Source organism: Durio zibethinus, chromosome 3, assembly GCF_047325235.1.
Source record: "Durio zibethinus cultivar Kanyao isolate XHJ-2024 chromosome 3, ASM4732523v1, whole genome shotgun sequence".
NCBI classification, from domain to species: Eukaryota; Viridiplantae; Streptophyta; class Magnoliopsida; order Malvales; family Malvaceae; genus Durio; species Durio zibethinus.
Window position 1 is genome coordinate 13,317 of NC_143164.1, and position 72,089 is coordinate 85,405.

General features: G+C 30.4%; 2 non-coding genes and 3 pseudogenes across 2 annotated transcripts in view; all 5 read left to right on the forward strand.

The window, feature by feature from the left end:
- The window catches only part of LOC149519407 (25S ribosomal RNA), a 3,347-nt gene extending 920 nt beyond the window's left edge, over nt 1-2,427 (forward strand). The window contains exon 1 of the ribosomal RNA XR_016341213.1: nt 1-2,427. This exon is cut by the window's left edge and continues 920 nt beyond it. This is a non-coding gene — a ribosomal RNA (25S ribosomal RNA).
- An 18,177-nt stretch (nt 2,428-20,604) lies between these two features.
- On the forward strand, nt 20,605-22,386 carry LOC149519408 (18S ribosomal RNA; annotated as a pseudogene).
- A 348-nt stretch (nt 22,387-22,734) lies between these two features.
- Nucleotides 22,735-24,034, forward strand: LOC149519409 (18S ribosomal RNA; annotated as a pseudogene).
- A 290-nt stretch (nt 24,035-24,324) lies between these two features.
- On the forward strand, nt 24,325-24,480 carry LOC149519410 (5.8S ribosomal RNA). Its single transcript, XR_016341256.1, has one exon. It is a non-coding gene; the product is annotated as a 5.8S ribosomal RNA (ribosomal RNA).
- Nucleotides 24,481-24,711: 231 nt separating this feature from the next.
- On the forward strand, nt 24,712-27,985 carry LOC149519411 (25S ribosomal RNA; annotated as a pseudogene).
- The last annotated feature ends 44,104 nt before the right edge of the window (nt 27,986-72,089 follow it).

Below are 72,089 nucleotides of genomic sequence, written 5' to 3' on the forward strand. Positions count from 1 at the left end.
GAAAGACTAATCAAACTATTTAATAGTTGGTTCCCTTTAAAGTTTTCCTCAGGATAGTTAAAGCCTTTAGTGAATTCCATCAGGTAAAGCGAATGATTACAGGCATCGAGGCCGTAACACCCTTGACCTATTCTTAAACTTTAAATAGGTAGGACGGTGTGGCTTTATTAAGCCATGCCATGAAATTGAGAGCTCCAAGTGGGCCATTTTTGGTAAGCAAAATTGGTGATGCAGGATGAACCAGAAGCCAAGTTATAGTGCCCAACTTTGCACTAACCTAGAACCCATAAAGTGTGTTGGTTGATTAAGATAGCAGAACAGTGGTCATGGAAGTTGAAATTTGCTAAAGAGTGTGTAACAACTCACCTACCGAGTCAACTGGCCCTGAAAATGAATGACGCTTAAGCACACAACCTAAACTCGACTATTAGGGCAAGGGCCAAGCCCCAATGAGTAAGAAGGCACATGGTCATTACAAAACCTAAGGCACGAGCTTGGGTCGAGTAGCCATCAGTGTAGATCTTGGCATTAGTAGTAAATATTCAAATAAAGACTTTGAAGGCCAAAGAGAGGAATGTTTCCATGTGAATGGCACTTGCATATGGGTTAGTTAATCCTAAGAGATGGGGAAAAATAGTCTAATAGTGCATCTAGCATAAGCTTTGAAAGGAATAAGGTTAAAATTCTTGAACCAAGATGCAGCGATTGATGGCAACGTTAGAGAATCTAAAGACATTGGTTGGGTCCTCAAAAAGAGTTATCTTTTTTATTTCATGGCTTCCCCACCTTGGAAATGACTCAATTGTAGGTAGGGTTTGGTAGCCAAGTGAGCAACATATGTTGCTTAGTGTCTAGTGCACCCCTGACAACCCTTCAAAATTTGGAGCATCGAGTGCCATCCATGTCCGATCATACTCATAACCACATCAAGTCTCCAAGGTAAACAACCATTGGTCAATGGAACAATGTATGCACAGGAAGTCAGCAAAATGGATTCATAACCTCAAGAAAAGGATTAGCTCTAAGGACTGTGCATGGGGGTCCTATTCTTAAACCCTTCGACTATCAATGCACTATTGAGCTACTCCTATGGCAAGAGCAAGTCACCATATGTCGGTCGAGAGCCTTCCCCAAACAATGAATAGTCAACTTTGAACTAGTACGGACTAAGGGAATCTGACTATTTAATTAAAACAAAACATTACGATAGTCCCTACAATGCTTACATAATATGATTTTTGCCCAGTGCTTTGAATGTCTAAGTGAAAAAATTCAACCAAAAATAGGTAAACGGCGGGAGTAACTATGACTCTCTTAAGGTAGCCAAATGCCTTGTCATCTAATTATTAATGCACATGAAAGGATTAATGAGATTCCCACTATCTCTGTTTACTATCTAGTGAAACTACACCCAAGGGAATGGGTTTGGCAGAATTAGTGAGGAAAAAAGACCCAATTGAGTTTGACTCTAGTCTGACTTTGTGAAATGATTTGAGAGGTGTAGGATAAGTGGGAGCCTTCGGGTGAAATTGAAATACCACTACTTTTAATGCTACTTTACTTATTCTGTAAATCAAAGGTAGGGCATGACCCCTTCTTTTAAACCCAAAGCCAACCTCGATCAGTCAATCTAGGTGAAAGACATTATCAAGTAGAGAGATTGGCTGGGGTGACACATCTATTAAAGGATAATGCAAGTGTCCTAAGATAAGCTCAATGAGAATAGCAATCTCATGTAGAACAAAAGGGTAAAAGCTCATTTGATTTTAATTTCTAGTACAAATACAAACTACGAAAGCATGGCCTATCGATCCTTTAGACCATCAGAATTTGAAGCTAGAGGTGTTAGAAACCACATGGATAATTGGCTTGTGGCAGCCAAGCATTCATAGTGACTTTGCTTCTTGATCCTTCAATGTCAGCTTTTTCAATCATTATGAAGCAAAATTCACCAAGTGTTGGATTGTTCACCAACCACTGGGAATGTAAACTAGGTTTAGACTATCATAAGATAGGCTAGATTTATCTTACTGATTGCAGTGTTGCAATAGTAATTTAACCTAGTATGAAAACAATCATTGATTTGTACAATAAGTCATCGCACTTGGTTGAAAAGCCAAAGGAACAAAGCTACCGTGTGCTGGATTATAACCGAATGCCTTTCAGGAAAAATCTAGGCTTGCAATGATGCATGTGCTTGTCACCCAAATGTTGACCCACAGTAGGGGCCAATGCCCTCAAGGGCATGTGTCCTAGGTGTAGCCCTCATAGCGAACAACCACATAGGCCTCCTTAGAGCTCAATTCCCATTAAGTGGTAGGTAGAATCCTTTATAGATGACTTCAATATGTGATGGGATATTGTATATGGTAGAGTAACCTTGCTACCACATTCATTAAGATTCAACCCTTTATCACTTCAATTTGTCCCTCCCCTCACCACACCCACTAAAGTCTTCTCACTTCATTTCTTTACACCATACCCTTCGAGGGTTAGGGATGAATGGTGTTCTCCTTTGCAATAGATTCGATTAGGTATTTGTTATAGCCACCACGTAAACTACAATTGAATGCCTTTGGTAGTTGCTACAATGATAGCCTCACCTTTGGTGTGGGCACATGCCTCAAACTCCATCAGTGTATGCCAGCCCCTGGTGTAGGTTGTTGCCTTGAACACCATCGACAGCATGTGGCCCTTGGTTGGTGTAGGCAATTGTATCCAATACCATCGGCTGATGCTGGCCTATTGTTGCCCCAAACACCATTAGTAGATGTTGGCCCTTACTATAGGATGTTGCCTCAAACACCATTGCCAAATACTGGCACTTGATATGGGCACTTGCCTCAACCACCGATAGTGCAAGCGGGTTCTTGGTGCAGGTTGTTGCCTTAAACTCTTCTTAGTAGATGCTGGCACTTGGTACGCATGTGTACTGTGAACTTCTCACCCATAGCGCTTGCCTACCCTTCGATCACCATCAGCACTAAATGATGCTCGATGCATACGTCACATGCTCTAATCTTAAGCCAAACTCCATGTAACCTTGGATAGGGAATTAACTCTGTTTGCCTAAGTTAGCCTACAAAAGTCAAGTGCTTAACATAATTCCAACTTGTCAAAAATTGTGCTACAGTATTGGGCCTTTTAAAAGCCCACAAATCTAATCCTCCTAGGACTATGTTGAAGTGTGCCCATACCTATGTCTAACTATGCACCCATACCTCGATCATCAATGCCCATAGCTAGGTCTGATTGTGTGCTCATGCATCACTCACCAGCACCTACACCTAGGCTTGGCTTAATTCTACTGAACTTGAACATTGTGCCTAAGCCTCTAAAGTCTTGATCACTACCTATACCACTAAAAAAGGCTAGTTCCTCATGACCTAGGCCTCTAGTAGGCCTCAAGGCCTAGCTCTCTAGCTATTAAACCTATCTCGCTAGAATTGGAATTGCTCATCGACTCAGAGAGAACCCTTAGGCCAAGGCCAGCTTATAAACCATGACACATGTGTCACTAGTTGAGACTTAAGCTTTGACTCATAAGGCTCCAGGAACTAGGAATGGACTCATCCAACTTCCCACATTAGCCTTCAACTAAATTGGTGCATAGATGCTTAAGACTTCAGGGCTAACCACCCAAGCTACTACTAGACAAGCCTGCATATAGGGTGTTTAATGGAAAGCTAAAGAGAACAACAAAGATAGGCAAGAGTAAACTTGTATTACTCAAGTTATGGTATGTATAATGAGGGTGGGCACACCTCCTATTTATAGCTAAAACCCCCATGAATCAATGGTTGACATTGTTCCTATTCTAATGCTCACAAAGAGTACAATATGTATAGGACATACAATGGGATCATAATGAATAGTTCTAAATTTAGTTGTCTACACCTATTTTGGTTTTGCTTGCACATAGGCTTACTCCCGCACTCGTGCCTAGTTTTGTCTAAAAGTTGCCAAACTGGATCCCTTGGCCTGAGCTGCCTAAGCTTGTTTCAGTGCCTACAAACCCATTCTAGGTCATGGTCCTACATATAGGGTCTCCATTGCACCTTTGGGCCTAGTTTCCCTTACATTTTGACTTGGTCCATGTTGTCTTAAAACCACTTCCTATCTTAGTAAGAACCCTTCGAGAGTAGAATGCATGTGCAAACTAAGCCCCGGTAAGGTGGACTAGGCCTTGGTATGGGCACACCAGGCCATAGTAGACCCAACTATCATTAGGCCCAAGTAGACTTAATACATAGAACTTTCTAGAAAGATCTAGAGACTCCCATGATAGTATAGTTCCCCACATAATTCAAACTCTTGATGTATATCTCATGTAATCTCTTTATAATCTTGGACACTATAATAGCCATTGGATTGAGTCAATCCTAGCCATTGATTCATGAGGGCTTCAACTATAAATAGAGGGCTGCCCCACCCTCATTTGGTATACAAAAACACTTGAGTGAATACATGTTATAGCATTTCCAAACATCTCTTGCTTTCTAGCTTTTTCTAGCTTTATATTACCTTTCAGTGTTCTTTTGAGTGCTCATTGCTTGAAAGTGTTTGCATGATAACTTAGGCATACTAGGAAGGAGTCTAGCCTAAGGCCACATGGATCATTTGGTTTAAGTCCTAGGCCTATGACACATGCACTTGGCTTAAGCACTATCAGGACATGTAGGCCCGTGGTCTTAGCATATGTTTCAACCACCATCAAGACATGCTAGCCCTTTGTGCAGGTAGTTCCCTCAGACGCCATCAACATATGCTAGGCTATGCACCATGCACACCACGATAGACAGTAGGTGGGCTCAAGCACATATTCATAGTTCTGCCATGCTAATGTCATTTTTATTGCTTGTAAATTTGTATAAGTGCTCACTAGTGCCCACACCTAGGCCTGGTTCAATTTTGCCAAACATGAACATCATACCTGAGCCTTAGGAGTCTTGATCACTACCGATACCACTACTTTAGGCTAGTTCCTCATAACTTGGGTCTCTAGTAGGCCACAATGCTTGGTCCCTCTGGCTGTCCCTATCTCACTAGAACTGGAACTACTCCTTGACTCAAAAAGAACCCATAGGCTTGGACCAGCTTGCAAACTATGACACATGCATATGCCTTAACCACCATTAATACATCTTGGCCCTTGGTTTCGACATATGCTTCGACTACCATCAACACATGTTATGTCATGCACCATGCGTGGGTATCCTAAGCTCGAGATGTGTGTCATGGGCTCTAACCTAAGACTCAGAATCAGTGTGACCTTAGGCTTGGCATCACCTTCTTCTAGCCTAAGTCAACCTAGATCATAAGTGTGCAGGCACTAGAACAATGGGAAGGACAGAATGCATAAGTTTGAGAAAAATAGAACAACAAAAGAATTGCTAGAATATACTCTATATTTTACCAAAGCAAAAGTGTAAGATGATGTACAAAGGAGGGTGACGTAACCCTCTATTTATAGTTGAGGTCCCCAGCTACACTTATGGCTAAATCTCTAGAATCAAGGAATTACAATCAATCAAAGATCACACAGATTACATTAATACACGATTTTTACTTCCTGATTTTTAAGGTCAACCAAATCCTTCAAAAGGCTCCTACTGAGAAGATCTTGCTGCACACTTCCTCTCTTGGGCCTTCTTGGATGTGGTACAGGCATCTTGTAAGCCTGGCCTTAGTCGTGTGAGCTAGCCTGCATGCTATGCAAGCAATTTAGACTTCTCTCTAAGGGCTAGTGTGCAAACCCTTGCCAATGCTCCTGGTGCGCGAGCCTCAACCTTGGCTGCTTGAGCCTATACTCTTATCTTGGTTGGTAGCTCTTCTGCCTCATTTTTTGATCAACTAAGATGTTGTGGACCTCTTTCTCATATAAGGCCCAAGCTCTCAATGGCGTATGCTTTGATTCTACCCATCCTGGATCTTTTTCATCCTTAAAAAATTGCTTAAGCATTCTAACTTGGAACATCGAGTGTACCTTCAGCTTGGGTGGCATATCTAAGTTGTAGGCAACCTTGCCTACTCTCTTGACTACTCAGAAAGGTCTTTCATACCTCTGGACAAGGCCTTTGTGTATGGGATACAGTTTCACCAACACCAAGTCTCTTACTTGGAATTGCATGTCCCACCTATTCTAGTTTACCCACTTCTTCGACCTCTTTGCCACTTTGTGTAGACAGACTTTGGCCAAGTCAGCTTGCTCTTGCCAAGCCTTGGCAAACTTGTATGCTATTGGATTTGGCCCTGCATAACCTATAGCAATTGAACTGAGTGTTAGCGGTTGTTGACCTATCATGATCTTAAATGGAATCTAGTTCATTACCTCGCTCCTTTGCAAGTTGTAAGAAAACTAGGTGACATCTAATAGCTTTGGCCAGTCCCTTTGTGTGGCACTCACATAGTGCCTGAGGTAGACCTCTAATAGCCCATCACATGCTCAGTCTGCTCATCGGTCTACGGATGTATGCTAGTGGAAAAGTTCAAGTCTGACCCCAATAACTTGAATAACTCGATCTAGAACCTACCCATGAAATGCCTATCCCGATCACTAACAATGGTCCTCGACACTCCCCAGTACTTCACCACATTTTTCAAGAACAATCGGGCTGCTTCCTCAACTGGGCACTCTTTGGTTGCTAGAATGAAAATCCCATACTTGGAAAACCTATCCACCACTACCATGATGCTTCCAAACCCCTCTGCTTTGGGAAAATTGACTATAAAGTCCAAAGTGATGCTTTCCCATGGTCGTTCTAGCACTGGCAATGGCTCCAAAAGATCACTTGGTTTCTTGAGCTCTACCTTGTCACGTTGGCACACAAGATAAATTTTCACATAGGCTTCCACATCTTCCCTCATGTACAGCTAGTAGTATCAGTCATCTATCAAAGCTAAGGTATGGCTCATCCCTGGGTGTCCAGCCAACCTCGAATCATGGCACTCATGCTTGACTTCCCTACGAAGCATCCCATGCTACGACATAAATAGCCTACTGCCTCTAGTGTATAATAAACCATCCTACAACCAAAATCACCTAGTTTTACCTTACTAGGCATACTCCATGAAAGCTTTGGCTGTAGGATCATGCACAAGCCCTTCTTTGATACGCGGCACCAAAGACCCCTCTGGTTGGCTAATGGTAGCAAGGTTCACCTTTTTGCTCAGAGGGTCAACCACCAGGTTTGCCCGCCCTTCTTATACTCTATTTGGAAATCAAACTCCATAAAAAAATCTAGCCATTTCACTTATTTTGGAGATAGCTTTTTCTATGACTGGAAGTAATTGGTCACCACATTGTCCATTTTGACCACGAACCTCGACCCCAATAGGTAATGGTGCCAAGTGCGTAAGTAGTGCACCATTGCAGTCATCTCTTTCTCTTGGGCTATGTACCTATGCTTAGTCTTATTGAGCTTTTGGCTCTCAAATGCAATCGAATGTCCTTCTTACATCAACACACCCCCTATTGCATAGTCCCTTATTGCATAGTTTGATGCGTCTATATGCACCTCATACGGCTTGGCATGGTCTGGCAAGGCCAAGATTGGTTTCTCGATCATAGCATGCTTCAACCGATCAAAGGCTTCCTAGCACCCTGCACTCCACTCTCATGCTTTTTCTTTCTTGAGTAAGTCAATTAATGGCATGCTTATGGCTGAGTGGCCTTTGATGAAGGGCCTATAGTATTTGACTAGCCTAAGGAATGACCTCAACTCAGTGACCTTGGTTGGTGGTTCCCACTCCAAGATGGCATGCACATTGCCTTCATCCATGCGAATCCTGCCACCTCGCACTTTATGGCCTACGAACAGGATCTCCTACTAGGCAAATGAGCACTTTTCCTTCTTGACATATAGCTTGTGCACCTACAACACCTCGAATACCTGTCTCAAGTGGTCTACATGCTCTCCCAACATCTGGCTGTAGATCACAATGTCATTTAGATAAACCATAACAAATTGATCAAATAACAACTGAAGTACCTTATTCATGAGTGTACAGAAGGTTGCTGGGGCATTGGTGAGTCAAAATGGCATGGCTAAGAACTCATATGAGCCATACTAAGTGACATACATTGTCTTAGGCTTATCTCCCTCCATGATTCTGACCCAATAGCAGCCTAACCTCAAATCCAGCTTGGTGAACCACCTTGCACTCCCAAGTTGGTCAAACAATTTCAAAATTAGTGGGATAGGATTCTTGTTCTTGATGGTCAGCTTGTTCAAAGCCTGGTAATCTATACACAACCAAAATGACCCATCATGCTTGTATTAGAATAGAACGAGTACACCATATGACGTCTTAGATGGCCTGATAAAGCCAGCACCAATCAACTCTTTGAGCTGCTTTCTTAACTCCTCCAACTCTAGTGAGGACATCCAGTAAGGGCTCTAGTTGGTGGCTTGGCCTTAGGCACCAGCTTTATCTTGTAGTCCACTTTTTTCTTATGTGGTAGCTTGCTAGGCAGCTTTGTGGGCATCACATTGCTAAAGGACTCCAGCACTTTTACCACCTTCAAGGGAGTATTGGACTTTTCCTCCCTCAGCTTCTCATACTTCAGGGCTACTAAGAAGGTGTTTTCTTCCCTATTCACTACTTTGGTAAATTGAATGGCTGACACCACCTTAGACTCAATCTCGAACCTTTAGCTCAATGGTACAAGGCATTGGCACTATGCATCTAGAATGTAAATACAATTGGCAAAAGGCACAAGGAAGGCATTAATCCGAACAAGAAAATCCAACCCAATCATAAACTCATAGTCATCTAAGGGTATTACCTCATTGGTTTCCTTGCCCTTGTAGTCTCTAAGCTATAACTCCACTCCTCGTGCTACTCCAATGGCCAAAACTTCCATGGAGTTCACTGTCTTGATGGTACTAGTCCCTTTCTACCCCTTCAATCAGAGCTTTTAGGTTTAAACCCATAAAATAAACAAGTGCGAGGCACTTGTGTCCACCAGTGCACTCACCTTTTGACCCGTAACCATCATATCAACAAACATCAAGCCTTTTGGTTTGTAGCTCCCCTTACTTTGGATAGTATTAAGCACCAACGACCCAAGATTTGCTACCCTTACCATTGGCTCCTCATCAAACTCTTTGTCTACAATAGCCAGCTTACCCTTTTATGGGCAGTTACAAGCTATGTAGCTCCTTCCACATCGATAGCATATGAGTGGCTCTCAATCCCCTTTTGCCATTCACTTCCCTGCTAATGGCTTCATTTTGCCATCTTTGTCCAAATGGTCTCAATCCCCATCCTTGGACTGCCAGTCACAATCCCTTCCCTTGGATTACTTCTCTTAGCCCCTCTTGTCCTTGCACTTTCCCTTCGGCTTGAAAGACTCAACTTGTTCAATGGTTTGAACTCCTCCAAGGACTCAGTAGTAATCATGGCTTTAGCCAAGTCATGAACTCCCTGCCTTTGTAGCTCGTGCTTCTATCATGGTCCTAATGTGAAGTCAAGAATCCTACATCAGTTAAGTACTAGAGTTGGTCTTGGGATATAAGGGTTCACACCTCTTCCTCCTTGTGAGGGGCCTTTTGTGGGACAAAACTATAAAGCCAAAAGGGCTAGAGTAGACAATACCTTACAAGGGTGTGAACCATAGTAAATAAGTTGATCTAAGACGCTAGATGAGTGCATAATTAGATCTTGAAGCCACATGGGCTTAGAGATTAAGTCTTGATCTGCGACAAGTGAAATCAAAGCCCACTTTATAAGGTACTAGAGATGTACCATAGAGGACAGTGGGACCTTATTAGAGTAGGGAAAGATGTCACGATCCTAAAGTGAAGTCAAGAATCCCACATCAGTTAAATACTAGAGTTGGTCTTGGGATATAAGGGTTCACACCTCTTCCTCCTTGTGAGGCACCTTTTGTGGGATAAAACTATGAGGCCAAAAGGGCCAAAGCAAACAATACCTCACAAGGGTGTGAATCATAGTAGGTAGGCTAATCTAGGACATTAGATAAGTGCATGCTCGGGTCCTAGAGCCACGTAAGGTTAGAGATTAAGTCTCAATCCATGGCACTTCACCCACAGCTTCAACCTATCCATGAAAGCAAATAGGCCTTCTATCTCACTCAGATCCAAAATCTAAAGCATTAGTTCAGAGAATTTTGGGACATAGTCCTTTATCTCCCCTTACTGGGTAAGCTTGCACAACTTCGCTTGGGCTTCATCATTGGCATACTTTAAGTAGAACTACTCTCTGAACTCTTTTCTAAACTTTGCCCAGGTTCCAATCATGGCACGCCATACCTCACATCATCACACTTGCACCTTCATCACAAGGCAACATTAGTAAGATACATTGATGTAGTGCTTACCTCGGTAGCCTCATTGTACATGCTGATAGCCTAGAAGTACTGCTTCATGCCCCATAAGTAGTTGTCTACTTCTTTGGTAGCCCTAGTCCCCTTGAACCTTTTAGGCTTGGGGATCTACACACGGGTCTTAAATGCTCTAGCAAACATGCCATTCCCTATGGCAGTTTTACACGCAGCGAACTCACTCCTGAGCTCCTTTATCTCTTTACACATGGCCTTTATGCCATCATATATGGTCTCCACTTAGGTTTTCAAGGTCTTGTTCCTTTAGGTGATCACATCCAGGCCTTGATTGAGAGCAGCTTGTAAGTTACCCTTGAGCTCTTCTTTCATGGAGTCTAGCGCTTTAATATGAGTCTCCACATCATCAAGCTTCTCCTTCATGTCACCCATGGTCACCTCTCCCTTGGACAACCTCCCATCCATGGTAGACCAGAGGTCTCTTGAACTAGCCTTCTTACCTCTTCCGCACCCTTGCTCCTGGGCCTCTGGTTGTTAGCTAGCCACATCACTCTGGGAAGCCATCTCCTTGACTACGATCTAACCTACACACACAAAAACGTAGAACCAAAACTACTCTGATACCAACTGTCACAGGCTCTAACCTAAGACTCAAAATTCATGTAGCCTTAGGCTTGGAATCACCTCCTTCTAGCCTAAGTCAGCCTAGAACTAAAGTGTGCGAGCACTAGAACAATGGGAAGGATAGAACACACAAGTTTGAGAAAAACAAAAAAGCAAGAGAATTGCTAGAATATGCTTTGTATTTTACTAAAGCAAAAATGTAAGATGATGTGCAAAAGTGTAAGATGATGTATAAAAGAGGGTGAGGTGACCCTTTATTTATAGTTGAGGCCCCTAGCTACACTTATGGCTAAATCACTAGAATCAAGAAATTACAATCAATCAAGGATTACACATATTACATTAATACAGGATTCTATTTTCTGATTTTTTGGGTCAACCAAATCCTCTAGAAGGCTTCTATTGATCCTATGCACTTTTAGAAGATCTTGCTATGTGCTTCCTCTTTTGGGCCTTCCTGGATGTGGTGCAGGCATCATACAAGCCTAGCCTTGGGCATGCAAGCTGGCCTGTATGCTGTGCGGGTGATCTGGACTCCTCACCAAGGCCTAGTGTGTAAACCCCCACCAATGCTCCTAGTGCACCAACCTTAACCTCAAGTGCTTGAGCCTGTGCTCCTAGTGCTCTCGCCCAAGGCATGACACGTGCACCATGCACACCATAACTGGGCAGTAGGTGGGTCCAACCATATCTTCATATTTCTACCATGCCAAAGCCATTTTTATAGCTTGTAAATTCATATAAGTGCTCAGTAGCACCCACTCATGGGCCTAACTTAATTTTGTCAAACATGAACACCATGCTTAAGCCTCTAAAATCTTGATCACTACCTATACCTTTGTTCTAGGCTAGCTTTCCGCAACCTGGGCCTCCAGAAAGCCTCAAGGCCTATCCATCTAGCCATCAAACCTTGTTTTGCTAGAACTAGAATTACTCCTTGACTTATAGAAAACCTATGGGATTAGACTAGCTTGTGGACTATGATACATGCACATGCCTCAACCACCATCAAGATATGTTGACCTTTAGTCTTAGGTCATGCTTTGACCACCATTAAAACATGTTGGCCCTTTATGTGAGTAGTTCCCTTGAACACATTGGCACATGTTAGGCCACTTACCACACATAGGTATCCTAGGCTCGAGCTATGCACATACATGCCACGATCAGGCAATAGGTGGGTTAAGGCACATCTTTATATTTCTACCATGCCAATGCAATTTTTATAGCTTGTAAATTCATATAAGCACTCACCAATGCCTATATCTACGCTTGGCTCAATTTTATTAAACCTAAACACCATACCTGAGCCTTTAGAGTCTTTATCACTACCTATACCACTATTTTAGGGTAGTTCCCCATAACTTGGGCCTCTAGTAGGCCTCAAGGCATGGTCTTTATGGCTGTCAAACCTTATCCTACTAGAACTAAAACTATTCCTTAACTCAAAAAGAACCCCTAGGCTTGGACCAGCTTATGGACTATGGCACATCATATGCCTTGACCTCCATCGACATCGAAGGACCTTTAGTGAATGCACATGCCTTAACCACCATTGGGACTTGTTGGCCCTTTATCTCAACACATGCTTTGACCCCTATTGACACATGCTAGCCTTTGTGCACACAATTCCCTCAAACATAATCAACACATGCTGGCCTCACACCATGCGTAAGTATCCTAGGCCTAGGCCATGCACCATGTGCACCATGATTAGGCAATAGGTGGGTTCAAGCACATCATCATATTTTAGTTGTGCCAATGACATTTTTATGGCTTGCAAATTCATATAATGGTCCTTTAAGCCTTCATATGAAGTTTAGTGGCAACATGACTCATTTTCTATTTTTCACAAATTTTTAAATTTTTCTCGATTTAGATTTTTTGAAATTTTTTTTAAAGGACTTTTGGCCCTAATTTTGGTATACATGATCTTTGTATTTTTATTGGCTTCCACACAAAAAATTTAGCTAAAAACTTGAAGTGTAGAAGATTTTTTGGCCATTTGAAAAAAGTGCCCCATATTTTAGACTCTTGAATGGCTACTAGCTGCAAACTTGTAAAAGCTCTTATGCTCTTTAAGAGGGTGTGAGTTGTCAAGGTTTCTTAGGGACATAAGGCCAATATAAGGGCCAAGTACCAACACCCATCGTATATAATGTGTGTACACGTCCCTGACCCCTACCTCTAATCGCTAAAACCTCTAATGCCACTGATCAAGTTCTCTAACGATGGTGCCCTTGGTAAAAAAAAGCTGAACCAGCACATGCCTAAGTCTAATATATACACTGTGGCCTAGAATCAAACTTTGACCAAGGCCTCAACCATCAATGGCACATACTGGTGCATGGTGTGGGCACATGCCTCGAACATCATTAGCATAAGTTAGCCTTCGGTATGGGCACTTGCCTCAACCACCATCGACACAAGCTAGCAATAGGTATGGGCACTTGCCTTGACCATCATTGGCATATTTTGGCCCTTGGTGTGGGCACATACCTCAATCAGCATTGGTAGTAAATGGCCTTCAATGCAGGTAATTACCTTAAACACTATCAGCACATGCTGAGCTTTAGTGTCAGCACATGCCTTGACCACCATCAAAACCTATGAAATCTTGGTGTGAGATATGCTTGTTTGAAAAAAATGTCCCCATTTCAAATGCTCTAATATCTACTATAAGCATATCTATAAAATCTCTCATACTCTTTAAGAGTTGGTTGTCTGAGCCCCCCTTTCCCCTCTATGAGGGGTGTAGGTGTACATGATGGGCTTGTCATTGCATATATCCATGATAATGTCCCTGGGGCAAAATCTAGGCCATGCTTGCCTTCTTGTTATATTGTTTGGTGACTGGTTAGTTTAGTGACCTATAGGCACCTATGGCCTTGACCAGTTAACATGCATGCGAAAAAAGGGCTCGGTTGTGCTAAGCTCAAGCCCGTGCCTGTGACACAAGCTAGGAGCTTAAGCTTAGCTGTCATGCAGCCTTAGGTGGGAAACTACCATCTGTATGCCTAAGTCAACTTTTAAACCAACTTGGTGTCGTGTACTAATTGACTATGTCATGCACTTATGTTAGAACTCGACTAACCTCCTAAGAGTTTAGGAGAAAGCTAGGAAGGAAATGGTCAAGGCAAGAGTAGTTTATTTACTTGATTAGGTATGTACACTTACTATTTGAACACAGTCCCTATGTGTTCTCTACAAAGGCTTTTAAGGCCTATGTCCCTAATGCTCACACTTTTGCTTTGTTATGTTGTCACTTGGCTATGGTTTATGTACAAATGAGGAAAAGGCTCTCCTATTTATACTTGAGCCCCCTTGGTACTTATGGTTACAATGAATCCAAGTGTATGGCCTTTAAGAGCTTTTTACATAGTTTTATGGTGCCTACACTTCAACACGGTAAGCTAAGGCCTTTTTAGAGATATGCTGATTTCAAGCTCCCCATTAAGCACTTGGGTTTGGAAAAGCCCAAGCATTTTCACTCAATGCCCATACCTAGTGTGTTCCAGAGTCTTCTCTATTTAGGTGCCACTCTACCTATGGTTAGGGCCTTCTAAAGGCTTCTTCATCTATATGCTACAATGCCCGTCACTATGCCTATGCTTGGTCCTTCTGAAACCTTTGGTACTAGCGCACCTAGCCTACCTAAAGGCTTGTCTAACCCTTCCATGTTCTAGGCCTTTCTATGTCTAACTACCTGCACCATATCCTAGGCTGTTCTAAAACCTTTTAGCAAACAATCCTTATGCCTAACACCATATAGCTCACCATAAGGGTACTCCTACACTCTAGCCTTGGCCTTGGCCCACACATTTGGGTAAAGTATGTGCCTTTAAGAACTTGGTCTTGAACCTACCTAAAGCTTCACCTCACCATCTTGAGCAAGTCCCGTCATGTGACCTTCTTGGTTGATGACTTATTCACGATCTGTGACATTCTTCCCCATTTGTTCTAGCAATGCCTTTGTTTCTAAAGGAATGCCAATCTTTCACCACACTTGCATGTTAGATCAATGTTTGCCTTTTATCCCAATGGCTTTTGGCACCTAATCATGATCATCTTTTTCTATTACCTTGACACTGATGTGTCTATTATTAAACTAACTTTTTCCTTAGAGTCACCCACTATGCACTTTGATAAAAAGGGTCTAGTTGATCTCTTTAGTTTGACTGGTGGCTTTCTATGTCCACACTCCACTAATCCTATTAGCTTGATTGGTGGCTCTTTGTAGCCACACCATTATCACCTTTATCAAGAACTCGAAAGATTTGCTCCTTTTAGCTCAATCAAATAGCACTGAGCCTCAACACACCATTGGAGTCTTTAAAGTGCTGATTGCAACCATTATTCTTGCCATTAGACTCCTTATAAGTCTTTACAATGGCTACAAGCTTCTTCTATTATAGGCAATCTCTAGGCCTATGTGATTTTAAACACAAAAAGTATGTAAACGTAATGGCTTTCTTATTTTTTTCCTTGTTAGACTCCTCGACCCTTTCCTTATGATAATAAAGCTTCTCCTCAACCTCATCTTTTGATGAAGAGTGATTACTCTTATCTCCCCCACTTAAGCTGTTGTCCCTAGTCTCGAGAAACTTGGTGCATTCATACTCAACCAATGATTTAGAAATTACAATTGCCTAACTCAAGTCTTGGACCCTATGCCACTTTAACTCGATTCTTGCCCATGGCTTTAACCTATCAAGGAAGTAGAACAAGGCTTCTTGCTCACCCATGTTGGGAACCGTAAGTGACAATTTTAAGAACTTCTGACAATAGTCTTACAGTCTTTCCATTTGAATGAGCTGATGAAACTTCACCCAAGCTTCTTTTTCTCATACTTTAGTTTAAACTGTCTCATTAGCTCCCTCACAAATTGATCCCATATGGTGTTGCAGTCTCCCCTTACTGCATGCTATTACACCTCTGATAGCACTATAAGAGGGCCACATCAATTAAGTTCATGGCAATAGTGCTTACCTTAGCCTCTTCTGTTATACCAGCCACTCAAAAGTACTACTTTATGCTCCACATAAAGTTGTTGACTTCTTTGGCTGAGTGACTTCTCTCGAATGGCTTTGGCTCATGCACTTTCATTGTAGGTTTGGTAGCTCGAAATGCAACAAACTCCAGCCCAAGTTGCTCTATTTCTTCCTGTAAGGCTGCCACTTGAGCCTCTAGAGCTTCATTATACTGTGTGAGCACTTCTATCTTTAGAGTCAAGGCATCATGCATCTCTTCTTTGAGCTCTTTCTATATCAAGTCTAACTCTTGGATGCAATCTTCAATGTCCTTGAACTAATCCATCAAATCTCCCATGGCACATTTTACCAACTAAAAGTCCATGGATGACAATAGATCCTTCGAACTAGCCTTTCTCCTTTTGTTATGGGTGGGGAACCCTTTTGCACTTTACTAGTGCACTTCACCTGAAGGTTACTAGCCATGCTTTGGCACATGCACCACAATTGCAAAGCTCAGACTAAGGATTTTCCACAATTTCATTAAGAGCACTCAAGTGTTTTCGTGCCCTATTCTTAGCACCAACAGCCAACAATCACCCATAAAACACTTCCCATTACAAGTCTATAGCATAATTGACACACTAACACTCAAGCTATGCATGCACTAGAACTAACACCAACACTGATTGTAACCAAGGTTTGAAACCTACTTTAATACCAATTCCAATTAGAATTGGCTTGATACCAATTGTCATAGGCTAAGAGCTTAAGCCTGGCAACCATGCGACCTTAGGTAGGAAACTATCATCCATGTGCCTAAGTCAACCTTTAAAAGGACTCGGTGCCATGCACAAACCAACTGTGTTATGCACTTGTGCTAGAACTTGACTAACCTTTTAAGAGTTTAGGAGAAAACTACGAAAAAAATGGTTAAGGCAAGACTAGTTTATTTATTTAATAGGGTATGTTAGTCCCTATGTGTTCTCTATAAAGGCTCTTAAAGCTTAAGTCCCTAATGTTCACACTCATGCTTCCATATGTTTTCATTTAGTTATGGCTTTTGTATAAATGAAAGGGAGGCTCTACTATTTATACTTGAGCCCTATTGGTACTTATGGTTACAATGAATCAAACTATATGGCCATTGAGGCCCTTCTAGACAGTTCTAGGGTGACCAGGCTCTAACAAGGTCGACTAAGGCCTTTCTAGAGATATGCTAGTCTTAGGATCCCTACAGAGCCCCTAAGTTTGGAAGAGTTCAGCACTTCCAATGAGTGCCTGCACCAAATGGGTTCCAAAGTCTTTTCCATCTGAGTGCCACTTTACCTATAGCTAGGGTCTTCTAAAGGCTTATTTGTCTAGGTGCTATAGTGCCTATCCATGTGCCCATGCCTAGCCCTTCTGAAACCTTTGGTGCCCATGCACTTGGTCTACCTCCAGGCTTCTCTAAACACTTCCATACCTACATGCATAGCCCATCTCTAGGTGGTTCTAGGGTTTTTTGTACCTAACTACTTGTCTTACATCCCGGGGTATTCTAAAACCTTCTAGTAAGTAGTTTTTATACCTAACACCTTGTAGCTCACTATGAGTGTACTCTTACACTCTAGCCCTAGCCTTAGCCTGCACACTTGGGTAAAATATGTGCCTTTAGGACCTTGGTCTCAATCTTTCCTAGCGCTTTGCTTGCACCATCTCGAGCAAGTCCTATAATATAACCTTTTTAGTCTAGAACTCATGTACGATCTATAATATTCTTTCCCACTTGTGCTAGTAATGCCCTTGTTGCTAAAGGAATGTTAATCCTCCATCGTACATGCACATTAGTTCATTGTTTGTCTCTTATCTCGATGGTCATTGGCACCTAATCATGATCATCCCTTTCTCTTACCTTAATAGTGACAGTTTGTTACCAAACCAATTTTTGCTTGAGTCACCCCTATACACTTTAATGAAAGGGTTTGCCTAATCTTTTTAGTTCAACTAGTGGCTCTTCATGACCACACTCTACTAATCTTATTTGGCTTGACTGGTGGCTTTCCGTAGCCACACCATTATCACCTTCATCGAGAGCTTGAGAAGTTCGCTCCTCTTGGTTCATCCGAATAGCACCAAGCCTTAACACACCATTAGAGTCTTCAACGTGCTAATTGCTACCATTATTCTTGCCATTAAACTCCTTATAAGTCTCCACAATGGCTACAAGCTTCTTCTATTATGGGCAATCCCTAGGTATATGTGATCCTGAACATAAGAAGCAGCTAAAGGTAATAGCCTTCTTACCTTTGTCCTTGTTAGGCTCTTCGACCCTTCCATTGTGATGTTGTGGCTTCTTCTAACCTCATCCTCTAATGAAAAGCAGTTACTCTTGTCTCCCCTACTTAAGCTACTGCCCCTAGGCTTAAGGAACTTGCTATGTTGATACTTAACCAACGATTTGGCAACTATAATTGCCTAACTCAAGTTTTGGACCTTATGCTACTTTAGCTCAATTTTTGTCCACGACTTTAACCAATCAAAAAAGTAGAACAAGGCTTCTTGCTTGGCTATGCTAGGAACCATAAGTGATAGTTTCAAGAACTCTTTATAATAGTCTCACACTCTTCCCTTTTGAGTGAGTTAGTGAAGCTTTGCCTGAGCTTTTTCTTTTGCGTACTCTAGCTTAAACTGTCTTATTAGTTCCCTCACAAATAGATCCCATGTGGTGATTGTAGTGTACCCTTGCTGCATGTTATTGTACCTTTGATGCCACCACAATAAGGCCACGTTAATTAAGTACATGGTAGCATGCTTGCCATGGCTTTCTTCACTGTACTAACCACTAGGAAGTACTACCCCATGGCCCACATGAAGTTGTCAACTTCTTTAGCTGAATGACTTCTCATGAATGGCTTTGGGTTAGGACTTTCACCCTAAGTCCTAAACCCTTGTTTGTAACTATACAACTTGAAATGCAACAAACTCCTACTTGAGTTACTCTAGTTCTTCTCATAAGGCTACCACTTGAACCTTTAGAGCTTCATTATGTTGGGTAAGCAATTCTATCTCTTGAGTTAAGACACTGTGCATCTCTTTTTTAAGTTTTTCCTATGCCAAGTCTAACTGTTGGATGTAATCCTCAATGTCTTTAAATTGATCCTTCAAATCTCCCATGGCTAACTTTCATTTTGCCAACCGAGAGGACATGGATAATAATAGATCCTTTGAACCACTCTTTTTCTCCTTGCTTATGGGTGGGTTACCCTCTTGAACTTCATTCATGCACTCTACTTGAAAGTTCCTGGCCATGCTTTTTCATACGCACCATAATTACAAAGCTTAAACTAAGGATTTCCCATAATTTACTTAGGAGCACTCACACATATTTATGCCCCACTCTTGGCATCGACAACTAGCAATCACCAACACAATACTTCCCACTGCAAGTTTACAGCACAACTGACACATTAACACACAAGCTACCTGTGCATTCAAACTGACACCGACACTAATCGTAACCAAGGTTTGAAACTTACTTTGATACCAACTCTAGTTAGAAATAGCACTAATACCAACTATCATGGGCTGGGAGCTTAAGCCTAGCTACCATGCAACCTTAGGTGGGAAACTACCATTTGTATGACTAAGTTAATCTTTAAACCAACTAGGTGCCATGCACTAATCGATTATTTAGTTCACTTGTGCTGAAACTCAACTAATCTCCTAGGAGTTTAGGAAAAAGCTAGAAAGGAAATGGTTAAGGCAATAGTAGTTTATTGACTTGATGGGATATGTACACTTACTCTTGGAACACAGCCCCTTATGTGTTCTCTACAAAGGCTTTCAAGGCCTATGTCGCTAATGCTTACATTCTTGCTTCTCTATGTTTTCACTTGGTTATGGCTTATGTACAAATAAGGGGGAGGTTCTCCTATTTATACTTGAGCCCCTTTGGTACTTATGGTTATAATGAATCCAAATGTATGGCCATTAAGGGCTTTTTAGATAGTTCTAAGGTTTCCAAGCTTTAACAAAGTCAGCTAAGGCCTTTCTAGAGATATACTGGTTTTAGGCTACCTACCAAGCCTTTGGGTCTGGATGATTCAGGGCACTTTTGGTAAGTGCCCACACCTAATGGGTTCTAAAGTTTTCTCCATCTAAGTGCCACTCTACTCATAGTTAGGGTCTTCTAGAGGCTTTTTCTTTGGGTGTTACAGTGCCTATCACTATGATCATGCCCGGCCCATCTGGAACCTTCAATGCCCACACACCTGGCCTACCTTTAGGCTTTCTAGGCACTTTCATGCCTGTGTATATGGCCTATCTCTAGATGGTTCTAGGCCTTTCTATGTCTGACTACTTGTGCCACATCCTAGGGTGCTCTTGAGCCTTCTAACAAGTAGTCCTCATGCCTAGCATTGTGCAACTTACCATGAGTTTACTCCTACACTCTAGCCTTGGCCTTGGTCTGCACACTTGGCTAAAATATGTGTCTTTAAGACCTTGGTCTCAATCCTTCCTAGTGATTCACCTGCATCATCTCTAGCAAGTCCCGACCATGACCCTCTTGGTCTGGGACTTATACACAGTCCGTGACATCTGTGGCTGATACTACCCCAGACCCCAAACCAAGTCCCTAAATTAGGCAACAACTCCCTAGGATGGTGCAAGCAGAAGTTGCTATCTCAATCTTGGTCTTGCTAAGTCTCTCAAGTATTTGGTAATCTAGTGATCCTTTCTCATCGACCATAAGAATGCCTTGGCTAGGCCAAGCCCATGCATGTAGCCAATGTTGTCTCTGTTAGTGCATTGAGGCCCATGCAGTGTTAACATCCTAAAAGAATGCTATGTGGTTGATCCTGCCAGTGTCAAAAGCTTGACTCAAATGACCATAGTAATTCTAGAGTTAATATGTGCAACAAACCCCAACTTCTAAAAGGGATGCATTTATTAGATAAAAGGTTGATGCGGGCTTTGACCATTGCTTTAATGATTCATAGTAACTCAACAAATCACGCGACCTTTATGCCAGTGACGCATCATTCAAATTTCTACCATATCAACTTTTGATGGTAGGATAGTGGCCTACCATGATGGTGAAGGGTAACAGAGAATTAGGGTTCAATTTCGAAAAGAGATCTTAAGAAATGACTAGCAAATCCAAAGAAGGTAGCAAGTGTTAAAATTATCCAATCTTGACATAGGGTGGTAGTCAAAAGAAATAACAATATCGGGCTTTATGAGTTTGGTAATTGAAATAAGTACAATATAAATTCTTTAATAAGGATCCATTAGAGGGCAAGTCTGGTGCTAGTAGCTATGGTAATACCAATTTTAATGGGATATATTTAAGTTGTTGCAGTTAAAAAGCTCATGGTCAAAATTAGGGTTGGGTCATTTGGTATGCCCATGGTGAGCATCGATCTACTCATCCCTCTACTAGAGACGTGCTCCTAGCCTTAACCAATTGATCATTCTTCTAGTGCTATTATTTTGAAAAAATTAGAGTGCTCAAAGTAGGCCTATGCTTGTATACATTAGCATAAGATAACATCATAGGATTTCTATCCTATTGTGGTGGCCTTTGAGATCAAAGTAATGATTAACAAGGACAGTCGAAGGCATTCGTATTTCATAGTCAGAGGAAAAATTTTTGGATTTATGAAAGATGAACAATTGTGAAAGCATATACCAAGGATGTTTTCATTAATCAAGAATGAAAGTTTCAAGCTTGAAGATGATCAAATATCATCCTAGTCTCAACCATAAATGTGTCGACCAAGGATCGATGGATGTTACTTTCAGGACTTCGTCAGCACCTTATGAGAAATCAAAGTCTTTGGGTTCTAGAGGGAGTATGGTTACAAGGCTAAAACTTAAAGGAATTGATGGAAGGGTACCACAAAGAGTGCAACCTATGGCTTAATTTAACTCAATATAGGGAAACTTACCAGGTCTAGACATAGTAAAGATTGATAAACTGAGAGCTCTTTCTTGATTCTATGAGAGGTGGTGCATGGTAGTTCTTAGTTGGTGGATTGATTTGTCTAGTTAAATCCATTAACGAACAGGACCTCAGCATGTTAACTAGCTACATGGAGGTGATCCTTTGTGGATAGTTTCTTAGAGGGACTATGGTTACTTAAGCTAAGAAAGTTTGAGGTAATAATAGGTTTGTGATGCCCTTAGATGTTCTGCGTTGCACGTGTGCTACACTGATGTATTCAATGAGTCTACAACCTTAGCTAACAGGTTTGAGTAATTTTTGAAATTTCATCATGCTGGGGATAGTAAGTACAAGTCAACAACTTATGTTGACTACATCCTTGCCCTTTTTACACACTGTCCATCCTACTAATTGAATATCTAGTGAAGTGTTTGGATCATGGTGACGTGGATGGTTTGCTACCTATGACATCATGGGAAGTCCACTGAACCTTATCATTTAGAGGAAAGAAAAGTTGTAACAATGTTTTTGTAGGTGAACTTGGGGAAGGATCATTATCGAAACTTGCTCAATGAATGACCCACAAATGTGTTAATGAAGCACTGAGAGGCCAAGCATGCCTTCATGCCCTGAGCCTTTTCTAGCCCTGAGCGTGTGCGATGATCAATTTGTTTTGCCTCTCAAGTGGGAAAAATGATTGGTATCATCGTCTGTGGCCAAATAATGAGCCCTCGATGCATATTGCACTAACGAACTAGAATGAAAAAGAGAGCGCGTGATGTTGCTATCCCTTTCGCAGTGTGTTCGTAAGTGGCACCGTGACTCCTTTTGCATGGAAAACCAAAATGACTCTCCGCAATATATATCTCGGGTCTCTCATTGATGAAAAACGTAGCAAAATGTTATACTTGGTGAGAATTGCAAAATCCCATGTGTAGAAAAATTCTTGTATTTTTGTTGGCATCCACAAAAACATTTAGCTAAAAAATCAGTGTAAAAGATTTTATGGCCATTTGAAAAAAGTGTCCCCATTTCAGACACTTAAATGGCTACTGATTGTGAATCGTAAAAGCTTTTATGCTCATTAAAAGGGTGTGAGTTATTGAGGTTCATTGGGGGATAGGGGGCTAATATAAGGGCCAAGGACCAGCACCCACCACACATCATGTGCGCACACCCCCTGGCCCTCCACCTCTAATCATTGAAACCCCCATTGCCATTATTCAGTTCTTTGATGATGCTATGGCAATTGGAGTAATGATTAATAGGGATAGTCAAGGACATTCGTATTTCATAGTCAAAGGTGAAATTCTTGGATTTATGAAAGATGAACAACTATGAAAGCATTTGCCAAGGATGTTTTCATTAATCAAGAATGGAAGTTGAAGGCTCAAAGACAATTACATACTATCTTAGTCTTAACCATAAACGATGCCAACCAAGGATCAATGGATGTTACTTTTAAGACTCCTCTAGCACCTTATAAGAATCAAAGTCTTTGGATTTCAGGTGGAGTATGGTCATAAGGCTGAAACTTAAAGGAATTGATGAAAAGGCACTACTAATAGTGGAGCCTATGGCTTAATTTGACTCAACACATGGAAACTTACCAAGTCTAGACATACAAAGGATTGATAGATTCAGAGCTCTTTTTTTATTCTATAGGTGGTAGTGCATGGTCATTCTTAGTTGGTGGAGCGATTTGTTTAGTTAATTCAATTAATGAACAAGACCTTAGCCTACTAATTAGCTATGTGAAGGTGAACCTCCATGGCTAGCTTCTTAGAATGACTATGGCCTTTCAGGCTAAGGAAGTTTAAGGCAATAATAAGTCTATGATACCCTTAGATATTTTAGGCCACACACATAATACACTAATGTATTCAATGTATCTATAGCCTTGGTTGATAGGGCTGGTTAATCTTTGAAATTTCAACATGATAGGGATAGATCATTGCCATTGTTAGTCTTCAATAAGGAATTCCTAGTAAGCGTGATTTATCAACTTGTATTAACTGCATCCCTAACCTTTGTACACACCACCTGTCGCTCCTACCAATTGAATGGTCCTCGAAGTATTCAAATCATGGCAACATGGATGGTTTACTGCCTGCGACACATTAAGAAGTCCACTAAACTTTATCGTTTAGAGGAAGAAGAAGTCATAACAAGGTTTTCTTAGGTGAACTTGTGGAAGGATCATTGTTGAAACTTGTTTAATGAATGACACGTGAATATGTTAACAAAACATCGATGGGGTGATGTTGCCTTTATGCTCCAAGGCTTTTTCGATTATAGGTGTGCACAATGGTCACTTTTTTTTGCTTGTCAGGTGAATGAAACAATCAGTGTCATCACTTGTGGTCGAATAATGAATCCCTAGCATGAATTACACCAAGGGATCGAAATGAAAAAAAGCGTGTGTGCCATTGTCATCGGTTCACATTACATGTATGGGTGGCACCGTGACTCCTTTTGTCATGAAAAACCAAAATGACTCTCAACAATGGATATCTCGACTCTCGCTTCGATGAAGAACATAGTGAAATATGATACTTGGTGTGAATTGTAGAATCCTATGAGCCATCAAGCCTTTGAATGCAAGTTTAACCCCAAGCCATTAGGCTAGGGGCCTGATTGCCTGCGTGTCATGCATCATCACCCCCTCTAACCCCCCACCCATTGGGCTTTGAGCAAGGGGTAAAAGATGGCCTCTTATGATCTTATCAGTTGTCATTGGCCCAAAAATGAGTCCCTAGTAATGATAGTGTTGTGACCATTACTGGTAAAGCTCCCAGCATGCATTGTCTCTAGTGACGAGCATTTATTGTCCATCTAAACCCCATCAGACCTCTCGCATCACTCAATCAATGCACGCATTGTGACCCTAGGTCAGGCAAGATTACTCTTTGAGTTTAAGCATATCAATAAGTAGAGGAAAAGAAACTTACCAAGATTCCCCTAGTAACGATGAGCGAATTGGGAAAAGCCTAACTTGATAATTGGTCACCTTTGATGTCCAAATTGTAGTCTAGAGAAGCATCTTTAATGGTGGACTGGGCCCAATCCACTAGAAAGAGGTACTGGTGAAAGCCCCATTATGCCTAGACCCTATCACACCATGAGGCGCTATCTACGAGTCAAGTTGTTCAGGAATGTAGCCCTAATCAGGTAGTAAATTCTATCCAAGGCTGAATACAAGGAAGAGACCAATAATGAACAAGTATCGTGAGAGAAAGATGAAAAGGACTTTAAAAAAAGAGTCAAAAAGTGCATGAAATTATCGGTAGAGAAGTAGATGAAGGCTAAGGATGCATCTCAATTAGATGTGAAATGGCGAGAGTTAGTCCACCAATCGACTTGGGGCATGGATCGATGCAGATCATGGCAATGGCCCAAGCTCGAGCTTTTTATATGCCTACAGAGACATTATCGCCACTATCATGGAATGCAACACATGCCATCTAGATGTGTGTCAGCCCATATGTGCTTCTAGGGTCAACCTATAGGCTTCCCATTTGGCCCATCTTGAAACACAAACCAAGGAGTCTAACATGTGTAAGTGAATGAGCTAGAAAAACCATAAGGTGCAAGGAAACTAATTGGCAAGATCTCTTACAAGTGCACTACTAACCAACCTTGATCTTTTGAATTACGCCTAAATGAGGCAGAGGCAGAGGAAACTCTGGTGGAGGCCCACAGCAATGCTAACATGCAAATCATTCGTCTGTCTTAGGTATAGGGTGAAAAACTAATTGAAATGTCTAGTAGCTAGCTCCCTCTAAAGTTTCTCTCAAGATAGCTAAAGCCCTTAGCAAGTTGTATCAAGTAAAGCCAATGATTAGAGGCATCGGAGGTGCAACACCCTTGACCTATTCTCAAACTTTAAATAGGTAAGAGGGTGAGGCTACATCATGGAGCCGTTCCATGGAATCATGAGCTCCAAGCGAGCCATTTTGTTAAGTAGAACTGGTGATGCAGGATGAACTAGAAGTTAGGTTACGATGCCTAACAACATGCTAACCTAGAACCCAAAAAGGGTGTTGGTCAATTGAGACAATAAGAGAGTGGTAATAAAAGTCAAAATCCACTAAGGAGTGTGTAATAACTCACCTGCTAAATCAACTAGCCCTAAAAATGGATAGTGTTAAGCACACAACCTATATATGGCTATTAGGGCAAGGGCTAAGCCTTAATGAATAGCAAGGTGTGGGGGCACCGTAAAACCCAAAGCATGAGCAGAGCAACCATTAGTATAGATCTTGGTGGTAGTAGCAAATATTCAAATAAGAACTTTAAAGGCTAAAGAAGGGAAAGGTTCTATGTGAATAGCACTTGCACATGGGTTAGTCAATCCTAAAAGATGGGGAAAGTTCATCCGATAGCACGTCTAGCACAAGCTTTAAAAGGGAATCAAGCCAAAATTCTTAAACCAAGATGCGGTGACTAATGGCAATGTTAAGGACTCTGAAGATATTGGTGGGGGCCTCAAGAAGAGTTATCTTTTTTATTTAATGGCCTATCCACCCTGGAAATGGCTTAACCAAAGGTAGGGTCCAACAACCAAAAGAGTACTACACGTTGCATGGTGTCTAATGTGCCCCTGGTGACCTTTGAAAATCCAAAGGACCAACTACCATCCATGCCCAGTCATACTCATAACTGCATCAGGTCTCTAAAGTGAGTAGCCTCTGGTCGATGAACCAATATAGGTAAAAGATGTCGGTAAAATGGATTTGTAACCTTAGAAAAAGGGTTGGCTCTGAAGGCTAGGCATGGGGGTCCCAATCTTGAACCCATCGGCTACTGGTGCACTAATCGAGCTACTCTTACAATGAGAATGGGTCATCACATGCCTGCTAAGGGATGGATTAGAATGGCTCCCTTAGGGGTCTTTCCTATATGACGAATAGTTGGCGCAAAACTGTTATGGACAATGGGAATCCAACTATTTAATTAAAACAAAAGCATTGCAATGGTCCCTACGGATGCTCACTCAATGTGATTTTTGCCCAGTGCTCTGAATGTCAAAATGAAGAAATTCAACCAAGTACAGGTAAATAGTGGGAGTAACTATGACTCTCTTAGGGTAACCAAATGCCTCATCATATAATTAATGACATGCATGAGTGGATTAACAAGATTCCCACTATCCCTATCTACTATCCAACAAAACCACAACCACGGGAATGAGCTTGGTAGAGTCCAACTTTGTGAAATGACTTGAAAGGTATAGGATAAGTGGGAGCACTTGGGCAAAATTGAAATATCATAACTTTTAACATTATTTTACTTATTCCATGAATCAAAGGTGGGGCATAACCCCTTCTTTTGGAACCAAAACTGCCCTTGGTCGATTAATCCAAGCAAAAAACCTTGTTAGGTGGGGAGTTTGGCTAAGGCAGCACATTTGTTAAAAGATAATGCAGGTGTCCTAAGATGAGCTCAACAAGAATAAAAATCTTGTGTGGAACAAAAGGGTAAAAGCTCATTTGATTCTATTTTCCAGTATGAATACGAATTATGAAAGTGTGGCCTATCGATCCTTTAAACCTTTAAAATTTGAAGCTATAAGTGTTTGAAAAGTTACCAGAGGGATAATTAGCTTATGATAACCAAGCATTCATAGAGACATTGCTTTTTGATTCTTTGATGTTGGCTCTTCCTATCATTTTGAAGTAGAATTCACCAAGTGCTAGATTGTTCACCCACCACTAGGAAACACGAGCTAAGTTTAAACTACCATGAGACAGGTTAGTTTTACCCTACTGATGGTAGCGTCACACCTAGTATGAGAGGAACCATTGATTTGCACAATTGGTCATCATGTTTGGTTGAAAAGTTAGTAGTGTGAAGCTACCATGCACTAGATTATGACTGAAAACCTCTAAGTCAGAATCCAGGCTAGAAATAATGCACACACCCATCGCTCGATTGCCAACCTATAGTAGGGGCCTATGGCCTTCAATGGCACATGTCATAGGTGTAGCCCTTATGGTGGACAAGCCACACGGGCCTCCTTAGGGCTCAATTCCCATCGAGTGGTGGGTAAAATCCTTTACAGATGGCTTAAATGTGTGACAAGGTATTGTAAGTGGTAGAGTGGCCTTGCTACCATGATCCACTAAGATTCAACCTTTCATCACTTCGATTCATCCCTCCCCCACTTCACACCCACTAAAGTCCACTCATTTCATTTTTTTACACTGCATACCTTTGGGGTTGGGGATGAATGGTGTTCTCTATTGCAATCGATTTGGCTGGGCGATGACATCCCTCCCTTATGAGTCCAAGTAAACAACAACCAAATACCTTTGGTATTTGTTACAGGGAAGGGCTTGCCCCTGGTACAGGCACTTGCCTCGAACTCCATCAGCACATACTAGCCTTTAGTGCAAGTTGTTGCCTCAAACACCATTGATAACATCTAGCCCTTGGTTGGTGTAGGCAATCGCATCAAACATAATCGACAGATGCTAGCCTATTGTTGCCTTAGACACCATATACAGATGCTAACACCATGGTGCGGGATGTTGAATCAGACACCATTGCCAGATGCTGGCACTTTATGTGAGCACTTACTTTAACCATCGTCGGTGCAAATAGGGCCTTGGTGTAGGTTGTTGCCTTGAACATGTCTTTGGTAGATGTTGGCACTTGGTATGGAATGTGTATCATGACCCTCCCACCTAAGGCACTTGTTTGCCCCTCGATCACCATCAGCACCAAATAGTGCTCGGAGTATATGTCACGGGTGGTCTTAAGCCAAACCCCGTGTGACCTTATTTATGGAATTGACTCCATTTGCTAGAGGTGTAAATGATACATTAGTACTCACTAGCTATTTGGGTCCAACTCAAATAAAATTCAAATTTGGCTTGGTTATTATCGAGTCAAGCTCGAACTTGAGTAGCTAGACTTATCGATCGAGCCAAGTTCGATCATTCTTATTCCTAACTTGAGTAGCTCACGAGCCTAATTGATCTTTTATATTTTAATATATTTTAATTATTTTAATTAATAAAATATCTTGAACTCGAGTTTGAGCTTAAGCATAGCTAATTAAGCTCTTGTCAAATAAAAAAATCAAGCCTAATCGAGCAAGCTCGAGTAGCTTAAATTCTATCTTAAGTCAAAATTGAGCTAAAAAATAAAACTCAATCGAGTTTGAGCTTCAAAATTTGAGTCAAGCTCGAATCAAGTTTTGAACTTTGAATTTTGAGTCAAGCTTAAGCTCAAGCTTAATGCTATATTGGTTTAAACTCGATCGATTACATCTTATTATCTACCTAAGTCAGCATACTAAACTCAAGTGCTTAGCATAATTCCAGCTTGTTAAAGATTATGCTACAGTACTGGGCCTTCTGGAAGCCCACAAATACTGATCCTCCTAAGACTGTGTTTAGGTGTGTTTGTACCTTGGTCTGACCATGCACCTGTACCTAGGTCTGATTGTGTGTCTGTGCATCACTCACCAGCTCTTGCACCTTGGCTTGGCTCAATTTTGTCAAACTTGAATACTATGCCTAAGCCTCAAGAATCTTGATCATTACCCATACCACTGTTTTGGGCTAGTTCCTAATAACCTGGGCCTCCAATAGGCCTCAAGGCTTAGTCCCTGTAGATGTCAGACCCTATCCCACTAGAACTGGAATTACTTCTAGACTCGAAGAAAACCCCTAGGCCTAGACCAGCTTATGGATCGTAACACATGCATAAGCCTTGACCACCTTCAGGACATGTGGGCTAGTGGACTTGGCACATGCTATCCCTTTATGCGACCAATTCCCTCGAACAGCATTGGCACATGCTAGGTTACACATCGTATGCAGGTATCCTGGGCTTTGGCCATGCACCATGCACATTACGATTAGGTAATAGGTGCACTCAGGCACATCTTTATATTTCTACAATGCCAATGTCATTTTTATGGCTTGTAAATTTATATAAGCGCTTGCCAATGCCCACATCAGGGCTTAGCTCAATTGTGCCTAATTTGAACATTATGTCTGAGCCTCTACGGTCTTGATCACTAACCATACCACTATTCTAGACTAGTTCCCCATGACTTAGGCTTCCAGCAGGTCTCAAAGCTTGGTCATCCTAATTGTCGAACCCTATCCTGCTAGAACTAGAATTATTCCTTGACTTGGAAAGAACCCTTAGGCTTAGACCAGCTTGTGAACTGTGACACATACACATTCCTTGACCAACCATCGGGACATGTTATCCCTTGGTCTTGACACATGCTTCATCTTGACACATGCTTCGAACACCATCAGTACATACTAGCCTTTTATGTGGGTAATTCCCTTGAAAATTGTCAGCACATGCTGGGCTGAGCACTACATGTAGGTATCCTGGGCCTTGGCTATGTACCATGCATACCATGACCAGGTAGTAGGTGGGTTTAGGCACATCTTCATATTTTTGCTAAGCCAATGCCATTTTTATGGCTTGTAAATTCATATAAGCACTTACCAGTGCCCGTACTTAGGCTTGACTCAACTCTATTGAACATAAGCACCATGCATGAACCTCTAGAGTCTTGATCACTACCTGTACCATTGTTCTGGGCTAGTTTCCCATGACCTGGGCCTCTAATATGCCTCAAGGCCTACTTCCCCTAGCTGTCGAACCCTTTCCGACTAGAATTGGAACTATTCCTTAACTTAGAGAGAACCCCTAAGCCTGGACCAACTTACAAACCATGACACATGCACATGCCAATGCCTTGACCACCATCGACACCTAATGAATCGTGGTGCATGCACATGCCTTGACCATCATCGGGACATGTTGGCCATTGGTCTTGATACATGCATCAACCACCATCAGCACATGTTGGCCTTTGGTGTAGGTTATTGCCTCAAACACCATCGCCAAATGTTGGCACTTAGTGTAGCATGTGTACCATGACCCTATCACCACTCTTCAATCCCTTTCAAGGAACTTGTTTGCCCTTTGAGTGCCATCAGCACCAAATGACACTCAGTGCATGTGTCATGGGCTCTAATCTTAAGCCAAACTCTATGTGACCTTAGATATGTAATTGACTCTATGTGCCTTAGTCAACCTACAAAACTCAAGTGCTTAGTATAATTCCAGCTTGTCAAAGATTATGTTGTAATACTTTGCCTTTTAGAAGCCCCCAAATTTGATCCTCTTAGGACTGTGTTTAGGTGTGCCCACACTTGGGTCTAACCATGCACCCATACCTCAATCATCATTACCCTTACTTAGGTTTGGCTGTATGCCTACATATCACTCACCAATAACTACACTTGGGCTTGGCTTAATTCTACCAAACTTGAACACTATGCCTAAGCCTTTGGAGTCCTAATTGCTGCCCATGCCATTGTTCTGTGCTAATTCCCTGTGACCTGGGCCTCTAATAAGGCTCAAGGCCTGGTCCCCTTGGATGTCAAACCCTATCCTATTAGAACTAGAATTGCTCCTTGACTCGAAAAGAACCCTTAGGCCTAGAAAAGCTTATAGACCATGACACATGCACATGCCTCAACCATCATCAACATCAAATGACCTTCGATGCATGTATCGTAGATCACGAACAAGTTCAAGACCAAGAGGGTCATGTCACAAGACTTGCTTATGATGATATGGGTAATGAACTAGGAAAGATTGAAACAGAAGCCCTAAAGGCACTTACTTTATCCAAATGTGTGGGTCAAGCCAAGGTCAGAGCGTAGGAGTGCACTCAAGGTAAGTTGCACAGTGATAAGGATAAAGGCTACTCATTGGAAACTTCTAGAAAGCCTTAAGATATGGCATAAGCAGTCAGGTGCAGAAAGGCCTAGAACCTCCTGGAGATAGGCTAGGCTTGCGGGCATGGAAACTTTTAGATTAACTTAGAGATAGGCTAAATGGTTGGGCATGAAAGGGCTAGAGAAGCTTGGAGGTAAGCGAGGTGTGAGGGCACTGAAGGTTTCAGAAGGGTTAGGCACACGCACAGTGATGGGCACTATAGAGCCTAGATGAGAAAGCCTATAGAAAACTTTAGTTGCATGTAGAGTGGCACCAAATGAAAAGGCTCTAGAACCAGCTAGGTGTGAGCACTCAAGGGAAATGCTTGAATTTTTCCAAACTAAGGGGCTTAACAGGGAAACTGAAACTAGAAGATCTCTAGAAAGGCCTTAGCCAACCTTATTAGAGCCTGGGCACTCTATAACTATCTAGAAGGCCTTTAATGGACATACACTTGGATTCATTCTAACAACAAATGCCAAGGGGGCTTAAGTATAAATAGGCGAGTTTCCCCGTAATTTGTACATAAGCCACAATCAAGTGACAACAAGAGAAGCAAGAGTATAAAACATTAGGGACTTAGGCCTTAAGACCCTTTTTAGAGAATACATAAGGATTGCGTTCCAAGAGCAAGTGTACATACCCCATCAAGTCAATAAACTACTCTTGCTTTAACCATTTCCTTCCTAGCTTTCTCCTAAACTCCTAGGAGATTTGTCGTGTTTCAGCACAAGTGCATAGCACAAAGAGTTGGTTAAAGGCTAATTTAGGCATAGGGATGATATTTTCCTACTTAAGGTCGCACAATAGCTAGGCATATAAATGGTAGTTTTTTGGGCTATGCACCATGCAAACCAAGATCGGGTAGTAGGTAGGTTTAGGTACATCTTCATATTTTTGCCATGCCAATGCCATTTTCATGGCTTGTAAATTCATATAATGGTCTCCTAAGCCTTCATGGGAAGTTTCATGGCAAGATGAACCATTTTTTATTTTTCATGATTTTTTAAATTTTTTATGGTTTAGGATTTTTTGACATTATTTTAAGAGTTTTGGCCCAAATTTTGGTATACATGATCTTTGTATTTTTGTTGGCATCTACAAAAAAATTTAGCTAAAAAATTAAAGTATGGAAGATTTTGTGGCCATTTGAAAAAAGCATCCCCATTTTAAACACTTGAATTGTTATTAGATGTGAACTTGTAAAAGCTCTTATGCTTATTAAGGGGAAGAGTTGTCAAGGTTCATTGGGGAATAAGGGGCCAATATAAGAGCTAAGGACAGCACCCATTGCATATCATGCACTCACCCTCTAGCCCACCACCCCTAACTGTTAGAACCCTCAATGCCACTGATCAGGTTCTATGATAATGCTCTAGTGATGGTGTTATAGGTAAAAGAATGTAGTACCAGCACATGCCTGAGCCCAACATGTGCATCGTCGCCCAAAATCAAACTTTGGCCAAGGCCTCAACCATCAATAACACATGCTACTGCATGGTACAAGCACATGCCTTAACCATTACCAGCATAATTTGGCCCTTGGTACAGGCACTTACTTTGATCACCATTGACACATGCTGGCCCTTGGTGTAGGTACATACCTCGATTTGGCCCTTGGTGTAGGCACATACCTTGATCAGGATTGGTATAACCTAGATTTGATACAGACATATACCTCAATCAACATCAGCACAGGATGGCCTTTGGTACGAGCAGTTGCCTCGAACACTATTGGCACATGCTGGGCCTCGGTATGAACACATGCCTCGACCACCATTGGCACCTATAGACCTTTAGTGCAAGATATGCCTATTTGCAAAAGTGTCTCCATTTCAGACACTTTAATGTCTACTATTGAAATATTTGTAAAATCTCTCATGCTTTTTAAGGGTTGATTGTTTGGGCCCCTCTCTCCTCCTTATGAAGGGAAAAGGTGTGTGATGAGCTTGTCATTACATACATCCACGGTAACATCCTTAAACCAAAATCCAAGCCATGCATGCCTTCTAGCTATGTTGTTAGGTGACTGGTTGCTCTAGTGACCTGTAATCATCCATCACCCTAATTAGTTCACATGCATGAGAAAAAAGCTCAGCTATGCCAAGTTTATACCCATGCCTACAGCTGATGTTGCCCTAGACCTTAGACCAAGTCCCTAAATTGGGTAATGGCTCTTTAAGGTGATGCAAGTACAAACAGTGGTCCTAAGCTTGGTCTGGCCAAGTATTTTGGGTATTTGGCAACCTTGTGGTCCCTTCTCATCAACCATAAAAATGCCTTGGCCTAGCCAAGCCCGTGTATGTGTCATAGGTAGAGGGCTAAAGTTTAGCACCTATGCAGCCTTAGGTTGGAAACTACCATCCATCTGCCAAAGTTAGCATTTTTTTCCAACTCTATGCTAAACGTTTGTGTTGTGCACTCCATTGGCTCTCTAACAGCTTGAAAGAAAACTAAGAATGAAAGTTAAAGCAATTGTATTTCTATTTATTTGATGCTCTATGTCTATCCCCAAGTCTCTATGTATGGCTAAGTTTAAGACTTGGTTTTTTTAACTTCTCTCTTATTGTTGCTAACTTCTTACAAATGAGAGGAAAGACCCTTATTTATACTTAAGTCTCCCTAGCACATATGGCCTTTATTAATCCAAGTGTGTTGCCATTATATGCCTTTAGTCCATTACATGGTCCTTAGACACTTCCTAGGTTGGCTAAGGCCTTTGCAAAATCTAGCTGGTTTCAGGCTCCGTGCTGACCCTCATGTCTGGAAGAGTCTAGGCACACTAGTTGACTACCCATGCCTAGCAGGCTCTAGAGCATTCCCCATTTAATCACTATTCTACTCAAAGCTAGGGCCTTCCAAATCCTTCATCATCTGGGCACTACAGTTCCTATTACTATTCCTACACATAGCCCTTCTAAAACCATTAATGGCCATGCATGTGGCCTACCTCTAGGCTTCTCTAAACTTTTCTACACTTATGCGCCTAGCCTGTCTCTAGGCTAATCTAGAGCCTTTGGTGCCTACCTTCTCATGCCACTCTTTTGGGGCATTCTAGATCTTTCTAATGAGTAGTCCCCATTCTTGGTACTAGGCTACTCACCTCACTATTCTCTTACACTTTAGCCTAGGCCCTAGTTTGCTCACTGAGCCTAGTATGTGCCCTTAAGACCTTGGTCTTAATCCTTCTAGGTCTTTCACCTACACCAACTTGAAAAAGCTGAGTCTATCAACTAACTTGGCTTAGGACTTTCTACGTAGACCATGACATTCTCCCGTACTTGTCGGATCAATGTCCCACTCTTGTCTTGATGGTCTTTGGCATACAATGGTTCTTGGTACATGATGGTTCTTGGTATAACATCATAGTCATCCCTTGTTCTGGTCATAATCCCAATATGGTTCCTATGAAACCAATGCTTGTCAAATTAAGTAGTGCCTTAGTTGGTGACATGCCATTACCTTGTCTTCATGCTTAATTGGCCCTTTGGGGCATGCAGCACTTGCATCACATAGGCTTCTATGATCATAGTTGTTGACGCACACAACGCCTCTATGCCTAATGTGTCATTACCCTCTTTTCTACACCATGGGGTCCTTACCCTCTTCTCACACTCAATAGGCCTTTTTAGGTGTACAGTGCACAAATGTAGGGTGTCCATGCTCATGTCTAGGCCATTACCTTTTCTTCAACAAACCATCTATCTCTAGGGCCAATGTCACCTATGCCTCTACCTTAATAAGGCAACATTAGTAAGATATATCGAAGCAGTGCTTACCTTAGTAGCATCGTCCTTCATACCCATGGCTTAGAAGTACTATTCCATCCCCTATAGATAGTTGTCTACTTCCTTGGCTATCCTAGTCCCCTCAAACTCCTTGGGCTTGGAAATCTTCACACAGGTCTTAGACACTCCAGTAATCATGCCATTCCCAATAGCTATCTTGCAAGCAGTAAACTCCCCCTTGAGTTCTTCCATCTCCTTGTGCATGGTCTCTACCTAGGCCTCCAAGGTTTTATTCCTCTGGGTGATCATGTTAATGGCCTCATTCAGAGCTGCTTGCAACTCACTTTTGAGCTTTTCCTCTATGGAGTCCAATGCCTTAATGTGAGTCTCAACCTCGTCAAGTTTTTCCTTCACATCACCCACTGTCACCTCCACCTTAAACAGCCTTACATCCATGGTAGACTAGATGTCCCTTGAACTAGCTTTCTTCCCCCTTCCATAACTTTACTCCTAAGCCTCTGGTTGTTGGCTAGCAACATTACTCCGGGATGCCATTTCTGCAAATGCCTTGAGTGTGATCTAAACTTCACCGAATAGAACCCACGCAGAACCTACTCTGATACTAACTAGCATAAGCTTGGATCTTTAAACCAAAATCCTTGCAGCCTTAACTAGGAATGAGCTCATTATGTCTAAGTCAGCCTATGAACCAAGCGTGTGGGCACTAGACCAACTAAAAGGGCAGAATATGCAAGTTTGAGAGAATAAGAGAATGTTGGAATATGTTGTATATTACTGAAGACAAAATGTGTCTAATGATGTACAACTAAGTGTGGGGTGACCCTTTATTTATAGTTGAGGCCCTAAGACTAATTATGGCCACTTCCTAAAATCAAAAGATTACATATTCCAAGAATTAAGGGATTTACACATTAATACATAGATTAAACCCTGATTCTAAGGACCTCCTCCTGATTCTTAGGGTTGACTAGGTCCTCCCACTGAATGCTACCAATCCTGGATGCTTCTAGAATATTCTGGATCTGCCAATCTCCCCTAGGTCCACCTAGGTGAGGTGTGAGCATGTTGCAGGCTTGGTCCTGGCTGGGCGGTCTGGACATTTCTCCCATGCTTATTACGCCAACCCTTACAACTGTCCCTAGTGCTCGAGCCTATTAATATTTAAACAATTAATAAGTAAAAGATTTAAAAAATAGATCTGTTTATCGAATAAGTTTAAAATGTTATGATTATTTTAACAATTATTTATTTTAAATCGTTATTACTTTTAGTTTTTTCATATAACAATTGTTTTTGTTCATACAAGCTTATTCATATTAAAATAATATTAATTTATTAATATTTCGACAATTAATAAGAAAAAAATTTTAAATAAATGTGCTTACCAAATAAGTTCAAATAATCACAACTATTTGAGTAATTATTTATTTCAAATCGTTATGACCTTTTGGTTTGCCATAAAACAATTGTATCAATTCATATAAACTTATTTAAAATAAAATAATACTAATTTATTAATATTCCCAAAATTAATGAGTAATTTAAAAAATGAATCTATTTACCATACAAATTCAAATAGTTATAACTAATTGAACAATTATCTATTTCAAATCATTATGATGTTTTGTTTTATCATAAAATAATTGTTTTTGTTCATTCAAGCTTATTTCGAATAAAATAATATAATTTTATTAATATTTCAAAAATTACTAAGTAAAAATTTAAAAAATAAATCTATTTTCAGAACACATTCAAATACTTTAACTATTTGAATAATTATCTATTTCAAATAGCTATTACCTTTTGTTTTGTCATAAACCAATTGTTTCTATTCATATAAACTTATTTGAAATAAAATAATACTAATTTACTAATATTCTAAAAATTAATAAATAAATGTTTTAAAAAATAAATTTATTTATCGAGAAGCTCAAATATTTATGACTGTTTGACAAAACAAAAGTCATAATGATTTGAATTATATAATTGTTCAAATAGTCATAACTATTTAAACTTATTTGGTAAACAAATTCATTTTTTAAATCATTTACTTATTAGTTGTCTGAATATTAATAAATTTGTATTATTTTAATTGAAACAAGGTTTTATGAATACAAAAAAAATATTTTATAATAAAATAAAAGGTTATAGTGATTTGAAATAAGTAACTGTTTAAATAGTCATAACTATTTGAACTTATTTGATAAACAGATTTAGTTTTTAAATCTCTTACTTATTAATTTTTGAAATATTAATAAATTAAAATTATGTTATTCATAATCAATTGTATGAACAAAAACAATTGTTTTGTGACAAAACAAAAGGTCATAATGATTTGAAATAGATAATTGTTCAAACAATTATAACTATTTGTACTGGTCATGCCAATAAATTCATTTTTTAAATCTATTATTTATTAATTTTTAGAATATTAATAAATTAGCATTACTTTTATTCCAAATAGGATTATATCAACAGAAATTTTGTTTTATGACAAAACAAATGATCATAACAGTTTGAAATAAATAATTGTTCAAATTGTTATAACTAATTGAACTAGTTTTATATAGATTTATTTTTTAAAATCTCTTATTAATTATCAAAATATTAATAAATTCATATTATTTTATTATAAACAAACTTATATGAATTAAAAATATTTGTTTTATGACAAAACAAAAGGTCATAACGATTTGAAATAGAGAATTATTCGCATAGCCATTAAATCTCTTAGTTATTAATTTTCATAATATTATTATATTAGATTACTTTATTCCGAATAAGCTTGTATAAACATAAATAATTATTTTGACAAAACAAAAGATTATAACTATTTGAAATATATAATTGTTTAAATAGTAATAATTATTTGAACTGGTTCAGTAACCATATTTAATTTTTAAATCTCATACATATAAAATTTTGAAATATTAATAAATTAGTATTATTTTATTCTGAATTGGCTTGTATGATGAAGAACAATTGTTTTAGGACAAAACAAAAGTTCATAATGGTTTGAAATAGATGATTGTTCAAATGTGTTAGCTTTATAGGTGAGATGGTGATCCAAGAGGGAGGGTGAATTAGATTTCTCCAAATTCTTCCCAAACAATGATTTCAATATAGTTGAATGGAAATTAAAACAATAAGCACTTTTTATGAAAATATAATGCAAACAATAACAATTAATGAACCTAAATCAAATATAAGCAATAATAAATTGTAAAGAGATAAGGATAGAGAAATCAAACACAATAATTTATAGAGGTTTGGTCCTTCTTCACAAGGCACCTACGTCCTTTCTTCTTGGTTGTCCACACTAAGGCTTCAATCCACTATTCTTGAATTGAAAATACAACCTATCTTTTTCTTTCTAAGGCTTAAGATAGAAACCTCTACCCTTTGTAGTATTTTACCCAATCTCACTACAAAGCTCTCAACAGGATACCTCACCTTTTGTTCTCTTCCACCCTTGTATATCAAAGGTAATTTTGCAAACAATAGAACAACTTCTCTAAGGCTAAGTTTTTGCTAAGTTTAAGTACAAGAAAATGATGAATGAACAACAAATAAAAATTGTATATAATAAATACAAAGATATGGACTTTGAAGCTCTAAAAACTCTTGATTTTTTTTTATAGAATGAAAATATAGCTTGTTGGCTCTTGCTCTCTTGATTTATCAATCCTCTTGGTATGTTGGGATGCCCAATTTATAGAGAAATTGAATAAGTAGCCATTGGGAAAGTTTGGGAAGTGAAAGTAGACGTTGAATGCATGAAAAAAATAGTTGTTGGTGTGATTCTACCCAGACCCGATCGATCCCTTGAAGGGATCGATCGGTTCAAGTTTTATGCCATTTCATGCTTAAAAAACATAACCTAATCAATCCCTTCCATGAGGGAATCAATCTTGTAAATGGTTAGGTGGTTGTCTCTTATTTTGCACTCTACTCACTAATTTAATCATATCTTGAGTTATATAAATCCAAATCACAAACCATTTGAAGATTTAGAAACTAGACTTAAAGGGCTTTCTATATTCATCACCTAATTCATTGAGTATGAATTATAGTGAATTTTCAAAGCTACCCCTTGTGCAGTTTTTCTGACAACTGCAGAGTGTCTAGTAAAAATTCAAAATCTTTTCTTAGAAAATTTGGATTTTGATTTTGTTTGATCCATTAGAAAGTAGACTCAAAGAGCTTTCCAACCATATAAAATTCAAATATTAAAACTTTGTGAATTAATACAGAAAAATAAAATAAGTTCAATGTTGGAAAACTTTGTTATTATACAACAGCTTTCTTAAGTTAATATTTTTCTCAAAACCAATATTATCAAAATTGTATTAAGTCCAAAATAAATAAATTCATTTTACAAACAACAATTTGACTTTCATTTAAGCTCAAATAAATAATCTTTAAAGATAGATTTGGTTTAAGAAATATGAAACCAAGAAAGGTTTGTTTGAACTTTGAAAATCATATTATTTATTTAGTACCAAAATATAAAACTTAAGAACATGTACTAAATAAATCTTTTTCAAAATTTTGATCAAGTTTATTTATCTTTAATGTTTTGTCATTTCAAAATAAAGATCAATTCAAGGCTAACAAAATGGCTATAATTATTTAAACTGATTTGATAAACTGATTTATTTTTCAAATCTCCAACTTTTCAATTTTTGAAATATTAATAAAGTAATATTATTTTATGTTGGATAAGCTATTATGAGCTAAAAAAATTGTTTTATGATAAAACCAATGTTCGATAAATAGATGATTTTTTTTAAATTTCTTGCTTATTAATTTTTTGAATGTTAATAAAATAGTATTATTTTATTTCAAATAAGTATATATGAATTGAAACAATTATTTTATGACTAAACAAAAGCTCATAACGATTTGAACTAGATAATTGTTCAAATAGTCTTAACTATTTAAACTGTTTCGACAAACATATTTATTTTTTAAATCTCTTGGTTATTAATTTTTGAAATATTATTATTTTAGCAATATTTTACTCCAAATAAGCTTGTATAAATAGAAACAATTTTTTTATGACAATACAAAAATCATAATGATTTAAGATAAATAATTTTTAAATAGTCATAACTATTTGAATTGGTTCAATAAGCAGATTTAGTTTTTAAATCTCTTAGTAAGTTTTGAAATATGAATAAATTAGTATTTTTTATTCTGAATAATTTTGTATGAATAAAAACAATTTGTAAACAAAATGTCATAACGATTGGAAATAGATAATAGTTCAAATGGTCATGATTATTTGAACTTATTCAGTAAATAGATTTATTTATTAAATTTTCAACTTATTAATTTTTAGAATATTGATAAATTAGTATTATTTTATTTCAAATAAACTTGTATGAATAGAAACATATGCTTTATGACAAACAAGAGATCATAACGATTTGAAATAAATAATTGTTTAAATAGTCATAACTATTTTAACTTTCTAGGCAAATAGATTTATTTTTTAAATTTTTTACTTATTAATTTTTGAAATTTTAATAAATTAGTATTATTTTATTCCGAATAAGCTTTTATGAATAAAAACAATTAGTTTATGATAAAACAAAAGGTAATAATGATTTGAAATAGATAAAATCATTATAACATTTTTGTTTTGTCATAAAACAATTATTTTTGTTCAAAGAAGCTTATTCAGAATAAAATAATACTAATCTAATAATATTATGAAAATTAATAACTAAGAGATTTAAAAAATAAATTTGTTTGTCGAACCAATTTAAATAATTAAGGCTATATGAATAATGTTCTATTTCACATCGTTATGACTTTTTGTTTTGTTGTAAAAGAAATGTTAAGTTTGTTAGGAATAAAATAATACTAATTTATTAATATTTTGAAAATTAATAAGAGATTTTAAAAAAATATGTTTACCAAACTAGTTCAATTAGTTATAACAATTTGAATAATTATTTATCTCAAATCTTTATGACCATTTGTTTTGCCATAAAACAATTGTTTCTATTGATACAGTCTTATTCAAAATAAAGCAATGCTAATTTATTAATATTCTAACAATTAATAAGTAACAGATTTAAAAAAATGAATCCGTTGGTTTGACCCATACAAATAGTTATAATAGTTTGATCAATTATCTATTTCAAGTCGTAATGACCTTTGTTTTGTCAGAAAATAATTATTTCTGTTTCGTACAAGCTGAATCTTCAAAATCTTAATAGATTGGTATTATTTTATTCTAAATAATTTTGCATGAATAGAAATAATTATTTTATGACAAAATAGGAGGTAATAATGATTTGAACTAGATAATTTTTCAAATGGACATGACTATTTGAACTTGTTTGGCAAACATATTTAGTTTTTAAATCTCCTACCTATTAATTTTCAAAATATTTATAAATTAGTATTATTTTATTCTGGATAAACTTATATGAATAGAAACAATTTTTTTATAACAAAACAAAAGATAATAACTATTTTAAATAAATAATTGTTCAAACAGTGATAACTATTTAAACTTGCTCAGTAAATAGATTTATTTTTAAATCTTTTACTTATTTAATTTTGGAATATTAATAAATTAGTATTATTTTATTTCAAATACGCTTGTATGAATAGAAACAATTGGATTATGACAAAACAAAAGGTCATAACTATTTGAAATAGATAATTATTCAAATTATCATAACTATGTGTTCAAAAAATAGATTTATTTTTTAAATTTTTACTTATTAATTTCTAGAATATTAATAAATTTATATTATTTTATTTAGACTAAGCTTTTATGAATAGAAACAATTATTTTATGATAAAAACAAAAAGTCATAACAATTTGAAATAGATAATTGTTCAAATAGTCATAACTATTTGAACTTGATCGAAAAATAGAATCATTTTTTAAATCTTTTACTCATTAATTTTCATAATATTAATAAATTAGTATTATTTTATTTTGAATAAGCCTATATGAACTGATACAATTGTTTTATGATGAAACAAAAGGTCACAATGATTTGAAATGGACAATTATTCAAATAGTTATGCCTATTTGAACTTATTTGATAAACATATTTATTTTTAAAATCTTTTGCTTATTAATTGTCAAAATATTAATAAATTAATATTATTTTAATCTAAATAAGCTTGTATAAACAAAAATAATTGTTTTATGACAAAACAAAAAGTCATAAGAATTTGAAATAAATAATTGTTCAAATAGTCATAGCTATTTGAACTTATTCGATTAACAGATTTATTTTTTAAATCTTTTAGTTATTAGTCATCCGAATATTAATAAATTTGTATTATTTTAATTGGAATAGGCTTGTATGAATAGAAAAAATAATTTAATGACAAAACAAAAGGTTATAGCGATTTGAAATAGGGAATTATTCAAATAGTCATAACTATTACAACTTGTTCGATAAACAAATTCAATTTTTAACTCACTTATTTATTAATTTTTTTAATATTAATAAATTAGAGTTATGTTATTCCGAATAAGCGTATACAAAAGAAACAATTGTTTTGTGACAAAACAAAAGGTTATAATAATTTGAAATAAATAATGTTTCAAACAGTCACAACAATTTGTATTGGTCAAGCCAACAGATTCATTTTTTAAATCCGTTACTTATTAATTTTTAGAATATTAATAAATTAGCTTTTCTTTATTTCAAATAAGATTGTTTCAATAGAAACAATTATTTTACAACAAAACAAATTATCATAACAATTTGAAATAAATAATTATTCAAATTGTTATAACTAATTGAACTAGTTTAGTAAATAAATTTAATTTTTAAATCTCTTATTAATTTTTAAAATATTAATAAATTAAAAATATTTTATTTCGAACAAACTTATATAAACAAAAGCATTTATTTTACGACAAAAAAAAGGTCATAACGATTTGAAATAGATAATTATTCAAATACCCTTAACTATTTAAACTGGTTCAACAAACAAATTTATTTTTTAAATCTCTTAGTTATTAATTTTTGTAATATTATTACATTAGTATTATTTTATTTTGAATAAGCTAGTATGAATGTCAATAATTATTTTATGACAAAAAAAAAAGTTATAATGATTTGAAATATATAATTGTTCAAATAGTTATAACTATTTAAACTGGTTCAGTAAATAGATAATCTCCTACTTATTAATTTTTGAAATATTAATGAATTAGTATTATTTTATTCCAAATAGGCTTGTTTGATGAAAAACAATTGTTTGATGACAAAAAAAAAGTTCATAATGATTTGAATTAGATAATTGTTCAAACAGCCATAACAATTTGAGTTGATTTGATAAACTAATTTATTTTTTTAAATCTCCAACTTCTCAGTTTTTGAAATATTAATAAAGTATTATTATTTAATTTTGGATAAGCTTTTATGAACTGAATAATTGTTTTATGATAAGCAAAAGGCCATAACAATTTTAAATAGATAATTGTTCAAATAGTCATAACTATTTGAACTTATTTGGCAACATATTTTTTTTTAAATTCCTTGCTTATTAAATTTTTGGATGTTAATAAAATAGTATTATTTTATTTCAACTAAGCATGTATGAACTAAAATAATTATTTTATAACTAAACAAAAAGTCAGAACAATTTGAAATAGATAATTATTCTAATAGTCTTAACTATTTAAACTAGTTCATCAAACACATTTATTTTTAAATCTCTTACTTATTAATTTTTAGAATATTATTAGTTTAGCAATATTTACTCCAAATAAGTTTGTATGAATAGAAACAATTGTTTCATGATAAAACAAAGCTCATACCAATTTGAGATAGATAATTGTTCAAATAATTGTAACTATTTGAACCGATCCAATAAACAAATTTAGTTTTTAAGCTTATTAATTTTGAAATATTAATAAATTGGTATTATTTTATTCTAAATAATTTTGTATGAATAGAAACAATTGTTTTACGACAAAACAAAATGTCATAATAATTTAAAATTTGTAATAGTTCAAATGGACATGATTATTTGAACTTGTTCGGTAAACTGATTTATTTTTTAAACTTCTATCTAATTTTTTGAATATTAATAAATTAGTATTATTTTATTTCGAATAAACTTGTATGAATAAAAATAATTGTTTTATGACAAAACAAAAGATCATAACAATTTGAAATAAATAATTATTTAAATAGTCATAACTATTTGGACTCACTCAGTAAATAGATTTACTTTTTTAAATCTTTTACTTATTAATTTTTGGAATTTTAAATTAATATTATTTTATTCTGAGTAAGCTTTTATGAACAAAAACAATTGGTTTATGACAAACTAAAAGGTCATAACGATTCGAAATAGATAATTGTTCAATAGTTAGAACTATTTGAACGTGTTCAGAAAATAAATTTATTTTTTAAATTTTTGCTTATTAATTGTTGGATTATTAGTCAGTTTATATTATTTTATTCATAATAAGCTTGTCTGAATAGGAACAATTGTTTTATAACAACATAAAAAGGTCATAACGATTTGAAATAGATAATTGTTCAAATATTTATAACTATTTGAACTTATTCGATAAATAGATTCATTTTTTAAATCTGTTACTCGTTAATTTTTGGAATATTAATAAATTAGAATTATATTATTCTAAATAAGCTTGTACGAACAGAAACGATTGTTTTGTGACAAAACAAAAGGTCATAATGATTTAAAATAGATAATTGTTCAAACAGTCATAATTATTTGCATTGGTTAGGCCAACAAATACATTTCCTAAATCCTTTACTTATTAATTTTCAAAATATTAATAAATTAGCATTACTTTATTCCGAATAAGACTTTATGAACAGAAACAATTATTTTATGACAAAACAAATGGTCATAATGATTTGAAATAAATAATTGTTCAAATAGTTATAACTAATTGAATTGGTTTGATAAAGAAATTTATTTTTTAAATCTCTTATTAATTTTCAAAATATTATAAATAATATTATTGATTCCAAACAAACTCATATCAACAAAAACATTTGTTTTATGACAAAACAAAAGGTAATAATGATTTGAAATAGATAATTGTTCAAATAATCATAATTATTTGAACTGGTTCGACAAACATAATTATTTTTTAAACCTCTTACTTAATAATTTTTGAAATATTAGTAAGTTTGTTTTGTTTTATTCGAAATTGGTTAGTAAGCACTGAAAAATTGTTTTACAACAAACTAAAAGGCCATAATAATTTGCAATAGGTAATTGTTCATACATCCTTAACTATTTGAAGTGGTTTGGCAAAAAAAATATTTTTTAAATCTCTTAGTTATTAATTGTCATAATCTTATTAGATTAGTATTATTTTATTTCAAATAAGCTTGTATGAAAAAAATAATTATTTTATGATAAAACAAAAGGTTATAATGATTTGAAATATATAATTGCTCAAATAGTTATAATTATTTGAAATGGTTTAGTAAATAATTTTTTTTTTAAATCTCTAACTTGTAAAATTTTGAAATATTAAAAAATTAGTTTTATTTTATTACAAATAAACTTGGATGAGCTGAAATAATTTCTTTATGACAAAACAAAAGGTAATAACAATTTAAAATAGATAATTCTTCATATAGTTTTAATTGTTTTAACTGGTTTAGCAAATTGATTTATTTTTTAAATCTCTTAGTTTTGATTTTTAGAATATTTTTAATTTTGTATTACTTTATTTTGAATAAACTTATATGAACAAAAATAATTGTTTTATGATAGAACAAAAGATTATAACAATTTGAAAAGGATAATTGTTCAAATAGTCATAATTATTTAAATTGGTTTAGTAAACAGATTTATTTTTTGAATCTCATACTAATTCTTGAAATATTAATAAATTAGTATTATTTTATATAAAATAAGCTTGTATATTCAAAACAATTGTCTTATGACAAACCAAAAGGAAATAACAATTTTATTTAAAATAAGCTTGTATGTTGAAAAACAGTTGTTTTATGACAAAACGAAAGGTAATAATGATTTGAAATAGATAATTATTCAAATAGTTATAATTATTTGAAGTGATTCGATAAACTATTTTATTTTTTAAATATTTTACTTATTGATCTTTAAAATATTAATAAAGTAATATTATTTTATTCTGGATAAATTTTTATGAACTGAAACAATTGTTTTATGATAAAACAAAAGTTCATAATGATTTTAAATAGATAATTATTTAAATAGTCATAACTATTTCAACCTATTCAATAAATAGATTTATTTTTTCAAATCTCTTGCTTATTAATTTTTCAAAAGTTAATAAATTAGTATTATTCTTTTTCAAATAAGCTTGTTTGAATTGAAACAATTATTTTTTGACTAAACAAAAGGTTAGAATGATTTGAAATAGATAATTATTCTAATAGTGTTAACTATTTGAACTGATTTGGTAAACACATTTATTTTTTAAATCTCTTACTTATTAATTTTCAAACTAATATTAAATTAGTATTATTTTTATCCGAATCAGCTTGTATCACAAAACAAAGATCATAATCATGTGAGATTGACATTTATTTAAATAGTCATAACTATTTAAACTGGTTCAAAAAATAGCTTTAGTTTTTAAATCTCTTGCTTAATAATTTTTGAAATATTAATAAAGTACTATTATTTTATTTCGGATAAGTTTTTATGAACTGAAACAATTGTTTTATGATAAACAAAAAGTCATAGCGATTTTAAATAGATAATTATTTAAATAGTTATATTTATTGGAACTTGTTCAATAAATAGATTTATTTTTTAAAATTTCTTGCTTATTAATTTTTTGAAAGTTAATAAGTTAGTATTATTTTATTTCAAATAAGCTTGTATGAACTAAAATAATTTTTTATGATTAAATGAAATATCAAAATGATTTGAAATAAATAATTATTCTTATAATCTTAACTATTTAAACTGGTTCGACAAACATATTTAATTCTAAATCTCTTACTTATTAATTTTTGGAATATTATTAAATTAATATTATTTTAATCCAAATATGCTTATATGAAAAGAAAAAATTGTTTTATGACAAAATAAAGATCATAAAGATTTGAGATAGATAATTGTTCAAATAGTCATAACTATTTGAACCTGTTCGGCAAACAGATTTATTTTTTCAAATTTCTTACTTATGAATTTTTCAAAAGTTAATAAATTAGTATTATTTTCTTCCAAATAAGCTTGTATGAACTGAAACAATAATTTTATAACTAAATAACAGGTTATAACAAGTTGAAATAGATAATTATTCTAATAGCCTTAACTATTCAAACTAATTTAGTAAACACATTTATTTTTTAAATATTTTAGTTATTAATTTTTGAAATATTGTTAAATTAGTATTATTTTTATCCGAATCAGCTTATATGATTAGAAACAATTACTTTATGACAAAACAATTATCATAATGATTTAAGATTGATATTTGTTTAAAATATTAATAAAATAGTATTATTTTATTTCAAGTAAGTTTTTATGAACTGAAACAATTATTTTATTATAAAACAAAAGGTTTTAACAATTTTAAATAGATAATTGTTTAACTAGTCTTATCTGTTTGAACTTATTCAATTAGCAGATTTATTTTTTAAAATTTCTTGGCTACTAACTTTTCAAAAGTTAATAAATTAGTATTGTTTTATTCCGAATAAACTTATATGAACTGAAATAATTGTTTTATGACTAAACAAAAGTTCAAAACGATTTGAAATAGATAATTATTCTAATAGCCCTAACTATTTGAATTAGTTCAGCAAATGTATTTATTTTTTAAATCTCTTACTTATTAATTTTTGGAATATTATTAAATCAGTATTATTTTAATCCTAAATGCTTGTCTAAAAAAAAAAACAATTGTTCTATGACAAAATAAAGTTCATAATAATTTGAGATAGATAATTGTTCAAATAACCATAACTATTAGAACTGGTTAGATAAACAAATTTAGTTTTTAAATCTCTTATAAATTTTCAAAATATTAATAAATTAGTATTATTTTATTTTCAATAATTCTATATGAACAGAAACAACTTTTTTATGAGAAAACAAAAGGCCATAACAATTTGAAATAGATAATTGTTCAAGTGGACATGATGATGTCAACTTGCTCGGTAAACAGATTTATTTTTTAAACCTCCTACCTATTAAATTGTAGAATATGTATGCATAGAAATACTTTTTCTACAACAAAACAAAAAGTCATAACAATTTGAAATAGATAATTGTTCAAGTGCATGTGACTATTTGAACTTGTTCGATAAAAAAATTTATTTTTTTAAATCTCCTACCTATTAAATTGCAAAATATTAATAAATTAGTATAATTTTATTCAGAATAAACTTGTTTGAATATAAATAATTGTTTTATGATAAAACAAAAGAGCATAACTATTTGAAAAAAATAATTATTGAAACAGTCATAACTATTTTAACTTGCTCAGTAAACATATTTACTTTTTAAATATATAACTTATTAATTTTTAGAATATTAATAAATTAGTATTATTTTATTTTGAATAAGCTTGTATGAATAGAAACAATTGGTTTATGACAAAACAAAAGGTCATAACTATTTGAAATAGATAATTGTTCAAATAGATAAATAGTCATAATTATTTGAATGTGTTCAAAAAATAGATTTATTTTTTTATTTTGACTTATTAATTTTTGGAATATGGATAAATTTAATTATTTTATTCGAAATAAGCTTGTATGAATACAAACAATTGCTTTATGACAAAATAAAAGGTCATAATGATTTGAAATATATAATTGTTCAAATAGTCATAACTAATTGAACTTGTTCAGTAAGTAGATTCATTTTCTTAAATCACTTGTTAAATTTTAGAATATTAATAAATTAGTATTATTTTATTTAGAATAAGCCTATATAAACTGATACAATTGTTTTATAATGAAAAAAAAGGTCATAACGATTTGAAATAGATAATTATTTAAATAGTTATGACTATTTGAACTTGTTCGATAAACAAATTTATTTTAAAATATTTTACTTATTAATTGGTAAAATATTAATAAATTCATATTATTTTAATCCAAATAAGTTTGTGTGAAGAAAAACAATTGTTTTACGATAAAACAAAAAGTCATAACAATTTGAAATAAATAATTTTTCAAATAGTCATAACTATTTGAACTTATTAGGTAAAAAGATTTATTTTTTAAATATTTTACTTTTTAATTTTATTTGAAATAAGCTTGCATGAATAGAAAAAAATTGTTTTATGACAAAAAAAAAGGTGATAGCAATTTGAAATAGATAATTGTTCAAATAGTCATAACTATTTGAACTTGTTTGGTAAATAGATTAATTTTTTAAATCTCTTACTTATTAATTTTTAAAATATTAATAAATTAGAATTATATTATTTCGAATATGCTTGTACAAACAAAAACAATTATTTTTGTGATAAAACAAAAGGTCATAATGATTTAAAATAGATAATTGTTCAAACAATCATAACTATATGCACTAGTCAGGCCAATAGATTTGTTTTTTAAATTCGTTATTTATTAACTTTTAGAATATTCATAAATTAGCATTATTTTATTTCGAATAAGACTATATGCATAGAAACAATTATTTTATGACAAAACAAATGGTCATAATGATTTGAAATAAATAATTATTCAAATAGTTATAATTAATTGAACTGGTTTAGTAATAGATTTATTTTTTAAATCTCTTACTTTTTAATTTTCAAAATATTAATAAATTAATCTTGTTTTATTTCAAACAAACTTATATGAAAAAAAACATTTGTTTTATGTCATAATGATTTGAAATAAATAATTATTCAAATAGACATAATTATTTGAACTAGCTTGGCAAACAAAATTATTTTTTAGATCTCTTACTTATTAATTTTTGAAATATTAATAAATTTATTTTATTTTATTATGAATAAGTTACTAAAAACTAAAAAATTGTTCTAAGGCAAAACAAAATGTCATAACAATTTGAAATAAAGAATTGTTCATATAACCTTAACTATTTGAACTGGTTTGGCAAACAAATTTATTTTTTAAATCTCTTAGTTATTAATTTTCAAAATATCATTACATTAGTATTATTTTATTTTGAATAAACTTGTGTTAACAGAAATAATTGTTTTATAACATAACAAAAGATTATAATAATTTGAAATATATAACTGTTCAAATAGTCATAACTATTTGAAATGGTTTGGTAAATAGATTTATTTTTTAAATCTTTTACATATTAATTTTTGAAATATTAGTAAATTAGTATTATTTTATTTCGAATAAGCTTGAATGATAAAAAACATTTGTTATATGACCAAACAAAAGGTAATAATGATTTGAAATAGATAATTGTTGAAATGGCCCTAATTATTTGAAATGATTCGGTAAACAGATTCATTTTTTAAATATTAATAAATTTGTATTATTTTATTTCAAATAAGCTTATATGAACTGAAACAATTGTTTTATGAGAAAACAAAAGGTCAAAATGATTTGAAATAGATAATTGTTTATATAATCTTAAATGTTTAAACTACTTCGGCAAACAGATTTATTTATTTAAATCTCTTAGTTATTAATTTTTGAAATATTATTAAATTAATATTATTTTATTTCAAATAAGCATATGTGAACTAAAACAATTATTTTATAGTAGAACAAAAGATTATGACAATTTGAAATAGGTAATTATTCAAATAGGAATAGGTTCAGTAAACAAATTTATTTTTTAAATCTCCTACTTTTGATTTTTGAAATATTAATAAATTAGTATTATTTTTGAAATATTAATAAATTAGTATTATTTTATTCTAAATAGGTTTGTATGATGAAAAACAATTGTTTTATGACAAAACAAAAGTTCATAACGATTTGAAATAAATAATTATTGAAATGGCCAGAATTATTTGAACTGATTCGGTAAACAGATTCACTTTTTAAATCACTTATTAATTTTAGGATTATTATAAATTATTATTATTATTATTATTATTATTTTATTTCAAATAGGCTTATAAGAACTGAAACAATTATTTTATGACAAAACAAAAGGTCATAACGATTTGAAATAGATAATTGTTCAAATGACAAAAATTATTTTAACTGATTTAGTAAACAAATTTATTTTTTAAATCTCTTATTAATTTTAGAAATATTAATAGATTAGTATTATTTTATTTTGTATAAGCTTGTATTAACTAAAACAATTGTTTTATGACAAAACCAAAGGTCATAATGATTTTAAATAAGTAATTGTTCAAATAGTCATAACTTTATTAGCTTATTTGGTAAACAGATTTATTTTTTCAAATCTCTTGCTTATTAATTTTTTGAATGTTAATATATTAGGATTATTTTATTTCGAATAAGCTTGTATGATATGGAACAAATATTTTATGACTAAAACAAGGTAAAACGATTTGAAATTGATAATTAGTCTAATAGTTTTAACTATTCAAAAACACATTTATTTTTTAAATCTCTTATTAATTTTTAAAATATTAATAAATTAGTATTATTTTATTTCGAATAAGCTTGTTTGACAAAAAACAATTGGTTTACAACAAAATAAAAGGTTAGAATGATTTGAAATAAATAATTGTTCAAATGGCCATAATTATTTTTACTAATTCAGTAAATAAATATATTTTTTAAATCTCTTATTAATTTTAGAAATATTAATAAATTAATATTATTTTATTCCATTTAAGCATGTATTAACTGAAACAATTGTTTTATAACAAAACAAAAGGTCATAACGATTTTAAATAGATTATTGTTCAAATAGTAATGATTAATTGAACTTATTCAGTAAATCAATTTATTTTTTAAAATTTCTTTCTTATTAATTTTTAAATTTTAATAAATTAGTATTAATTTATTCCAAATAAACTAGTATGAACTAAAACAATTGTTTTATGACTAAACAAAAGGTCAAAACAATTTGAAATAGATAATTGTTCTAATAGTCTTAACCTATGAACTAGTTCGGTAAATAGATATATTTTTTAAATTCTTACTTATGAATTTTTGAAATATTATTAAATTTGTATTATTTTAAACCAAATAAGCTTGTACGAAAAAAAATTTTTGTTTTATGATAAAACAAAAGGTCATAAAGATTTGAAATTGATAATCGTTCAATAGTCTTAATTATTTGAACTGGTTCAGTAATTAGATTAATTTTTTAATTTCCTTGGTTATTAAGTTTCAAAATATTATTAAATTAGTATTATTTCATTATGAATAAAATAGTATGAATAGAACCAATTGTTTGATGACAAAATAAAAGGTTATAACGATTTAAAATAGATAATTATTACAAGTAGTCAAAACTATTTTAAATGGTTTGGTAAACATATTTGCTTTTTAAATCTCTTACTGCTTAATTTTCTAAATAATAATAAATTAGTATTATTTTATTTCAAACAAACTTATATGAATAAAAACAATTGTTTTATGACAAAACAAAATGTAATAACGATTTGAAAAAGGTAATTGTTTAAATAGTTATAATTATTTGAACCGTTTTGGTAAATAGAATTATTTTTTAAATCTCTTAGTTATAAAATTTTGAAATATTAACAAATTAGTTTTATTTTATTCCAAGTAAACTTATATGAGCTGAAATAATTGTCTTAAAACAAAATAAAAGGTCATAATCATTTGAAATAGATGATTGTTCATATAGTTTTAACTGTTTGAACTAGTTTGGCAAACAGATTTATTTTTTAAATCTCTTAGTTATGAATTTTCAAAATATTATTACATTAGTATTATTTTATTTTGAATAAACTTGTGTGAACAGAATAATTGTTTTATGCAAAACGAAAGGTTATAACAATTTGAAATAGATAATTGTTCAAATAGTCATAATTATTTAAACTAGTTCAGTAAGTAGATTTAATTTTTAAATCAATTACTAATTCTTGAAATATTAATAAATTAGCATTATTTTATTTTAAATAAGTTTGTATGTTGAAAAATAATTATTTTATGACAAAATGAAAAGTATTAACAATTTTGTTCAAATGGCTATAATTATTTGAACTGATTTGGTAAACTAATTTATTTTGTTAAATTTCTTACTTACTAATTTTTGAAATATTAAAAAAAGTAGTATTATTTTATTTTGGATAAGCTTTTATAAACTGAAGCAATTGTTTTATGATAAAACAAAAGTTCATAACAATTTTAAACAAAATTGTTCAAATAATCATAACTATTTGAACTTGTTAAGTAAACAAATTTATTTTTTCAAATCTTTTGCTTATTAATTGTTTGAATGTTAATAAATTAATGTTTATTCCCAACAAGCTTTTATGAACTAAAACAATAGTTTTACGACTAAACAAAAACTTAAAACAACTTGAAATAGATAATTATTCTAATAGTCTTAACCATTTCAACTGATTTGGCAAACACATTTATTTTTTAAATTTCTTACTTATTAATTTTTGAAAAATTATTAAATTAGTATTATTTTTATTTGAATAAGCTTATATGATTAGAAACAATTTTTTTTTTTGACAAAACAAAGATCATAACAATTTGAGATTGATATTTGTTCAAATGGTAGTAACTAATTGAATTGGTTTGAAATATAGATTTAGTTTTTAAATCTCTTACTTAATAATTTTTGAAATATTAATAACATAGTTTTATTTTAGTTTGGACAAGTTTTTATAAACTGAAACAATTGTTTTATGACAAAAGAAAAAGCTCATAATGATTTTAAATAGATAATTGTTCAAATAGTCATATCTATTTGAGCTTGTTCGATAAACATATATATTTTTAAATCTCTCACTTATTAATTTTTTGAATTTTAATAAATTAGTATTATTTTATTCCAAATAAGCTTGTATGAAATGAAATAATTGTTTTATGACTAAACAAAAGGTCAAAACAATTTGAAATAGATAATTGTTCTAATAGTTTTAACTATTTGAACTGGTTTCGCAAAACATATTTATTTTTTATTATTAAATTAGTATTATCTTAATCTGAATAAGCTTATATGGAAAAAAACAATTGTTCTATAACAAAATAAAGATCATAACGATTTGAGATATATAATTGTTCAAAAAGTCATAACTATTTGAGCTAATTTGATAAATAGATTTAGTTTTTAATAGTCTTATTAATTTTCAAAATCTTAATGAATCAATATTATTTTATTATAAATAATTCTATATGAATAGAAACAATTGTTTTACTATAAAATAAAAGGTCATAACGATTTGAAATAGATAATTATTCAAATGAACATAACTATTTGAACTTATTTGATAAACAAATTTATTTTTTAAATCTCCTACCTATTAATTTCTAGAATATTAATAAATTAGTATTATTTTATTCTGAATAAACTTGTATGAATAGAAAAAATTATTTTATGACAAAATAAAAGATCATAACTATTTGAAATAAATAATTATTCAAACAGTCATAACTATTTGAGCTTATTCAGTAAGCCTATATGAATTGATACAATTGTTTTATGATGAAACAAATGGTCATAATAATTTGAAATAGATAATTACTAAAGTAGTTATGACATTTAGAACTTGTTCGGTAAACATATTTATATTTAAAATATTTTATTTATTAATTATCAAAATATTAATAAATTAATATTATTTTAATCTAAATAAGCTTGTATGAACAAAAACAATTATTTTATGAAAAAACAAAAAGTCATAACAATTTGAAAAAAATAATTGTTCAAATAGTCATAACTTCTTGAACTTATTTGATAAACAAATTTATTTTTTAAATCTTTTACTAATTAGTTGTCTAAAAATTAATAAATTTGTATTATTTTAATTGAAATAAGCTTCTATGAATAGAAAAAATTATTTTTTGACAAAACACAAGGTTATAGTGATTTGAAATAGATAATTATTCAAAGAGTAGTAACTATTTGAACTTGATCGATAAATAGATTCAGTTTTTAAATCTCTTATTTATTAATCTTTGAAATATTAATAAATTAGATTTATGTTATTTCAAGTCAGTTTGTACGAATAGAAACAATTGTTTTGTAATAAAACAAAAGGTTATAACACTTTAAAATAGATATTGTTCAAACATTTATAACCATTTGTATTGGTCAGTCCAATAGATTCATTTTTTAAATCCGTTACTTATTAATTTTTAGGATATTAACAAATTAGCATTGCTTTTATTTCAAATAAGACTGTATCAATAGAAACAATTGTTTTATGACAAAACAAATAATTATAATAATTTAAAACAAATAATTGTTCAAATTATTATAACTATTTGAACTGGTTTGGTAAATGGACTTACTTTTTAAATCTCTTATTAATTTTCAAAATATTAATAAATTAATACTTTTTTATTCTGAACAAACTTATATGAACGAAAACATTTGTTTTATGACAAAAAAAAAAAGGTCATAACAGTTTGAAATAGATAAATATTCATATAGCCTTAACTATTTGTACTGGTTTAGCAAAAAATTTTATTTTTTAAATCTCTTGGTTATTAATTTTTATAATATTATTAAATTAGTAATATTGTATTCCAAATAAGCTTGTATGAGCATAAATAATTGTTTTATGACAAAACAAAAGGTTATAACGATTTGAAATATATAATTGTTCAAATAGTTATAACTATTTGAATCGGTTCGGTAAGCATATTTCTTTCTTAAATCTCCTACTTATTAATTTTTGAAATATTAATAAATTAGTATTATTTTATTCGAAACAAGCTTGTATGAGGCAAACATTTGTTTTATGACAAAACAAAAGATCATAAATATTTGAAATAGATAATTATTCAAATGGTGAAATTGTTTAAACTGATTCAATAAACTGATTTATTTTTTAAATCTTCAATTGGAATATTAATAAACTAATAGTATTTTATTTTGGATAAGCTTTTATGAACTAAAACAATTGTTTTATGATAAAACAAAGGGTCATAACGATTTTAAATAGATAATTGTTAAAATAGTCATAACTATTTGAACTTGTTCAGTAAACAGATTTATTTTTTTAAACTTCTTGCTTATTAATTTTCTAAATGTTAATAAAAGAGTATTATTTATTTTGAATAAGCATGTATGAACTGAAATAATTATTTTATGACTAAACAAAAGGTCAGAACGATTTGAAATAGATAATTGTTCTAATAGTCTTAACTATTTGAACTGGTTCAATAAACACATTGATTTTTTAAATCTCTTACTTATTAATTTTTAAAATATTATTAGTTTAGCAATATTTTACTCTGAATAAGCTTGTATGAATAGGAACAATTATTTTATGACAAAATGAAGATCATAGTGATTTGAGATAGATAATTGATCAAATAGTCATAACTAATTGAAATAATTTTGTAAACAAATTTAGTTTTTAAATCTCTTTTTAATTTTTGAAATATTGATAAATTAGTATTATTTTATTTTGAATAATTTTATATGAATAAAAACAATTGTTTTACGATAAAATAAAATATCATAACGATTTGAAATAGATAATAGACTAATTGGAAATGATTATTTAAACTTATTTAATAAACAGAATTGTTTTTAAAATCTCAAAATTATTAATTTTTTGAATATTAATAAATTAGTATTATTTTATTTCAAATAAACTTGTATGAATAGAAACAATTGTTTTATGACAAAACAAAAGATTATAACAATTTGAAATAAATAATTATTTAAATAGTCATAACTATTTGAACTCGCTTGGTAAGCAGATTTATTTTTTAAGTGTTTTACTTATTAATTTTCAGAATTTTAATAAATTAGTATTATTTTAATCCAATTAAGCTTTTATGAACAAAAACAATGGGTTTATGACAAAACAAAAAGGTCATAGTGATTTGAAATAGATAATTGTTCAAATAGTCATAGCTATTTGAACGTGTTCAAAAAACAAATTTATTTTTAAAATTTTTACTTATTAATTTTTGGAATATTAATAAATTTAAATTATTTTATTCAAAATAAGCTCGATTGAATAGAATCAATTGTTTTATGTCAAAACAAAAGGTCATAATGTTTTGAAATAAATAATTGTTTAGCTAGTCATAACTATTTGAACTTATTCAGTAAATAAATTCATTTTTTATTTCTCTTACTCATTAATTTTTAGAATATTAATAAATTAGTATTATTTTAGTTTAAACAAACTTATAAGAACTAAAACAATTGTTTTATTACAAAAGAAAAGGTCATTGTGATTTGAAATAGATAATTATTCAAATAGTCATGACTATTTGAACTTGTTTAATAAACATATTTATTTTTTAAAATATTTTACTTATTAATTGTCAAAATATTAAAAAATTAGTATTATTCTAATCTGAATAAACTTGTATGAATAGAAACAATTGTTTTATTACAAAACAAAAAGTCATAACAATTTGAAATAAATAATTGCATAAATAGTCATAATGATTTGAACTTATTCGGTAAACATATTTATTTTTTAAATCTTTTGCTTATTAATTGTCTTAATAGTAATAAATTTGTATTATTTTATTTGAAATGAGCTTGTATGAATAGAAAAAAATTCTTTTATAACAAAACAAAAGATTATAGCGATTTCAAATATATAATTGTTCAAATAATCATAATTATTTAAACTTATTCAGTAAATGATTCATTTTTTAAATCTCTTTATTATTAATTTTTGGATTATTAATAAATTAGTATTATTTTATTCCCAATAAGCTTATATGAACTGAAACAATTCTTTTATGATAAAACAAAAAGTCATAACGATTTTAAATAAATAATTATTTAAATAATCATGATTATTTGATCTAGTTTGGTAAATATATTTATTTTTTAAAATTTTTACTTATTAATTGTTGAAATATTAATAAATTAGTATTGTTTTAGTCTAAATAAGCTTGTATGAACATAAAAAATTGTTTTATAACAAAATAAAAGTCATAACGATTTGAAATAAATAATTGCTCATATAGTCATAACTATTTAAACTCGTTTGATAAATAGATTTATTTTTTAAATCTCTTATTAATATTAGAAATATTAATAGATTAGTATTACTTTTTTTTAACAAACTTATATGAACAAAAATGTTTATTTTATGATAAAACAAACAGTCATAATGATTTGAAATAGATAATTGTTCAAATAGTCATAATTATTTTGGACAGGTTAGGTAAACAAAATTATTTTTAAATCTCTTACAAATTAATTTTTGAAATATTAGTAAATTCATTTTATGTTATTCCAAATAAGCTAAAATAAATTCAAAAAAACTTATTTTATGACAAAACAAAAGGTCATAATGATTTGAAATAGATAATTGTTCATATAGTTTTAAATATTTGAACTGGTTCGACAGATAAATTTATTTTTTAATTCTTTTAGTTATTAATTATTGGAATATTATTATATTAGTATTATTTTATTCTGAATAAGCTTATATGAACAAAAATAATTATTTTATGACAATACAAAAGGTTATAAAGATTTGAAGTTTACAATTGTTCAAATAGTCATAACTATTTGAACTAGTTCGATAAAAAGATTTATTTTTTAAATATTTTACATATTAATTTTTGAAAGATTAATTAGTATTATTTTATTCTGAATAAGCTTGAATGTTCAAATACAATTGTTATATGACCAAACAAAAGGTAATAACTATTTGAAATAGTTAATTGTTGGCATGGCAATAATTATCTAAACTTATTAGGTAAACTGATTTATTTTTTAAATCACTTACTTTTTACTTTTCAGAATATAAATAAATTATTATTATTTTATTTTGAATAAGTTTGTATGAACTGAAACAATTGTTTTATGACAAAATAAAAGGTCATAATAATTTGAAATAGATAATTGGTCATACAGTCTTAACTATTTCAACTACTTTGGCAAACAGATTAATTTTTTAAATTTCTTAGTTGTTAATTTTTGGAATATTATTAAATTAGTATTATTTTATTTTGAATAAGTTTATATGAACTAAAACAATTATTTTATAACAAAACAAAAAGTTATAACAATTTGAAATTGATAATTGTTCAAATAGGAACTGGTTTAGTAAACAAATTTATTTTTTAAATCTCTTATTTATTAATTTTTGACATATTAATAAATTAATATTATTTTATTTTGAATAGGCTTGTATGATGGAAAACAATTGTTTTATATCAAAACAAAAGTTTGTAATGAATTGAAATAGATAATTATTCAAATGACCAAAATTATTTGAACCAATTCGATAAATTGACATACTATTTAAATCTCTAACTTATCAATTTTTGAAATATTAATAAAGTAATATTATTTTATTTCAGATAAGCTTTTATGAATTGAAACAATTGTTTTATGATAAAAGAAAAGGTCATATTTATTTTAAATAGGTAATTGTTCGAATAGCCATAACTATTTGAACTTGTAGGCAAATAGACTTATTTTTTAAAATTTGTAGTTTATTAATTTTTTGAATGCTAATAAATTAGTATTATTTTATTTTGAATAAGCATATATGAATTAAAAATATTATTTTATGACTAAACAAAATGTCAGAATGATTTGAAATAGATAATTATTCTAATAGTCTTAATTATTTGAACTAGTTTGGCAAACACATTTATTTTTTAAATCTCTTACTTATTAATTTTTAAAATACTATCAAATTAGCAATATTTTACTCTGAATAAGCTTGCATGAATATAAACAATTATTTTATGACAAAACAATGATTATAACGATTTGAGATAGATAATTGTTCAAATAATCATAACTATTAGAATTGGCTCGATAAACAAATTTATTTTTTAAATCTCTTATCAATTTTCAAAATATTAATAAATTGGTATTATTTTATTTTGAATAATTTTGTATAAATAGAAACAATTTTTTTACAACAAAATATAATGTCATAACTATTTGAAATAGATAATAGCTCAAATGGATATGACTATTTGAACTTGTTTGGTGAAAAAATTTATTTTTTAAATCTTCAACTTATAAATTTTTAGAATATTCATAAATTAGTATTATTTTATTTTGGAATAAACTTATATGAATAGAAACAATTATTTTATGACATAATAAAAGATCATAGTGATTTGGAATAAATAATTGTTCAAATAGTCATAAATATTTGAACTCGTTTAGTAAACAGATTTATTTTGTTAAATCTTTTACTTACTAATTTTTGGAATTTTAATAAATTAGTATTATTTTATTCTAAATAAGTTTTTATGAATAGAAACAATTGGTTTATGACAAAACAAAAGGTCATAATGATTTAAAATAGATAATTGTTCAAATAGTCATAACTATTTGAACGTGTTTAGAAAACATATTTATTTTTAAAATTTTTACTTACTAATTTTTCAAATATTAATAAATTTATATTATTTTATTCAAAATAAGCTTGCATGAATAGAACCAATTTTTTTTATGACAAAACAAAATGTCACAATATTTTGAAATAGATAATTGTTCAGATAGTCATAACTATTTGAACATGATCAGTAAACATATTCATTTTTTAATTCTCTTACTCATTAATTTTTGGAATATTAATAAATTAGTATTATTTTATTTCAAATAAGCTTATATGAACTGAATCAATTGTTTTATTAAAAACAAAAGGTCACAATGATTTAAAATAGATAATTATTCAAATAGTCTAGGCTATTTGAACTTGTTCAAAAAACATATTTATTTCTTAAATCTTTTACTTATTAATTGTCAAAATATTAATAAATTAACATTATTGTAATTTGAATAACCTTGTATGAACAAAAACAATTGTTCTATGACAAAACAAGAAGTCATAAGAATTTAAAGTAAATAATTGTTCAAATAGTCATAAAATTTGAACTTTTTCGGTAAACAAATTTATTTTTAAATGTTTTACTAATTCATTTTCTTTATATTAATAAATTTGTATTATTTTATTCAAAATAAGCTTGTATGAATAGAAAAAATCATTTTATGACAAAACAAAAGATTATAGCAATTTCAAAAAGATAATTGTTGAAATAGTCATAATTATTCAAACTTGTTCAACAAACAGATTCATTTTTTAAATCTCTTAATTATTATTTTGAATAAGCTTATGTGAACTGAAATAATTTTTTATGACAAAACAAAAGGTCATAATGATTTGAAATAAATAATTATTCAAATAGTCATGACTATTTGATCTAGTTTAGTAAACATATTTATTTTTTACTTTTTTTACTTATTAATTGGTGAAATATTAATAAATTAGTATTATTTTAATTTGAATAGGCTTGTATGAACGGAAACAACTATTTTATAACAAAACAAAAAGTCATAACAATTTGAAATAAATAACTACTCAAATAATCATAAAGTCATAACTATTTGAACTCATTTGATAAATAGATTTATTTTTTAAATCTGTTATTAATTTTTGAATATTAATATATTACTATTACTTTCTTCCAAACAAACTTGTATGAACAAAAACATTTGTTTTATGACAAGACAAAAGGTCATAATGATTTGAAATAGATAATCATTCAAATAGTCATAATTATTTAAACTGCTTAGGTAAATAGAATTATTTTTAAATCTCTTATTAATTTTTGAAATATTAATAAATTCATTTTATTTTATTCCAAATAAGTTAGTATGAATTGAAAAAAACTTATTTTATGACAAAACAAAAGGTCATGATGATTTGAAATAGATAATTATTCATATAGTCTTAAATGTTTGAATTGGTTCGGCAAACAAATTTATTTTTTAATTCTTTTAGTTATTAATTTTTGGAATATTATTAGATTAGTATTATTTTGTTTTGAATAAGCTTGTATGAACAAAAATAATTGTTTTATGATAAAACAAAAATAATTGTTTTAATGATTTGAAGTTTATAATTGTTCAAATAGTTATATATTTGAATTAGTTTAGTAAACAGATTTATTTTTTAAATCTCTTACTTATTAATTTTTGAAAAATTAACAAATTAGTATTATTTTATTTCAAATAGGCTTGAATGATCAAAAACAATTGTTATATGACCAAACAAAAGGCCATAATTTTTTATAAACAGATAATTGTTTGTATAGTTTGAATTGTTTGAACTGCTTTGGCAAATAGATTTGTTTTTTACATCTCTTAGTTATCAATTTTTGGAATATTATTAAATTAGTATTATTTTATTCCAAAAAAGCTTATATGAACTGAAACAATTATTTTATAATAGAATAAAAGGTTATAATGATTGGAAATAAATAATTGTTCATATAAAAATTGGTTCAATAAATAAATTTATTTTTTAAATCTCTTACTTATTAATTTTTGAAATATCAATAAATTAATATTACTTTATTCCGAATAGGCTTGTATGATGAAAAACAATTATTTTATGACAAAAAAAAAGTTCATAATAATTTGAAATAGATAATTGTTTAAATGGCAATAATTATTTGAAGCGATTCAATAAACTGACTTATTTTTTAAATCTTTAACTTTTAATTTTTTAAATATTAATAAAGTAATATTATTTTATTTCGGGTTTGCTTTTATGAATTGAAGCAATCGTTTTGTGATAAAACAAAAGGTTATACTTCTTACAAATAGATAATTTTTCAAATAGTCATAACTATTTAAACTTGTTTATTAAACAAATTTACTTTTTAAAATTTCTTGTTTATTAATTTTTTGAATGATAATAAATTAGTATTATTTTATTTCGAATATCCATGTATGAACTGAAAAAATTATTTTAAGAGTAAACGAAAGGTCAAAATGATTTGAAATAGATAATTATTCTAATAGTCTTAACTATTTAAACCTGTTCAACAAACACATTTATTTTTTAAATCTCTTACTTATTAATTTTTAGAATATTATTAATTTCATAATATTTTAATTCGAATAAGCTTGTATGAATAGAAACAATTGTTTTATGACAAAACAAAGATAATAACGATTTGAGATAGATAATATTGAAATAGTCATAATTATTTGAACTGGTTTGATAAATAGATTTAGTTTTTAAATCTCTCATTAATTTTTAAAATATTAATAAATTAGTACTATTTTATTCTTAATAATTTTGTATAAATATAAATAATTTTTTTACGACAAAACAAAATATCATAACTATTTGAAATTGATAATAACTCAAATGGACATGACTATTTGAACTTGTTTGATGCATAGATTTATTTTTTAAATCTCCAACTCATTAATTTTTAGAATATTAATTAATTAGTATTATTTTCTTTCGAATAAAATTATATGAATAGAAACAATTATTTTATGACAAAACAAAAAGATCATAACATTTGAAATAAATAATTGTTCAAAGAGTCATAACTATTTGAACTTGCTTGGGAAACACATTTATTTTTTTAAATCTTTTATTTATTAATTTTTGCAAATTTAATAAATAAGCATTATTTTATTCTGAATAAGCTGTTATAAATAGAAATAATTGATCTATCATAAAACGAAAGGTCATAATGATTTGAAATAGATAATTGTTCAAATAATCATAACTATTTAAACGTGTTAAGAAAATATATTTATTTTTTAAAATTTTACTTATTAATTTTTGGAATATTAATAAATTTATATTATTTTTTTCGAAATAAGCTTGCATAAACAGAACCAATTGTTTTATGACAAAACAAAAGGTCATAATGTTTTGAAATAGATAATTGTTTAGATAGTCATAACTATTTGGAAATGTTCGATAAACAAATTAATTTTTTAATTCTCTTGCTCATTAATTTTAGAATATTCATGAATTACTATTAATTTATTTCAAATAAGCTTATATCAACTGAAACAATTGTTTTATTACAAAACAAAAGGTCACAATGATTTAAAATAGGTAATTATTCAAATAGTCAAGACTATTTGAACATGTTCAATAAACATATTTATTTTTTAAATCTTTTACTTATTAGTTGTTGAAATATTTATAAATTAGTATTATTTTAATATGAATAAGCTTGTATGAATAGAAACAATTGTTTTATGACAAAACAAAATGTCATAACAATTTGAAATAAAGAATTGTTCAATTAGTCATAAGGATTTGAACTTGTTTAGTAAACAAATTTATTTTTTTAAATCTTTTACCTATTAATTGTCTTAATATTAATAAATTATATTATTTTATTTGTAATAAGCTTGTATGAATAGAAAAAATCATTTGGTGACAAAACAAAAAGTTATAGCAATTTTAAATAGATAATTATTCAAATAGTCATAATTATTTAAACTTGTTCAGTAAATAGATATATTTTTTAAATCTCTGAATTATTAATTTTCAAAATATTAATAACTTAGTATTATTTTATTTCAAATAAGCTGATATGAACTAAAATAATTTTTTTATAACAAAACAAAAGGTTATAATGATTTGAAATAAATACTTATTCACATAGTCATAACTATTTGATCTAGTTTGGTAAACAATTTATTTTTTAAAATTTTGCTTATTAATTGTCAAAATATTAATAAATTAGTATTATTTTAATCTGAATAAATTTTTATGAATTGAAATTATTGTTTTGTAATAGAACAAAAAATTGTCACAATTTTAAATAAATAATTACTCAAATAGTCATAACTTTTTAAACTAGTTTGATAAACAAATTTATTTTTAAAATCCATTATTAATTTTTGAAATATTAATAGATTAGTATTATTTTATTCTGAACAAACTTATATGAATAAAAACATTTGTTTTATGACAAAACAAAAGGTCATAGCATTTTGAAATAAATAATTGTTCAAATAGTCATAATTATTTGAATTGGTTAGGTAAATAGAATTATTTTTTAAGTCTCTTACATATTAATTTTTGAAATGTTAATAAATTTATTTTATTTTATTCTAAATAAGCTAGTATGAAGTGAAAAAATTGTTTTATGACAAAATAAAAACAATTTGAAATAGATAATTGTTCATATAGTCTTAACTATTTGTACTAGTTTAATAAACAAATTTCTTTTTTAAATTTCTTATTTATTAATTTTTGGAATATTTTTATATTAGTATTATTTTATTTCAAATAAGCTTGTATGAATAGAAATAATTATTTTATGATAGAACAAAAGGTTATAACTATTTGAAGTATACAATTGTTCAAATAGTAATAACTATTTAAACCAGTTCGGTAAATAGATTTATTTTTTTTAAATCTCTTACTTATTAATTTTTGAAAGATAAATAAATTACTATTATTTTATTTTGAATAAACATATATGATTAAAAACAATTGTTATATGACCAAATAAAAGGTAATAACGATTTGAAATAGATAATTGTTGAAATGGCCATAATTATTTGACTTGATTCGGTAAACAAATTCATTTTTAAATCACTTACTTATTAATTATTGAAATATTAATAAATTAGTATTATTTTATTTTAACTAAGCTTGTATGAATTCAAACAATTGCTTTATGACAAAACAAAAGGTCATAATCATTTTAAATAGACAATTGTTCAAATAGTCATAATTATTTGAATTTGTTTGGTAAACAAATTTATTTTAAACTCTTTCTTATTAATTTTTGAATTATTAAGAAATTGTATTATTTTATTTTGGATAAGCTTTTATGAACTAAAACAAATGTTTTATGTCAAAACAACTCGTCATAATGATTTTAAATAAATAATAGTTTAAATAGTCATCACTATTTGAACTTGTTTGGTAAACAAATTTATTTTTTCAAATCATTTCCTTTTTAATTTTCTAAATGTTAATAAATTTAGATTCTTTTATTTTGAATAAACTTGTAAAATATGAAACAAATATTTTATGGCTAAACAAAAGGTTAGAATGATTTAAAATAGATAATTATCCTAATAATTTTAACTATTCGAATTGACTCGACAAACTCATTTATTTTTCAAATCTCTTACTTATTAAATTTTGAAATATTATTATATTAGTATTATTTTTAACGAAATAAGTTTCTATGATTAGAAAATTTGTTTTATGATAAAACATAGATCTTAACGACTTGAGATTAATAATTGTTTAAATAGTCATAACTATTTGAACTGGTTCGATAAACATATTTATTTTTTAAATCTCTTACTTATTAATTTTTAAAATATTAATAAATTAATATTATTTTATTTCGAATAAGCTTGTGTGATAAAAAGCAATTGTTTTATGACAAAACAAAAAGTTATAACGATTTGAAATAGATAATCTTTAAAATGGCTATAATTATTTTAACTAATTCAATAAACTGATTTCTTTTTTAAGTTTCTTACTTATTATTTTGGTAAGTATTAATAAATTAGTATTATTTTAATCCATCTAAGCTTGTATTAATTGAAACAAATGTTTTATGAGAAATCAAAAAGTTATAACGATTTTAAATTAACAATTGTTCAAATAGTAATAACTATTCGAACTTGTTCGGTAAATAGATTTATTTTTTTAAATCTATTTCTCATTAATTTTTGAATGTGAATAAATTAGTATTAATTTATTTTGAATAAGCTTGTATGAATTGAAACAATTTTTTTATGACTAAATAAAAGATCAGAACGATTTCAAATAGATAATTGTTCTAATAATCTTAGCCATTTGAACTGATTCAGTAAATAAATTTATTTTTTAAATCTCTTACTTATTAATTTTTGAAATATTATTAAATTAGCATTATTTTAATCAGAATAAGCTTGTATGAATAAAACAATTATTTTACGATAAAAGAAAAAGGTCATAACGATTTGGAATAGATAATCTTTCATATAGTCTAACAATTTGAACTGGTTCGATAATTATATTTATTTTTTTAATTTTCCTGGTTATTATGTTTTGGAATATTATTAAATTAGTATTATTTTATTCTAAATAAAATAGTATGAATAGGACCAATTGTTTGATGACAAAACAAAAAGTTATAATGATTTGAAATAGATAATTATTCAAATAGTCAAAACTATTTGAAATGGCTTAGCAAACAGATTTACTTTTAAATCTCTTACTAATTAATTTTCTAAAATATTAATAACTTAGTATTATTTTATTTTGAACAAACTTATATTAAGAAAAAGTAATTGTTTTATGACAAAACAAAAGGTCATAACAATTTGAAATAAATAATTGTTCATATAGTTTAATTATTTGAACTAGTTTAGCAAATGGATTTATTTTTTAAATCTCTTAATTATTAATTTTTAGAATATTTCTAAATTAGTATTATTTTATTCTGAATAAGCTTATATAAACAAAAAACAATTGTTTTATGATAGAACAAAATGTTATAACAATTTGAAATAGAGAATTGTTCAAATAGTCATAACTATTTGAACTAGTTTGGTAAACATATTTTATTTTTTAAATCTCTTATTAATTCTTGAAATATTAGTAAATTAGTATTATTTTATTTCCAATAAGCTTCTATATTTAAAAGCAATTGTTTTATGAGAAAACAAAAGATAACAGCAATTTGAAATAGATAGTTGTTTAAATGGCCATAATTATTTAAATTGATTCAATAAACTTATTTATTTTTTAAATCTCTTACTTATTAACTTTTGAAATATTAATACAACTTTATTTTATTTTAGATAAGCTTTTATGAACTAAAACAATTGTTTATGACAAAACAAATGGTCATAACAATTTAAAATAGATAATTGTTGAATAGGTTTGATAAAAAGGTTTATTTTTTAAATCTCTTATTAATTTTTCTAATATTAATATATTAACATTATTTTATTCCAAACAAACTTATATGAATAAAAAATTTTGTTTTATGACAAAACCAAAGGTCATAAAGATTTCAAATTGATAATGTTCAAATAGTCATAATTATTAGAATTGGTTAGGTAAATAGAATTATTTTTTAAATCTCTTACTTATTAATTTTTGAAATATTAATAAATTCATTTTACTTTATTCTAAATAAGCTAGTATGAATTGAAAAAATTGTTTTATGACAAAAGAAAAGGTCATAATGATTTGAAATAGATAATTGTTCATATAAACTTAACTATTTAAACTGGTTCAGCAAACAAATTTAATTTTAAAATCTCTTAGTTATTAATTTTCATATTATTATTAGATTACTATTATTTTATTTCAAATAAGCTTGTATAAACATAAATAATTGTTTTATGACAGAACAAAAGGTTTATTTTTTTAAATAATTGATTTGAAGTATACAATTGTTCAAATAGTCATAACTATTTGAACTGGTTTGATAAACAAATTTATTTTTTAAATCTCTTACTTATTAATTTTTGAAAGATTAATCAATTAGTATTATTTTATTTTGAACAACCTTGTATGATAAAAAAAATTCTTATATGACTAAACAAAAAGTAATAACAATTTGAAATAGATAATTGTTGAAATGGCCATATCTATTTGAGCTTGTTTGATGGACATTTTTTTTTAAATCTCTTGCTTATTAATTTTTTGAATTTTAATAAATTAGTATTGTTTTAGTGCGAATAAGCTTGTATGAACTAAAATAATTGTTTGTTGACTAAACAAAAGGTTAGAATGATTTGAAATAGATAATTGTTCTAATAGTTTTAATTATTTGAATTGGTTTGGCAAAACTCGTTTATTTTTTATTATTAAATTAGTATTATCTTAATCTGAATAGGCTTATATGAAAAGAAACAATTGTTATATGACAAAATAAAGATCATAATGATTTGAGATATATAATTGTTCAAAAAGCCATAACTATTTGAACTAGTTCGATAAACAGATTTAGTTTTTAATACTTTTATTAATTTTCAAAATTTTAATGAATCGGTATTATTTTATATTGAATAATTCTATATGAACAGAAACAATTGTTTTACAACAAAACAAAAGGTCATAACGATTTGGAATAGATAATTTTTCAAATGAACATGACTATTTGAATTTATTTGGTAAACATATTTATTTTTTAAGTCTCCTACCTATTAAATTTTAGAATATTAATAAATTAGTGTTATTTTATTACAAATAAATTTGTATGAATAGAAACAATTGTTTTATGACAAAATAAAAGATCAAAACTATATGAAATAAATAATTGTTCAAATAGTCATAACTATTTGAGCTTGTTCAATAAATAGATTCATATTTTAAATCTCTTACTCATTAATTTTTGGAATATTAATAAATTAGAATTATTTTATTTTGAATAAGCCTATATGAATTGATACAATTGTTTTATGATGAAACAAAATGTATGGCATTTGAAATAGATAATTATTCAAGTAGTTATAACTATTAGAACTTATTTGGTAAACATATTTATTTTTAAAATCTTTTACTTATTAATTGGCAAAATTTTAATAAATTAATATTAGTTTAATCCGAATAGGCTTGTATGAACAAAAAAAATAGTTTTATGATAAAACAAAAAATCATAATGATTTGAAATAAATAATTGTTCAAATAGTCATAAATCTTTTACTAATTAGTTGTTGAAATATTAATAAATTTGTATTATTTTAATCGAAATAAGCTTGCATGAAAAGAAAAAATTATTTTGTGACAAAACAAAAGGTTATAGTGATTTGAAATAAATAATTGTTCAAAGAATCATAACTATTTGAACTTAATCGATAAACACTTTCAGTTTTTAAATCTCTTACTTATTAATATTTGAAATATTAATAAATTAGATTTATGATATTCCAAGTCAGCTTATACGAACAAAAACAATTGTTTTGTAACAAACAAAAGGTTATAACACTTTGAAACAGATAATTGTTCAAATAGTTATAAATAATTGTTCAAACAGTTATAACTATTTGTATTGGTCAGGCCAACAGATTCATTTTTTAAATCCATTACTTGTTAATTTTTAGGATATTAACAAATTACCATTACTTTATTTCAAATAAGATAGTATCAATAGAAAAAATTATTTTATGACAAAACAAACAGTTATAATGATTTGAAATAAATAATTATTCAAATTGTTATAACTATTTGAACTGATTTGGTAAATAGATTTACTTTTTAAATATCTTATTAATTTTCAAAATATTAATAAATTAATATTATTTTATTTTGAACAAACTTATATGAGCAAAAACATTTGTTTTAAGACAAAACAAAAGGTCATAATGGTTTGAAATAGATAATTATTCATATAGCCTGAACTATTTGAATTGGTTTGGTAAAAAAATTTATTTTTTAAATCTCTTAGTTATTAATTTTCATAATATTATTATATTAGTATTATTGTATTCCGAATAAGCTTGTATGAACATAAATAATTATTTTATGACAAAACAAAAGGTTATAATGATTTGAAATATATAATTGTTCAAATAGTCATAACTATTTGAACTAGTTCTGTGAGCATATTTATTTTTTAAATCTCCTACTTATTAATTTTTGAAATATTAATAAATTAGCATTATTTTATTCGAAATAGGTTTGTATGATAAAAAAACAATTGTTTTATGACAAAACAAAAGATCATAAAGATTTGAAATAGATAATTGTTCAAATGGCAATAATTATTTGAACTGCTTCAATAAACTGATTTATTTTTTAAAATTTTAACTTCTCAGTTTTTGAAATATTAATAAAGTAATATTATTTTATTTTGGATAGGCTTTTATAAATTAAAACAAATGTTTTATGATAAAAAAAAAAGGTTATAACAATTTTAAATAGATCATTGTTCAAATAGTCATAACTATTTGAACTTGTTTGATAAACATATTTAATTTTTTTAAACTTCTTGCTTATTAATTTTTTGAATGTTAATAAAAGAGTATTATTTTATTTCGAATAAGCATGTATGAACTGAAACAATTATTTTATGATTAAACAAAAGGTTATAACGATTTGAAATAGATAATTGTTCTAATAGTCTTAATTATTTCAATTGGTTCAGTAAACACATTGATTTTTTAAATCTCTTACTTATTAATTTTTAAACTATTATTAGTTTAGCAATATTTTACTTTGAATAAGCTTGTATGAATAGAAACAATTGTTTTATGACAAAACAAAAATCCTAATAATTTGAGATAGATAATTGTTCAAATAGTCATAACTATTTGAACTAATTTTGTATACAAATTTAGTTTTTAAATCTCTTATTAATTTTTGAAATATTAATAAATTAGTATTATTTTATTTTGAATAATTTTTCACGAATAAAAACAATTGTTTTATGACAAAATAAAATGTCATAACAATTTCAAATAGATAATAGTTCAAATGGACATGAATGTTTAAATTTATTCGATAAATAGATTTATTTTTTAAATCTCTAAATTATTAATTGTTAAGACATTAATAAATTAGTATTATTTTATTTCAAATAAACTTGTATGAATAGAAACAATTATTTTATGACAAAACAAAAGATTATAATAATTTGAAATAAATAATTTTTTAAATAATCATAACTATTTGAACTCGCTCGGTAAATAAATTTATTTTTTAAATTTTTTACTTATTAATTTTTTGGAAGTTTAATAAATTAGTATTTTTTTATTCCAAATAAGCTTTTATGAACAAAATCAATAGGTTTATGACAAAACAAAAAGTCATAACGATTTGAAATAGATTATTGTTAGCTCAAAGACTTGGAATAAACCAGAAGGGGGTGTGAATTGGTTTTAATAAAATTTTCAAAGACAATATTCAATAACCACAAATTATCAAAATAGATAAGCACAATAAATGAATATAAACAATAGATAAGGTTAGAGAATTTAACACCAAGATTTAT